Below are 72,089 nucleotides of genomic sequence, written 5' to 3'. Positions count from 1 at the left end.
CTTCTTCTTGTTTTTCCCTTTCTTCTTGCCCCCTGGTTTCTTTGGTTCTTTGCCTTTGTCGGTCGACACGACATTAACCTCCGAGGCAGGAATTTTGTCATTTGCCTTTTTACTAGAAACTGCAAGGGCTTTACCAGATGGGGCCTTTGCGGTTTGCGTACTTGAGGTGCCAATCACGTCATCGCTGGCATGAGAGTCCCTATTCGATTTAGGAGGAGGAGGAATGGAAAATTCTGGTCTAGGAGCATCAGGAATTTTGTCATAGAGCGTGCCAGACTAAGTATAGATCAAGTCTAGATATTGTGCACGAGCAATGACTTGCTCTTCAGTGATGACTCCTCCCTTGGCCACATCTTCTGTAATAGAAGGTAACAATGACTTAATAAACCATTCAGCTAGAAGCTGATCAGGAACATATGTCTTTACCATTCGACGACAACGTCGCCACTCATGAATATGATCAAATATGTGAGTGGTTGTTGTTTGTTTAAAATTGGTAAGGAGTTTTGTTCTTGTTTCGTACCTTATGGGTAACTGAAAATGGGTTAAAAAGGTGGTGGCAAGGGCATCGAATTTATCGAATGAAGCTCTAGGCAATTCGATGTACCATTTTGCTGCCGTACTAGTTAGCATTCACTGAAAAAGGCGAAGCCTAATCGAATCATCATTGAGGGTATTGGGCAAACACCACAAATGAAATGTCATCACATGATTCGATGGATCTTCACCCAGATTTCCATTGAATTTAGGAATATCTGATGGAAGTTTATGAGGAATCGCTGGCCACCAAGGGGCGTAAGCAATTGGATCATTTGTTAGCCGATTCAGATCTGGTAATTCTAAAGTTGCTATGAAGGGCAACTATTGATTCAGGTTTGGCAAAGCATACCCAGGATAAGATGGGATCGCCTGAGCAGTGGGTCTTTGCATACCAGCATAATGTATTTGATGCTAATAACTTTGATAAGGTTGATGGGCATAACCATTATAATATGATTTTTGGTAACCGTTTTGAATATACGGTAGCCCATTACCAGCAAAGCTCTGTTGCTCAGGTCCCTGGTAAGCTTGCTGGAATTGCGGCTGTTGATATTGAACCAGCCATGGTTGGGAGACCATTTGTTGTTGTCCAATACTGGATGTTTGACCAAGATGAGGGGTGATAGTACCCGTTTGAGCCTGAGTCGCTTTAGTTAAGGAGCCAATAATCAGTGGTTGTGATTGAGTCGCAGGGACAAGAGGCTGTTGTATTACAACCTATGAGACTCGAGGTTGACATACAACAGGCAGCGCTTGTACTTGCGACACCGTCACAATAGACGGTGTAGTGGGAATGTTCGACACAGGTTCATTTTTTTGTATTGAATATACAACTCTTAGCTGTTGAGGCAGTATTAGCACCCAACCACTAGATGTAATTCCAGCTTGACCCGAACTTTGTTGTAAACTCTCATACGGTTTCTCCCTCGGAGGGAACAATGAAAAGGCATACTGCCCCCCATATGGCGGTAATCTAGTGTTCAAAGGGTAAATTGGTCTTTGGAGACTGGACTGCCCAAATTGATACTGATGTGAAGGATCAATGTGCTGAGTGTTAACATAAGAAACTCCAAATAAGATTTCGGATGAACAAATAGGAACAGACCATGCTGTCGAAATGGTTCCTGGGTGGACTCCATCTAGTAGTTGAGAACTAGTTGGGACAGATGGTATACCAGTGAACATTGTTGGAGTGGTGGTAGGAAGTTCTGCTGCTGTTGTATCAGAGGACACAGTCCTAGATGTCGATGGTTGTTCAGACATATTGAGTCTATCCAAAAGATTTCCTAGCGATTCGACAGGAACTTGCGATGAAGGGTGATCAAAAGAACTAACTTCTGTAGTAGAAGGATATAGGTGGATCCCAATTCCAAAATGCAATGGGGTACTAGATGGAAGATCCTCTAGAATCTATTCTATAGAAATCAGTCTAGGTGGAAGAGGTAGACCGTCAGGTTTGTAAAATATTTCTGGTGCCGAAGAAGGTATAGACTCTACAACGACAGATGTTCGAGGTGTGACGCCTTCCAAATCAGCCCTATATGAAGCTGGTTCAGGAATAGAATTGTTTACCGTTACACTAGGATCAATTCTAATGTCCTCTTATAAATGCAAAACTTCTTCTGTAGAGGCGCAGGGGTACCAGAAATAATTGGAGTAATTGGAGTCTCTGAGGATGTTGAAACACAAGTTTCAAATGAACCAGGAGACTTCGACCCTGTTAAAGGAGATCGCTTGGCCCGAAATGGTTTTGTTTCCGGAGTCAAAGAAGGTTGACTCGTTAGTATCCACGAACGACGGGGTTTTGATTGACTTTCTTCCACAATTGCGGATTACTCAATCAACTCAAGATAAAAAGGGGAAAAAGTATTCTGACTTCAATAAATTTTATGACGCTTTGACACAACTTTCTTTTTCAATTTTTAAGAATCGAGAAAAAGCTAAAGATGACTCTAGTTGCCTTCAATTTTTAATGAGCCTGAAGTGACAAGTGCTCAGATGGACCTTTTCTTTTGAGGAGTCTTAAAAGGAATGAAAGTGACTACTTTGGAAATCTAGAGAAAGGGATTACCAAACCAATCACAAAACTAAAATATACACCTCGGTGGTAAATTATAGAGAAATTACCAAGGACTTTACGTATGGTAGCCAATCTTCCCGAATGCTGTGTTCAGTGCATTGCGATTTATAGGGTGGCAGACACGGCTTCCTAAGGATAAAGGATATCAGCGTAGTGTGGTCTCCCAATATATACTAACGGTACGTGGGAGCACAAGTCCGTACTGGGACTTGTCATATCAAAGAGGAGGAATCACCCAACCAACGATGAAAACGATATTTACTGGGCTTTACGACGCCCGAATACGTCTCTAGCCTAGACTTCTATATGTTGTGCGTTAGGTTCCAAAGCATTTTTATGTTCATTTGAGGTTTATTTTATAGTTGATCTTTCTTAAGAAGTTTTACTTTCAAGGTTCACCACGTGATGTAGATGTACAACTCCTAAATATGCAATCTAAAATGATAAACAGTGGTTTATTTTCTTTTATCAATGAAAATCCTAGCTACTAAGGAAAGAAAAATATGATTCTTTCAACATAGAGCAGAGAGCACACACTAGATGCACTTTTCCTAAATCAATTTCCGCATGCAATCTAAATGCAAATGCACATGCATGTATTTGTTTTTCAGTTCCCTTAATGTGAGAATGACAAAAAGAAAACTAAGTACAGATCTGAATTATTTTCTTTCGAAGCAGCAATACTAAAATTTTTCTCTTTTCGAAATGAAAGGAAGACTAAGACAACACTTTGCGATTTCGAATTTAAAACTGCTTTCGACACTTAAAATACTAATAATTTCAATATCAAGTACAATGGAAAAAGTGTAATCGATTATCTAAAAGAGTAAGACTTTACGTCACTCTTTTTCTTGACAAAGACAGTTGTGACACTTTCGAATCAAAAGATGATAGTTCGATTAAGCTATTGTTTGCGAAGGAGGACTGTAAATGATGAAAAATACATAAAAAACATTCACAACTCCTTATCAATGGAGGCTAAATAATGTAAAGGAAGAAGGTTTCAATAGTGATATAATGATCATAGACAGAAAAACTACTGAATAGAGCTAAAAACAATGAAGAAAAAACCAAAATCTGGAGGTAGAAACAGTCTCATTCAATCATCGTACTTGTCCTTAAGGGAAACAAGGATGCATCTCACCTACACCACACGGGAGGTGTGATGCATCCAGACTGGTAATGAGAGACAGTGCGATGGTCCAAGGACGAGACTGAACTTGGTTTTCACCCACAGTTTGCAGCTAAGCTCAGGGATTTAGGCCAAGCTTATGATAGATAGTAAACAAAAAGTATAGGGGCTGATCTAATGAGGTTACTGAGCTACCACCAGGGCACTTAGGATGTTTGCAAGTCAGATTTTCAGTTCATAAACCAACCAGAAGATTGACTGAAGCAGCGTTGATCTACTTTGCAGTTGCATAGCAAAAGCAGTTCGAAGGCTAGCTGGCTTAACTTCAAGCTCCGTCTGTAGTTTATAAAACAAACAACAGTAAAAAACAAACAAACTATTCGCTCCCTAGTGGAGTTGCCATTTTGTTTTTGGGAAAACTAGTGTCCATTTAGAGCTACTAGTCCCACTAAGACGGGTAGCTATCTTAGAGATAAACAATTCAAAGTAACTTTTGTTTTCCTTTATGAGAGATAGATGAGAGAGAAGCAGAGAGTACCAACCTCAGTCTTTCGCTTGGCTCCTTGCCTATTTCCTTTCCCCTTTGATAGAGCTTCGCCACTCACTTCTCACTTGTCCTGCTTCAAAGAACACCTGTAGAGTCAAAGTAGCAAAATACCATCAAAGCATAGAGATTTATAACCATAAACAATGTAGAATCAGATGTACATTAACCATACAAATGCATACACAAATACAAGATTCAGAAATATACAAGTATATGGAGGAAAACTCAAATAGCTTTATTAATAGAAGTAGTAGAAGAGAGGATTACAACCCAGCTGTCTGATCCAACATCATCCTCCCAGCATGAAAGCCCTCTTCACCTCATAAAAAGCTAGATCACCTCAACAATACAATGTCTCAAAGAGAAAACCAACAAAACTTCCTTACAAATTACTAAATTCCAGCCTTTGGATCTCTAGGATGAGGGATCCATATATAGATGTTTGCAGGGGAGTGAGTCAGCTTCTGGGATTTTGATTAGTGTCATTTCACTGATAGTTATTGGTTCCACTTGGAGATTATGATCTCTTACTCATCCCTGGGTGAATTCAGAGAGGCAAGGGTCATATGAGCAGCTTCTGGAAGATTCCATCGTCATCCACTTAGCAAACTGTCTCTGCCATTTGTCTATTCTTGCTCATCGCACCCTACACAAGGCCTTTTTAGTATGCATCGCACCCCCCGTGTGTACAAGGTGAGATGCATCGTGCCCTGACCATGGAGCAGTCAGTATGGTCCAGTTTTGGCTAGTTTTGAGTAGTTTTTCAAGAGGAACTTCTGGGAGATGATGTAATCAATTGACCATGATCCTTTAGGGTATGAAACAACACTTTTAGGGACTAAAGAGCCGTTGGTTTACGGACATATGAGTTTGGGGTTGTAGTGCCCAAATATGCCTATAACACCTAGTAGCTAGCCCTACTAGGTCAGGAGAGGGCTCTCTCTGTAAGGATCTCAGTCAAGATGACTGGATCAGGTAAAGGATTTTAGGCTAGGTATAGTAGCTTGAAATTTTTGATTGAAATTTGTTGGTGTTTTGCTGGATCAGGAGGAGCTGGGTAGTTTAGGTCTGGGAAATTAGGTCAGAAATGCAAGGTGTTCTATGGGGCAAGGTAGGCATAGGCTTTAGCACTTTAGGCTTGATGATGTGAGGTGTTTAAGACTGATGAGGAGCTAAGAAGGGCATGTGACAATCATGGATCCTTCTTAAATAGTAGAAAACATGAAATGTTGAATGATTTCCCAAAGCAAAGCATTGATACAATGGATTCTACCTATCAAACATGATAGTATGCATAAAACATGTAAAAAAATGATCACAAAAGAAGAAACTGTACTAAAACTCCATACCACAGGGATCCCATAAAAATAGCTGTAAATCTTATTAATCTCCTTGCCAAATTGCTTACAATGATGTACAATCAAGCTCTGAGCATCCAACTGATTCCAACCACCACAATGACTAAGAAAATACATGATATAGACCTCAAAACAACTAATCCTAGCCTCAAGGGTCGAATTCAATGAGAGGAGGAGCATTTGCACACAATACTGAACTGATAGCTAAAGACTAGGGTGGTCAAATTGACTCTTTCCTAATATGAAGCAAACTGATTCATTACATGCCACATAGGCCATTCATCTGATGTATCTACCCTAGGTAACAAAAGATATACTTTAATTTCATCATCATCATGAATTACATCAGTGAAAAACCAAAATCCCAAAGGTGAAAAGTAAAAAACCAAAGAAACAATGAAAGAACTGGTTGCCTGTCAAGTTTTCAATGCCAGTGTCAAACGCGTAGCGCCTGAAGGAAATGCGCAGTTCCATCTTAAAAGTGAGCTTTGACTACCTTCCTGGGGTCTAAATTGAGCCCAATATAGCTCGTTGGAAAGGTTATCCTATCTAGTTTCTATATCTACCTTCAAATTTCAAAATGAACATGATTTGACCCTCATAACATGAATTCTTCCAAGACTAGTCAAATGCGCAGCGCTTGGTCCAAAAATGAGGCAGAAATGTGATTTTTCGCTAGTTTTTTTCCATTTTCACCAACCAGTTTTGCTTTCCAAGGCTAGAAACATGGTTTTCCTGACTGTCTTGAGCCTTATGAATCCAATGGTGGTGGCCATTCTTACAGATAATGCCTCCAAAACGCGTTTGGCCCAAAAACTGATATAAAAACTGCTTGGAAAAAATAGGAAATGCCAAAAGCCAAAACTGAGTTCAGGGTCTTCAAAAATGGTTGACATAGGTGGTGCTGAAGCTGACTAAGCATAGAGAGAAGCCTCCACCAATAGGTCAAGCTTATCCTTCTCCTTTTGATGAGTTAAGGCCTCAATTTTTGCATGAGCTCTTTTGAGCTTGGTTCTAGCAATTTTGTTTCTCATGGCATATTATTTGGCCATTTTTCTTTGGACTTCTATGTTTCTATTAGCTTTAACTAACAAGTCCTCAAGATGATTGTTAGCCCTCTCAATCCAATATTCCCTGTTCTCATTCATCATTATGTCAAATTGTTCATTTAAGGTTAGTTGGCTGGCAAGTTGAGCTTCCTTTTCTCTTTCAAGCTTCAAAGCTCTCTTTAGGCCTCCTCCTGGGCATTTCTTCCTCCATGGGCCCACAATAGTCACCATAGGCTTCCTCAAGTTGGACTTTAGTATTTGCAGCTTCCCTTTTAGCTTTGATGAGTTGAACTTCCATAAGCTCATGCTTGGTCTCCATTTGCCTATTTTCCCGTTCATAATAAGATATAATGTATTTTGCTCTTTGTAGATCCACCTGCAACTCATCTATCAATGCTTATTGCTCTTTGAATATCATTCTGGTGTTTTCATTTTCATCTTCCTCATCTGAGTCCACTAATTCAAAATCTTGCTCAGTTTCATGGGGGTCTTCTTCTTGTTTTTGCATTTATGTTTCAACCATTTTTTCCTTTCCTTTCTATTCCTGCTTTGCTGATGAAGAGAGCAAGTCCCCTCCCACAATCTGTGGGGAAAACACTTGCCTATTTCCTCTCTGATAAGTGTGCACCAAAGTACCTAAGTTGGCCCTTCCTGGCTTACTGCTTTGACCTTGATTACTTTGTCCTTTGCCACTATCCCCTTTCATGTCAAATGAAAGAACATGTTCATGGAGTGATGATAATGGAGGTGATGGTATGACTGACTCATTAGAGGAGGATGAATAATGCATGGGCTGAGATGAAGGTATGGAGGATGGTGGATGAGTTGAGGATGGAATGTCCTAAGTGGAAGCTTGAGTGAAAATGGGATTAGCTATAAATGTACTCCATGCAATTTTAATATCTATAAGGTGATAAAGAACTATGATCTTTATGAGGGAATGGTGAAATAAACTCTTCATTTGATCTTTATGTTCTCTTCTTTGGGCAATGTAAGCCATCTTCTCCACACTCCTGAAAAGATAGTAGGGTATATTGAGCATTTTAACCCTCGTGAAATGCATAAGTAATCGGATGTGGTCGGAATAGACCCTAGAAAACCTACCCTCACATGAAAAATACTTCATTATAATCTTCATCATAGGTGAATATCTGTCAAAGAGATATGATAAAGGGAAGTAACCTTTTCTTTGATTTTTGTACCTAGGTTTGAGCTATGGTTCATAAAAACATGCTTCTATCTCACCCTGCTTGAACCATTTTTCCCCAACTTCTAGAATCCCAGTGGCAGCTGATATGATGGTAGCAAACAATGTGAAAGTTATGCCTGCAAGAGTGACTTGGTTATCTTGAATTTTAGTTATGAAAAGCCTAGTCAACTCAAGGTGGTATTGGACTGCTTGAACCTACTCACAAAATTCAAAACACCCTAACCATTTGAAGGTTGTCACTGTCATAGGAGATGCTAGGAGCTCTTTGAGATCTGTGGGTTCAAACCTGAGAATTTTCCCTCCTTTATGAGGCCTTCTCTGCTCTATGTTTCTCTCTCTGTCTGATCTCTCTTTTTCACTGTGTGGCCTATATTCTTCATTAGCCATGGTGTCTTTGTTATGAAACCCTAGGTGAATGGTAGGGGAATGGAAGTGTTTGGGAAGGAAAAAGAATAGGGAAAGGTAGACGGAAGTCTGGTGGGTGTAGGGATAGATGTTTCTGAAGAGGAATATAGGGCACTGATCAGGTATCTTACGGAAAATGAGAAGATTGCTTGCAAAAAAATCAGGGCTAAGAGGAAAACTAGGGTTTTGCAAATGAAACTAAAACCAATCTCATTTTCACTCTTCAAACATTGAGGAAATAACTTTGAGGAGAAGGAAAATGATGTTTTACTTACTTGCTTAAAGCTGAGAAGGTGTTAGGAATGTCGAAGAGCAAATATGAATGAAAATTGGTCAAACGCGTAGCGCACAGAGGGAGTGCGCAGTGCTAAGAGGAAACGCGTAGCGCTAAGAGGGAACACACAACACCAAGAGGAAGTGCGTAGTGCCAAGAGGAAACGCGCAGCGCCAAACTATTTCTGTTGATTTCGACCCTTAAATCGAAAAAACTTCTGCTGGGGTTCACTCAATGGGAGGTTAAATGGAAATAAAGGAGAAATGAAGGTAAGAAGACCTTTATACATGCTTGAATTTAATTTTTTCTCCTCAAAACCATCTTTGCTAATGTTTTGTCACTTTCACCTTTTCACCCTTTTTTGTCACCGTTCTTGATTTTTTGACTCATTGCTTTTTGACAGGTGGATGAATGCTCAATCTTGACTTGAATTTTAAAATGCTTGTTTGTCTTGCAGTAAGGAGAAATGCTCTAATGTAGATGGGATCACTTATTACATATAGGAACTTAAAATTACATATGAAATACAAATAAACTGAAATACTCTGTTTTCACCTCAAAAAACATGTTTTTGAGGTGAAAATTACATTAGGTTAAAAAGATAATAATTTCAGTAGCTATGACTTTCAAGCCATCATACTTGATTTATTGATCATCCTCATATCCTTGTTGACCTTTATTTACTCTTTGAAATTATCTTTCTTGACCTTGGTGATGAAACCCTAGACCTAATGAAATGAATTGCAGATTAATTATGAAGCCCTGACTGAAGACAATCTGAAGAAAGATCAGCAAGTATAGTCTATGAGGGAAAGATTTTCTGAAGAAAGATCAGCAAGTATAGTCTTCTAGACGCTGAAATTCTATTTCCTTCACTTCCTTACCTTGACTAATTACTTCATTTTTCTACTCTTCACTGACCTTCTGCTGCTCAGAAGAACTTGCTGCTTTTTCTTTTTCTTGATTAAGGACTTCCCTAAAATTCTCTGAAATTTTGGGTACATCATCTACATCTACAATCTGAATATTTACATCATTTAATCTACTATCATAATACAAAACAAATGATTCTAAATCAGTATGTACAACATGTATTGGATGATTGAGTGGCCTTTCTTTGATGGTGATCATGTATTTCATTTTCTTCTCCAGGTATAACTTTCTCAATTGACCAAAAATGGTAGTAGTAGCATAAGAGAAGTCAAGTTGTAAAGTTCCCTTAAGTTTAGCACCCCACGATCTAGATAAGAGCATACCAAATCGTGGTGGAATATTAGTAACAACTACATCCATCAAGACATTTTTGGCTGGGATCTGATCTAAATACAATACCAAATATTTGAGAAGATCAATGCAATGAACTGTACTAGAGTCAAAGAAGTACAAATCATGGTATTTACAGGTAATATCTAGGCCCAACTTCTCCATAATGGCTTTAGGGATCAAATTATGAGAAGCTCCAAAATCAAACATGGCATTATGGAGAATGTACTCATGAAATCTAAGACTTAGATAAAAGGGAGGAACTTCATTATCTTCAGACTGACCTTCTATGGCTGGACCAAAAATGAGCTTAGGATGATCATCTTCAACATTTACGATATCTGACAAAGGGTCTATTTGTAGAATTCTAGACACTTGGTGTTTATAATTGCTATTATTTACCAGTTCAGTCAAGGGAATGGACACTTTTAATTTAGCAATTTCATTTTCTAAATTAAAGGATGAAACTTTTTCTACCTCTTTGACAGTAAGGTCCTTCTTCTCTACTTGCTCTTTCGCTGCACTTTGCTAATTATTCTTCTCGTTTGCAATGTTATTTGTTGATGGTACTTTGCTGGAACGCAGATCAACAGGCTCTTTCCCTTTCTTCTAAATGTTTGAGGAGTCATTCTTTGACTGCAGCTCTTTTCTTTTTTGAATGGGATTGATTGGCACATCTCTGCTGCTCAAATAATACTGCTTCTACTGTGCTATCAAAGCGTTCATATAACCTCGCTGATAATCACTGGACTTAGCCTCTAAAACTGCATCATTTTCTAATATGTAATCTTCATCCCTTTGGGTGTCTAGAACCTCTGCGTATTCTTCATCTTCTGTCAGAAAAATGGGCATACCATCGGCAGTGAAAAAATGGTTTGCTTCAATTATCAGATCATCATCATCATCTGTTTCCATTCCCTAAACATAATTTTGCTGCAAAGGAGTTCTGATCTGCTGCTATTGTGCTTGTTGGTCCAGGGCCTTTTGTTCCCTCTACTTGATCCAGAATTGGGGCTGCTACTGTCCTCTAAAATTTGGGTTCCTGATTGGTGATTCAAGTCGGTCTGTAATGGTTAGCTAGTCAACCATATTCTCCACTATTTGGGTCAAAGTATCCATCTTAGCATTTGAGGAAGATGCTTCCTCTTTTATGGTCACTCTCTTTTCAGATCTCATTCTTGCTCTTTTGGCCAGCAGATTTGCTTCTACACTTACAACGTTCTTCTGCATGTCTTCTAGTGTGGTGGGATCAAGTTCCCGTAACTGATATGCCATATCAGCATCAAAACTGTCTGGAAACTTAAGCAAGGCTAACTCCATTAGTGGTTTAATGTTGGCCGAAATAGCATTATATATTGCATTAAACCTCACACAATAATCTTGCACACTTTCACCAACATTCCTTTTGATATTTTCATACTCAGACAAAATTTGGAGTGGGTTCTTCTTTACCTCCAATTGGTCCAGGAATTGTCTGTGCAGAATTGGCAAAGTGTTGATAGAAGCTGCTGGTAAAGCTCTGAACCATTTTCTAACTCCACCTCCAAAGCTTTGCACAAACAATCTCATAGTCACATTTTCTACCTCTACCTCATGAAGGTCAAAGAAGTCATTCATTCTATCAACATGTTGTTGTGCTGTAATGCTTTGAGTGGCATCAAAAAGAGGTATTTTACTTTGGTAATCAGCGGCATATCATCAAGATTCTGAGGTAAAACAAGGGGTGCATACCGGGCAGCCATGACTCGAGGTGGATTTGAAACAATGGTTGGACCACTAGGGTTTAATGGAGTGGTTGATGGAGAAGTAGGGGTGATAGGTGTTTGATAGGATATGATAGGGTGAAGGGGAAGGGTAGGTATAAACTAAAGTTGGGAATGAACTTCAGAGATTGATGGGAATAATGATGAACTGAGGGTAGTGGATGCCGATTCAGAAAGCTCAAGGATATTAGTAGCAGTGATGGATGATTGAGGGGAATTTAAGATATACTCATCAATTGACCTGTTTGCCTTTTGAATTTTGGGATCTACAACAAATTTTAGGTCTAAAACTATATCATCAAGTGTAGTTTCTGATTTGGTCCTAAATAGAGAAAGGTCAAACGACAAATCAAAAGAGAGATCTTCTAAGAACAACCATTCATCCAGGCAAGAATCTACTTTTATTGAAGGAGTCAAGCTGACTGAACTTTCTTGTCTTTTAAGTTTTCTTGAAATCAAGTTAGGGTTATCCACTACTGGGGCGGGATTGGGATCACGATTGGCCCTAGTGTACTTTCTCAAAGCTAGTGTGCTCAAATTTTGAATTTTTATATTGCTTTACAACTTTCTATTTCGGCCTAGCAAATTCTAAAATTCATCATCCAAAGTTTAAGAATTTATATGAAAGATATTACGGGGTGATTATTCTTTCGTCCCTAGTATGGTCGCCACTAAGTTATCACCTAGATTGACCTCAGGCTAAAGGGACGCAATTCCAGGGTAACCACAAACCAAGCTCAGCCTAGTGTTTCTGAGAAAACTAGTGTCCATTTAGAGTTGCTAGTCCCACTAAGACGGGTAACTATCTAGAAACAAAAAATTTAAAGTAACTTGTGTTTTCCTTTATGAGAGATAGATGAGAGAGAAGCAGAGAGTACCAACCTCAGTCTTTTGCTTGGCTCCTTGCTTGTTTCCTCTCCCCTTTTATAGAGCTTCGCCACTCGCTTCTCACTTTTCCCACTTCAAAGAACACTTGTAGAGTCAAAGCAGCAAAATACCATAAAAGCATAGAGATCTATAACCATAAACATTGTAGAATCAGATGTACATTAACCATACAAATGCATACACAAATACAAGATTCAGAAATATACAAGTATATGGAGGAAAACTCAAATAGCTTTATTGATAGAAGTAGTAGAAGAGAGGATTACAATAGCTATCTGATCTAGCATCATCATCCTAGCATGAAAGCCCTCTTCACCTCATGAAAAGCTAGATCACCTTAACAATACAATGTCTCAAAGAGAAAACCAACAACACTTCCTTACAAATTACCAAATTCCAGCCTTTGGATCTCTAGGATGAGAGATCCATATATAGATGTGTGTAGGGGAGTGAGTTAGCTTCTGGGATTTTGATTAGTGTCATTTCACTGATAGTTCTTGGTTCCACTTGGAGATTTCATGATCTCTTACTCATCCCTGGGCGAATTTAGAGAGGCAAGTGTCATATGAGCAGTTTCTGGAAGATTCCATGATCATCCACTTAGCAAACTGTCTTTCCCATTTGTCTATTCTCACTCATCGCACCCTACAGAAGGCCTTTTCAGTATGAATTGCACCCCCCATGTGTACAAGGTGAGATGCATCGCAACCTGACCATGGAGCAGTCAGTATGGTCCAGTTTTGGCCAATTCTGAGTAGTTTTTCAACCGGAACTTCTGGGAGATGATGTAATCAGTTGACCATGATCCTTTAGGGTATGAAACAACACTTTTAGGGACTAAAGAGCCCTTGGTTTATGGACATATTATTTTGGGGTTGTAGTGCCCAAATATGTCTATAACAGCTGCCCCCTAAAGCGTGAGGTCGTAAATCTTCTGATGTTGAGTGAAATGCTTTATCATGAGGATCCGAGGTATTCAAACTGGAAGGTGACCTGTATAAGATACAATACAATACGTCATCATCATAATATTTTCATGATCTAGCTGAGGCGGGCATTCCCATGCTCAGCTTCATAAATTCATTTTCATGTACATAGGACAAACAATCGTCTGTTGTTGCAGACTAGTGATTTTTCGTATGAAGAGTCATCTTCCCTGGCTTAGATGACTGTCTATGCAACTTCTGTGTACAATTGATGTATTTATTTTCCTGAATATATCATAGCTCGTATGGATGAAACTAGATCTGGGGTCTTCAAAACTTGTCCAATCTTCACCTGATGTACAAGTCGATCCATGTGAAAAGATGTTCTGAAGTCGAACATGGAAAGACATCACCTGATTACCAGCCAATAATGTAAGTTGTTAACAAACGCAAGAGGAGTCAACGATAATGATGATGACCCTCAAGGTACTACAGTACAATTCACATGGTGTGAATATATGAGCCAATTTTGAACACCATGCAAAGTCTTTCGGTCGAAGGTCATTGATGTAAACCTGTTGCTGGAAGTGAGAAACTTGCCATTGAGGCATGCAAGCTTCAAAGTACTGAAAGGGTTGTTTCTAAGTCAACTTCTTGAACAATGAGTTGATGTCGACAAGAAGTGACCTGTCATAGGAGGGCCTTGATGTATCCCACATCTACGACGCAAAACAGAGTAAATGATTTTTGTGTAGGTGAAAACGATTTGATGATATAAGGTTCAGGAATGGTGGCCATGAAAAATGAAGAGTGGATGTAATGCAGTGGATGAGGCGTTTGCTAGATGGTAAATTCTCTGAATGACTTCTCTTGAACATATTGGCGACACTGATATGGACTTGGTAGCATTAACCCCATGGATGGTACGAAGGACCAATGGTGACGGTGAACGGAAAAATCCAACCCAACTCAATCACGGTGATGGAGTGAAAGTGTCATGTTCAAGAGCGACTTGCTACCAATAAAGTTCTTCAAGTTTTCTTCCCATTTTTCCCGAGTCATTGCTGACCAATACCTATTTATTTTTGACAAGCTTGAGGAGGATAACATATGCTTGGTCTATAATTTTCCCTTCGGGCAAACCTGTCGCTTTGTGTTTAGCGAGCCTAGTATCAGTGAGACTCATTCTTGTCTGGGTGGACAAGTTTGTCGCTATTGTTTTAATGAGTTTAATGACAAAGATAACTTGGTCCTTTTCATGTTTAGAGAGTTTGAAAATGGACGAAAAGGAGACTCCAACAGTCCTTTTTCGTGGCATAATCCCTTAAGTCTGAAAAAGTGTAAAATAATACGAAAGGGATGACTTTTCGATAGTTTTAACGAGCCGACAAAGACAAGCGCTCGATCTTTTTGTTTAATAATCCCTCAAGTCCAAAAGATTAAAATATATTAGAGGGATGGTGTTCCCCTTACTTTAACAAGCTAGGAAGGCCAATAGCTCGACAATCATTTTATATTTAATGAGTCTAAAAAGAGTTTAAAAGAGACTCGTTTTTTAGGAACGAGTGGTATTTCTGGGTAGCAGCTAGTTCCAGGTAAGTTTGAAACTTCTCAAAACATGGCAGTGTGAAGAGGGTGGCAATCTGAATCATTCATCGCAGATGTTCCTCAAAAGGGTAAACAATCAAGTGGAAGCGTATGGTCGGCCGAATGAAATGGAGTTGATGGAAGGAACACAACCAAAGTTCAAAAGGACAGATAGCAAAGCAATCACCAAGGTTATTTACCAAAGGCGGGTTTATTTTTTAATGAGCTTGAACCTCATGCCAACATGTGCTCAGTGTAGGTTGATTTTTTAATGAGCTTGAACCTTGCGGGAGCATTGCTCTCTTTCCTTTTTATGTAAGCTAGGAATGACCAAACTATAAAGCCAAACAGCTAAAAATACTAAAAAGCTAAACAATGAAATTGGTCGTTTTGCTTGTATTAAAAGGTTTGCATGCCCCCAACATAGAAAAAGAGTCTTCAGTAACCATGTGGAAACTTACTATGGTTAAGTAGGATGATTTTCTGTCAATACTTAGACAAAACACTCCTTGCACTTTGTCCGTCAAATAGACAAAGCTGAAAGGTCACTCAGATCGATCACATAAATTACAAGGAAACTTATCTCTACAACTAGGTTTGTCTGCAAAATAGACAAGGGTGCATGCCCCCTAAGATTCATTACATTCACCAGATTACTCGTGGTAATTAGGTGGATGGAATGAAGGTTCATTTACGAGATCAAGTGAAAGACTCGACTTGGAACTTTGCTCAGCCTTGTTTCATTTTTTAACGAGCTTAACACAAGACAATGAATTCTACTCAGATCCTTGGTTTCATTTTTCAATGAGGTTGACACTAGTCAACGAACTATCCTCTGGCGACCTCTAATCACAACTCATAAGGGGTCATGAAGGAAACATCTGGTTCCAATGCCTGCAGTACATAATGTACAACATCACTGAATTGATTGTCAGATGATGTAGGTATGGTAGGGCTTGGAGGCAATTCCTCGCTATGATCCACACTATCAAAATGTTTAGAATTCTTATTCATCTTTGTTGATGTAGAAGATATCATGTGATAGGTTTCCACCATGGCCACTTCTGCCAGATTACTCGGAGGCGGGAGGGAAAAAGTACCTATGAAGGAAGGGTCTTTCAGGAGACCTACTCTGATATTTTGAAGCGATTGAGAGCTTTCATGGATCAATCGAATGCTTCCAATAGATTGTGAACTATTCGGGAAAAAGGTTAGTTGGTCAATGATTGTAATTCCACGTTGGTAGGGAAATGCAATCTTTCTAAAATATGTTGACACAATAGCGGCCATAGCATAAATCCAGGGCCTTCCTAGCAAGATATTGTAGTCAAGGTTTCCATCAATGACCTCAACTTCAATTTATATTGTCTTGCCCCCCAGTTCGACTTGCAAGTTACTTAATATCCCATATGGTGTGTATGTTTTTCCATCGAAAGCTTTTAATGTCATTGATGATTGTGACAAGGGTGGAGAGCCTAATGTTTTCTAGCAGCTCATTGACATAATACAGGGAGATGCTCCCTCATCAATGATTGTTTGATGAACAGTTTTGTTGAGGGCTTTTACCTATATGAGAAAAGTGAGTTGAGCCAATAACTGAGGTTCGTATCCTTTATGATTAAAGGCCACTAGATTGGAATCCGCTGGATCAATCCCACCTATTGCTGATAACAAAGCCTATTTTTGGGATGGGTAATTCTATAGTACTTCAATTGTCAACATGGCGGATGGCGATTGGGCTAGATCCTCCACTATATTATAATTTTGTGCTACTTGAGCACGCAGATTAAATGCTGATTTATGTACTACTCCCTTAGGTGGTTTTATTGTTAATTCAAGAATGATTGGTAGAAAAACTTCTAATGAAGTTGTTGTCGAACTACTGGGTTGATCTGTAGCCTTGCCATTCGATGATTGTGGATTTCCATAATCTTTATTTCTTGTAGATATCAAAGCATCATTTTGCTGTTTTGAGATGGATAGCATAAGCACTTGGGATGGGGAAGCATGATCACTAGCAACCAGGTTTGTTTCTGGGCTTGGAAAAGGATTAGTCAACACTGCTGGGGTTCTTGAAGTTTTTAAAAATTTCATAACCTCAGCTTTATGTGGACAATCTTTTGTCAAATGCTTGTCGTCGCATATGTAACATGGATAACGAGGTTTCTTTTGCCCAGTTGGGTTTTGAGAAGATTTTTCAGGAGGCGAGTCTTCCTGTTTCTTCTTCTTGTTTTTCCCTTTCTTCTTGCCCCCTGGTTGCTTTGGTTCTTTGCCTTTGTCGGTCGACACAGCATTAACCTCCGAGGCAGAAATTTTGTCATTTGCCTTTTTACTAGAAACTGCAAGGGCTTTACCAGATGGGGCCTTTGCGGTTTGTGTACTTGAGGTGCCAATCATGTCATCCCTGGCATGAGAGTCCCTATTCGATTTAGGAGGAGGAGGAATGGAAAATTCTGGTCTAGGAGCATCATGAATTTTGTCATAGAGCGTGCCAGACTAAGTATAGATCAAGTCTAGATATTGTGTACGAGCAATGACTTACTCTTCAGTGATGACTCCTCCCTTGGCCACGTCTTCTGTAATAGAAGGCAACAATGACTTAATAAACCATTCAGCTAGAAGCTGATCAGGAACATATGTCTTTACCATTCGACGACAACGTCGCCACTCATGAATATGATCAAATATGTGAGTGGTTGTTGTTTGTTTAAAATTGGTAAGGAGTTTTGTTCTTGTTTCATACCTTATGGGTAACTGAAAATGGGTTAAAAAGGTGGTGGCAAGGGCATCGAATTTATCGAATGAAGCTCTAGGCAATTCGATGTACCATTTTGCTGCCGTACTAGTTAGCGTTCACTGAAAAAGGCGAAGCCTAATCGAATCATCATTGAGGGTGTTGGACAAACACCACAAATGAAATGTCATCACATGATTCGATGGATCTTCACCCAGATTTCCATTGAATTTAGGAATATCTGACGGAAGTTTATGAGGAATCGCTGGCCACCAAGGGGCGTAAGCAATTGGATCATTTGTTAGCCGATTCAGATCTGGTAATTCTAAAGTTGCTATGAAGGGCAACTATTGATTCAGGTTTGGCGAAGCATACCCAGGATAAGATGGGATCGCCTGAGCAGTGGGTCTTTGCATACCAGCATAATGTATTTGATGCTAATAACTTTGATAAGGTTGATGGGCATAACCATTATAATATGATTTTTGGTAACCGTTTTGAATATACGGCAGCCCATTACCAGCAAATCTCTGTTGCTCAGGTCCCTGGTAAGCTTGCTGGAATTGCGGTTGTTGATATTGCACCAGCCATGGCTGTGAGACCATTTGTTGTTGTCCAATACTGGATGTTTGACCAAGATGAGGGGTGATAGTACCCATTTGAGCCTGAGTCGCTTTAGTTAAGGAGCCACTAATCGGCGGTTGTGATTGAGTCGCAGGGACAAGAGGCTGTTGTATTACAACCTATGAGACTTGAGGTTGACATACAACAGGCAGCGCTTGTACTTGCGACACCGTCACAATAGACGGTGTAGTGGGAATGTTCGACACAGGTTCATTTTTTTGTATTGAATATACAACTCTTAGCTGTTGAGGCAGTATTAGCACCCAACCACTAGATGTAATTCCAGCTTGACCCGAACTTTGTTGTAAACTCTCATACGGTTTCTCCCCCGGAGGGAACAATGAAAAGGCATACTTCCCCCCATATGGCGGTAATCTAGTGTTCAAAGGGTAAATTGGTCTTTGGAGACTGGACTGCCCAAATTGATACTGATGTGAAGGATCAATGTGCTGAGTGTTAACATAAGAAACTCCAAATAAGATTTCGGATGAACAAATAGGAACAGACCATGCTGTCGAAATGGTTCCTGGGTGGACTCCATCTAGTAGTTGAGAACTAGTTGGGACAGATGGTATACCAGTGAACATTGTTGGAGTGGTGGTAGGAAGTTCTGCTACTGTTGTATCAGAGGACACAGTCCTAGATGTCGATGGTTGTTCAGACATATTGAGTCTATCCAAAAGATTTCCTAGCGATTCGACAGGAACTTGCGATGAAGGGTGATCAAAAGAACTAACTTCTGTAGTAGAAGGATATAGGTGGATCCCAATTCCAAAATGCAATGGGGTACTGGATGGAAGATCCTCTAGAATCTATTCTATAGAAATCAGTCTAGGTGGAAGAGGTAGACCGTCAGGTTTGTAAAATATTTCTGGTGCCGAAGAAGGTATAGACTCTACAACGACAAATGTTCGAGGTGTGACACCTTCCAAATCAGCCCTATATGGAGCTGGTTCAGGAATAGAATTGTTTACCGTTACAGTAGGATCAATTCTAATGTCCTCTTATAAATGCAAAACTTCTTCTGTAGAGGCGCAGGGGTACCAGAAATAATTGGAGTAATTGGAGTCTCTGAGGATGTTGAAACACAAGTTTCAAATAAACCAGGAGACTTCGACCCTGTTAAATGAGATCGCTTGGCCCGAAATGGTTTTGTTTTCGGAGTCAAAGAAGGTTGACTCGTTAGTATCCACGAACGACGGGGTTTTGATTGACTTTCTTCCATAATTGCGGATTACTCAATCAACTCAAAATAAAAAGGGGAAAAAGTATTCCGACTTAAATAAATTTTATGACGCTTTGACACAACTTTCTTTTTCAATTTTTAAGAATCGAGAAAAAGCTAAAGATGACTCTAGTTGCCTTCAATTTTTAATGAGCCTGAAGTGACAAGTGCTCAGATGGACCTTTTCTTTTGAGGAGTCTTAAAAGGAATGAAAGTGACTACTTTGGAAATCTAGAGAAAGGGATTACCAAACCAATCACAAAACTAAAATATACACCTCGGTGGTAAATTATAGAGAAATTACCAAGGACTTTACGTATGGTAGCCAATCTTCCCGAATGCTGTGTTCAGTGCATTGCGATTTATAGGGTGGCAGACACGGCTTCCTAAGGATAAAGGATATCAGCGTATTGTGGTCTCCCAATATATACTAACGGTACGTGGGAGCACAAGTCCGTACTGGGACTTGTCATATCAAAGAGGAGGAATCACCCAACCAACAATGAAAACGATATTTACTAGGCTTTACGACGCCCGAATACGTCTCTAGCCTAGACTTCTATATGTTGTGCGTTAGGTTCCAAAGCATTTTTATGTTCATTTGAGGTTTATTTTATAATTGATCTTTCTTAAGAAGTTTGACTTTCAAGGTTCACCACGTGATGTAGATGTACAACTCCTAAATATGCAATCTAAAATGATAAACAGTGGTTTATTTTCTTTTATCAATGAAAATCATAGCTACTAAGGAAAGAAAAATATGATTCTTTCAACATAGAGCAGAGAGCACACACTAGATGCACTTTTCCTAAATCAATTTCCGCATGCAATCTAAATGCAAATGCACATGCATGTATTTGTTTTTCAGTTCCCTTAATGTGAGAATGACAAAAAGAAAACTAAGTACAGATCTGAATTATTCTCTTTCGAAGCAGCAATACTAAAAATTTTCTCTTTTTGAAATGAAAGGAAGACTAAGACAACACTTTGCGATTTCGAATTTAAAACTGCTTTCGACACTTAAAATACTAATAATTTCAATATCAAGTACAATGGAAAAAGTGTAATCGATTATCTAAAAGAGTAAGACTTTACGTCACTCTTTTTCTTGACTGAAAACGACAGTTGTGACACTTTCAAATCAAAAGATGATAGTTCGATTAAGCTATTGTTTGCGAAGGAGTACTGTAAATGATGAAAAATACATAAAAAACATTCACAACTCCTTATCAATGGAGGCTAAATAATGTAAAGGAAGAAGGTTTCAATAGTGATATAATGATCATAGACAGAAAAACTACTGAATAGAGCTAAAAACAATGAAGAAAAAACCAAAATCTGGAGGTAGAAACAGTCTCATTCAATCATCGCACTTGTCCTTAAGGGAAACAGGGATGCATCTCACCTACACCACACGGGAGGTGTGATGCATCCAGACTGGTAATGAGAGACAGTGCGATGGTCCAAGGACGAGACTGAACTTGGTTTTCACCCACAGTTTGCAGCTAAGTTCAGGGATTTAGGCCAAGCTTATGATAGATAGTAAACACAAAGTATAGGGGCTGATCTAATGAGGTTACTGAGCTACCACCAGGGCACTTAGGATGTTTGCAAGTCAGATTTTCAGTTCATAAACCAACCAGAAGATTGACTGAAGCAGCATTGATCTACTTTGCAGTTGCATAGCAAAAGCAGTTCGAAGGCTAGCTGGCTTAACTTCAAGCTCCGTCTGTAGTTTATAAAGCAAACAACAGTAAAAAACAAACAAACTATTCGCTCCCTAGTGGAGTTGCCATTTAGTTTCCGGGAAAACTAGTGTCCATTTAGAGCTACTAGTCCCACTAAGACGGGTAGCTATCTTAGAGATAAACAATTCAAAGTAACTTTTGTTTTCCTTTATGAGAGATAGATGAGAGAGAAGCAGAGAGTACATTCTCACATTGTATATAGCATTTTCCCGGCAATGGGAAAAATTTTCTAGGTTCTGGAAAAAATTGATAACATCAACAACTTTTTTGAAGAAGAGCATGTGTCAGATTTTCCAAAATTTTCTTTTCAGACCAACTTCTACTCGGAAGATTTGTGTGACAAATCAAACAAACAGCTAAGCTGGCACACCTCTCAAGATAAATTTTTTTTATCAGATTGTGCCAAAGAGTGAGTTGTTACAGCCTAAACAAAATACTGGGGCAGTTAATCAAAATGATATTTATTCTTATATTTTTTACGAACTCATAGCAGAGTATGTGGAGTCTTTCAACAGGCTGAAGATAAGCTCTTTTCTGTAGTCAATGACATATTTTGGGTATACACGAGCTCTTACTGATCAATTTCTTATATTCTTGTTCCTTTTTATTTTACTAGCTCAAAAGACAACTAGTACAAGGTCAACCACCCAGATGTTGTTATGGAATCATTAGAAGTCTACTTACACTTGAGTAGTTGTACATAGATAAGCTCATTTTATGAGCATTTAGTTTTCAGCTTGCATAAGTTTTTAATTTCAATGTTTCAGTTTATAAATAAGGATTTCATGTCCAACAAATATAAGTTTTCGGGAGATTTTATACTCTAGAAATTTCATAGCTTATTGCAGGCAGATTTGCAAAATTTTCACTCCATAGGCACACAGTCTGTTGTTTTTAGTGTCTCGCAAGCCAAACGTGGTCTCTAATAGAAGTCAATGTTATAGATGAATCGTGCAAAATTTAAATTTCAAAGTTTTTATGGACAAATTCCAGCAAGGAGCCAAAATTGCTTAAAAAAAATTGTTCAGAGCAAGAGAAAAAGACAAGTATCTTATTATCTATAGTGGATAATTATTTTATCTAATGGGCCAAACAAAAGAATCTCGGTTCTTTGAAAGCGTCATATTTGAAGATCAACAATGTTGTTTCGATGAGAATGGACTATCTCCATGACGTTAATTGTTTTTCAAAGTTTTAATATTTAAGGCCATATATATATTCACTTTGTGGCTTATATTCATGCCTACACTCATTTAAGTGCCCAGCATTATTGAGAGTGACCTTGTGTTATAGTTTGTGTTATAGTTTGAGTGGGCCCAACTGTTAAGAGTATGTGTTTCCTCCTAAGAAGTCATACGTTCAAAATTAGAGGAGGTAGACTCTGATTGCCTTCATAAACTTAGCAGTAAAATCATTGTGTGAAAGTGGGTCCCTTGTCCTATAAACAAAAAATCTCAGCATTCGACATAACTTACACAGAGAGGTGTGCCCCATAGTTTCCAACGCTTGCCACCATCAAAGGGCCCCACCTCATCGAGTTACCATGGCAATAAATGTGTTCTATATATAGCATATTCTGTTCTCCCACTATGAATGCGGTACATAAGATTCAATTTCTATATTTTTGTTTTACATCAGTGAGACATCGCTGGCACATTACATGGTGAAGTTTATCAGAGCGATAGTAAATAGTGGCAAGAGATAGAGTTGCACTGTTGAAGGTACACCATAGGATGACAGTCGGGAGTAACCCTTACAAAGACACCTGGAACATCAGGATTTTCATATGCGAGCACTCTTCATAAGCTTCCTGCGAAGATTTACAAAAAAGGATTGAAGATATAACATCTTCGTTACTGATGATTTACAATTACACATTACAAGCATTCTGATGAAATCGCAACTAGACAAAGATCAGAGATGAGGCACCGAAATACTTGGAAAAGCAGGCCATCGAACAGTAGTGGGAGCATGAAAAAAGCAGCTGAGTTTTCAAATTAAAGTTGGATTTAATCGTTCTTTGCATCATCCATGGATTTCATGGTGATAAAAATTGATAATGGAGAATACATGCCACTTGTATCAAAACACGCAACCATTGTTTCATATGCAATAATTTGTTCTCGTGGAATTCCATAATCCCAAGATATTTTTATGATGGTTATAGCCCAAACAAGCATCGTAGTTCCTACTAAATTCTAGCACGTGAGTTCCTACTAAATTCTAGCACGTGATATGATATATTATAGCTCTACTTATTAATGAAATGCATTTTACAGTTCCATACACATCTTTGAGGGTTGAGAATGAGTGGAATTTCCTTTTGGTATTGCGCGAGATTACGAATCTTAAAATGTCTAGAGCCACCTTAGGGGTTTGAGCCTTTGAGGGAAATCATTACTAAAGTATTTTTGGATTCACCCTTTGTGTTCAAATATCGAGTTTGTTGTCCAACATCAAGATATTAACGAGTCAAAGAACTCATTACTAATGTATTTTTGGATTCACCGTTTGTGTTCAAATATCGAATTTGTTGTCCAACATCAAGATATTAACGAGTCCAACTATCCCTTGGGATGACAATTTTTGAAGAGGTGTATCGAGCATTACACCAATTCTAATAAAATATTACTATTTGGTGAAGGAGAGTTTTCATTTTCTTTAGCTTTGGCCAATGCATTTGGTAATTTGAAAAACATGTTTCTAACTTCTCTTAATAGTAAACAAAAAGTGCTACAATTATATAAACTAGCTCATTAAACACCATCAATTTTGCATTGGCTTAGAGCTATGGTGTTGCATGGAGTTGATACGATACAGTGACTTTGGATAAATACTATATTATAAGAAGGATGAGATTCAACAAAATTTTCTATGACTTCCTTCATGAAGGTTTCCATGGAAAGGAAGAGGTCTATAATAAAATGATTTAGCTCACTAGAGATGCAGAGGTAATTTGCACTGCATGTACCAAAAGACGCGCCATCACAAGCTAGTTACGTCTCTTGAAGGCATCCAATTAATCGATGGTCTACAACATTAATGACTAGATCAACGGAGTCCTGACAATATGAAATGCATGGATGTTATGCTAAGGGGAACTGTTTAGAGAAAAATTTAGGGGTGAAATTTCACAAATAAGTTATACTTTGGACATTTTCTGAAAAAAATATTTGTCAATTTGGTAAAAATTTCAACTATTCTTACATATATGATTAAATGGATGATATTTGCCAAAAAATTTCCAATTTTAATAGTAAAACACATGTTTTTTATTGAATATTCGCTTACATTCTATATGTATGAATTTCCAAACTAGAATAGTCACCTACAATAATATATATAGGAAAAATATTAAATCCTTAAAAAATACCTTTGAACCATTGGGAAGTGGACTCCTCAAACTGCCAATTAAGTGATCCACGACCACGATTTATCCTGACAATTACCTCTTCTATTTCTAGAAACCGCCAAAGGAAGTGGCTAGAGGTGGTTTGCAATTTCCCAAAACCACAAATGGTTTGTGACATATGGATGATGACAGACACGAGCCCATATTACCTTTTTGAAATTATGTTTTACATCATGTTAAAACCCCGAAATACACTTTGGAAACACACACACACACATATATGTGTGGGGTTTAATTTTGGTTAAAAGATGGATATGAAACATTATATATATTTATATATAAAATATTTAATATACCATATTTTATTTGTAAACATTAATAAAAAAAGATAGTTTTATAGCTGTCAAAGAGTTAGTTTTACAACTAACAGAAACATTTAGACTAGTAAGAAAGATAAGAGACCAGAAAAGACACTAAATGGGGGCTTCGAAGTCTAGAAATGATGAAGAATATGTAATGAAGAAATCTCTTAGACACTATGAATGAAATTCCAACTTGATTCTAGCTCTTAGCTAAATTGCAAACTTTGTTTTTCTTTCATATGCATTTCATTTCATCTTTGTTTCTCTTCTCTTTGACAAGTGTATGTAACAACAGGTCTTTTTAAATTGGGTGTATGAATTTAACTCATAAATGGTTCTCATTTATCAATTTAAATCCCTTAATTGGCGCTCCACTTCTGGGAATTCATACACAATTTCTTAGTCTTTTCACCATTCTTTCTGTAGAGTTTGAACTCAAATTGTTGATTATGTGAGTTGTAAAACCCTATATTCTTTCATCTATCCTCTAATCAACTTTTTGGTTTAAAAACTTTGCAATCCTCATTGTTATTATCCAATTCGGTTTTGAATGATAGGTTTTTGAACTAGATCATTCAATACAATTCTCATGGTCTCTCTTTCCATCCATATATTTAAAATATTTGTCAATTGTTGTAGATGTTCTGGGCACTGATTCCCTCGTAGATAGGAATTATCTCTAGGGAGACAACAATGGGCTTCCTCTAATCTTTTACATATAGTGTTGGAGGACAAGTCTCAGACAATTTAGATTGAGAATGCAGTCTCTATTGTAAAGACATTGAACATGTATTGTGATCATTTAATTGACAAGGGAAACCATACTGAGAATTTAAGGGTCATTTATATCATGCAATAAAAATTGTTGGTTGTGATTACTAGTTTCGTGTTCTAGTGCTTACTTTCCTGCAAGCTCTGATTCATTGAATGTGGTTCTGGAACTATGTGACAAAGTTGGATGAATCCATCTGTATATTATTTTAGATTTGAAAAGAAAATTGTTTGGTAAGTTAAGGAGAGTGTGGGTGTGTTACGTGTGTGAGTGAGCCATCCATGAGATGAAACAAATTGTAAGAATAGAGAAAGTTGCACAACCTAATTTGTATGGATGTTTTCCAATACTATGTATACTAAGTAAGTGCAAAGAGTGAGGTTTAGAGACAACCAAGTGTTTTTTTAGAGAAAAAGAAGAGGAGTTGTAGAAAGAAAACAGACCCAAGTCACAATTTAATTGTAATACTGAGGTAATTCATTGTTCTCAGTTTTAAAATTGTATGAAAAGTAGAACACTTGACTGAAGCGGGTAGTGACCTACAATTATAAGAGGCTGAATCATCTAGGAAAGTTGTGGCTTGTTGATCTAAAGGGCTGTGGGACCTCTTGTGAGTGGGTGCTCACAAACATATTATGTAATCATAGTTGGTTTCTTGATTACCATCATAATATAAAACAAATACGGTGGTTTTTCTCATGAAAGGGTTTCAATGAAAATCATTGTGTCAAATGTATGTGAATGTTGGTATCTCATGTGTTGTTTGACTATACACAATTGAAAGTTTAAGTTCTCAACATGAAAGAAAGAAAAATTGTTAATTACTTATTCATCCACCCCCCCTATAATCCCTAATTCCCAACAAATGTGTGGGAATTATTTGACAAAATTCTTTAGATAAAATGTGATGGGCCACATCCCTAATGAAATACTGGGAGAATTGTGTGTGTTACAAAGTGGTTTTAGAACTAATTGCTAAGCTCATGTGCTAACATGGAAAAATGTCCCGCTAGTAGTTATGGGATCTCCTTAGTGTGAAGTCACAATTAGACCTCACATTGTTTGGGATAGGATCCCCATTTAGTATGTGTTATTGGATGCCACCATGTAAGTTTTTCTCCTAGTTGTCTTGTGTGGAGATTAGTGTGAGACCAAGTGTGATATTCCTGAAGAAAGAGCATGAAATCATCTCTCAATTGAGATGTTAGTGAAATGACATATAAGGACCTAACAAAAAAACAATAAGAACAACATTCCTTAAGAGAGACTGGTTAACTAGCATCATCTTAAAACATACAAGTGAGAATATACTAGAGACTAATTGTAAATTAGTTCACAGATAATTCCTAACATTACATGGAATGAGGAAAGCAAATACTCAAGAAAAACATATAAACCATAGTCATGAATTAGTTCATTGACATAAAGAAAACATAAAATCACATATGCACACTTGATTGGAGTATCAGTTAGTTATTACAACCAATAGAGGTGTTATCCCCTACAATTTCCTAGGCTGAGGAGGAGATCAAAAGAGGTAACCTCAAATCACTTCCAGTTCAGTAGCTAGCCCTACTGAACCAAAGAGGGATCTCTCTAAGGATTTGTCAATGAATAACTAAAAATAAATAGGTTTGAGGCTAGATATACAAGTCTTGTTTAAGTATTTGTGAATTTTGGGTTTTGGTTTGCTGGACTAGGGATTAGAGCAGGTAGTTAGGTCAAGGCTTCAAGTAGGCAGTGACAAGTATAAAAAGGAGCTATATATCAGTTTGTTATGGTGAACTTAAAGTGTTGTCAATGTAGTATAGGTATGAAAGTTTAAGAGAACATAGTGAGCATGTAAAAGCATGAATTCGTTAGTCTTAGAGGAAAAGAAACACAAGCATGATTTCCTGATAAACAGATCTTAAATCTAAGAGTTTTTTCTATATAATTGCAAGGAAATTCATAGTAAGAAGATAAAGAATGAAAAGAGAGATGATTTTTCCATTAAAAACTGATAGGAAAAGAAAACAACACCATAGACTCACTAAACAAGAATTTCTGAAATATAGCTGCAACTACTCCTATATTAGTTGTAAGAGAACATAAGGTACAAGCTTCTCCACAAAAGTCCAACCTCTCTCTCTGTTTCGGGTGAAAGTACCCTAGGGCTTTGGGTTAGAACCCCAGATCATAAGCAAACTACAACAAGAAATAATCAAACAGCTCAGGCAAGATACTTATATTATCAAACTACGTAAGAGTGACTGTACCCGGATTTCCTTTGTTTGAGTAGGTCCCGTAGGGTTCCAACCCTCTGCAACTCCCGATGTTCTTCAAACCTGAAAATCATTCAATTCGAACATACATAGCAGTATAGAAGTAAATCATATTCACGAAATTGACTTTATATCATATAAACAAATGATTGATCATACATTAAAATGACATTCATATATGAATTAAAACATAATTTGATCCATAGACATAGTTAATTTTAGAAACCAGACAACATTTCTTTTATTGCAGTAGGATTTTTTTTTTTTTTTAGTGTGGTTCTCGAACACCTTGGTCAGTGAGTGGTCGCTATGTCCAAGGAAAAATCTGGGCTAATCATCCCTTGGCCTATTAGCAAGACCTAACCCCAAGGGCTTCAGGCAGAATCGACCCTGTGACCTCCTGATGGCGAGGCACGGTTTTTGACCAACTAAGCTAACTCTTGGGGCTTTTTATTGTAGTAAGATGTAAATAACATGGAGAGAATTCACCTGAGTCTTTCTCTAGCTCCAAGCGGAACAATCCTCCGGATTCATCCTATCCCAGCCTTCAACAATCTTCTTCCATCACCAACACCATGATATCTCAAGCAAAAGGAAGGATATCTATAATCAAGGTAACAAGGGTTTCCTGAAGCTTGGGGAAGTGCATGAGGCACATGGATTCATTAGACTCAGTTAGGGATAATATCAGTATAATAACTCTATCTCTTCTCCTCCTCCTTAAGGCCTTCCCATAGAGGTCTATTTATACCTCTCTCAATCATTTTTTTAGTTGGGAAACAATTGGGCCATAGGAAAGAGGAGGTAATCAATAGGTCAAACCCATGAACTCTGCCCAAAATTAAGGAACTTTAATGTTTTAAGTGATTTAATACATATACGCGGGTTGGGTATTGACTGACCCGCGTGTACACGATTTTAGCTTAGGGAAAAGTAGCATATAGGGAATAAAGCACAGTTTTTTTATATATTTGGACCATGTCTGGAAGGAGGGGTTGCCCTAGGCCATAAACAAAGCATCATATATACCAAGAGTGGTAAATGGTGCTATAACAGATGCCCCCTAATATATGAGGTCAGAAGGGGTACATGATGGCCGAAATGTATTAAGTGTATGGAAAGAATCATGCCGAGACTGAGAAGGACTTCACCAGAATTCAGCCTGCCAAGCCATCAAAAGAGATCAGAAAGAAACTGTTGTCTGAGGCAGGCATACCCATGCTCAGAGAAAGTAAAGCATGTCCACATATCAAGTACAAGCGGATCCAATATGTATACTAGTATAAAGGAACTGAAAGTACATAATGGATCATCTAATTGTGATCGAAAAAGTACATGTCTAAATATTACATATAAGAAGATGATCAATGATGCTAAAAGATGAAGTTGATCACTGATGTCAAGAACTGATCCCAATAGTACTAAATGAACATGATGGAATAAAATGATACTACATCGCAACTTGGATGCCATAATATAAGATGTCGCTGTGGAGAACTGCAACATATAAGGTGGATGGTGTCCACTAGCAGCAACAGGAGCAACTGACAAGTGAACCAAAACATGTTGATGCAAGCCGAGGTCTTCACCGACCGCCTCGGTACATTTCTACACAATGGGAATGAATGATCTGATGTCGACCACGTGAGAAATCATTTGATTACCGGTCATTGATGTATATTGTTAACAAACGCGAGACTGCTCATCGATAATGATAATGAGAGTCAAGGTACCCACTAGAATCTAACAAGTGTGAATGAATGAGCTGAAGTTGAACAATTGAAAGAATCTATCAATCAGGAGATAATGATGGTTTCCCACTGTTGATAATGAAGGAATCTGCCACTGATGACTGCAAACCCAAAGGTACTGCCAAATGGACTCTAGATCTTTTTCCCAGAGCAAATGAGTTGTAGTTGATAGGAAAAGATCCACTAGAAGGAAGGCATTAAGGCATCCTTCATCAACCTAGCGCGAGTGTAACCTGTAGACCAATAGTGTGGAAGGAATCAGATGAAAAGGATGTAGTAACCCAACTGAAGCATGTTTCCGGCGTACAAAAGATGTAGCTAGTGTACGATAGAAACCCTTTGAACCAACCAATAATGAAAGTTGACACAGAGGCGAGGAATCCACCAATAGGGTCAAATGGAAACCAAGGTGTTACATAGTAATTTGTCACTGCCTTCACCCCAGTCCTCCTACTGTGTCATGGATCCAAGTCAAATATGCTCACATTAACCAAATGCTCTCTAATGCCGCCAAATGACCCACTCTCCTAAAGTTATCTGCTTCATCGTGTCTATGTATTAAATAAACGCGCTGAATGGCGCTCCCAAATAGCCCATATGCACTGCCAGCGCGGAAGTACACCTTATTCCCACGCTGGTCTGATTTTATGCCTCAGCACGAAGTCCCTTGTTATCTTTGGCGATGACCCAACTGTATACATTGCTCACTAGTGATGTCAGCGCTGAAGATTAGTTATGTACCAGCGATGATCCAGATTGGGCGATTTGTTCCAACAGTCGACCTTCCAAATGACTCCAAACCTGGTTTTTGGCATAGTTTGTATCGCCCTCCCTTCTCTGGCATGGTTGTTTCGTCATTTGTGCTACCTTCCTTGATGATAAGCTCACTCTTCCACCTTTCATGGAGACTCCTTCTCCTATTTAAACACTCACCTATGATATGATCAGCTAGTTGGAAAATTCTTGGATTGAGCAAGTGTTGTTAGTGTTTGTAGATAGCTGGTGTGGGTGTGACAAGTGTGAGAGTGTTGATAGCTTGTGGAAGGTTGTGAAGTGCCCTTAGCTTTGTGTAAACTTATGATTGAGAGAGACTTGTATGTTGGGAGATCCATCTTCAAAGAGTGAATGCTTGAGGAACATGCTGGCTGGATCCCTCTGAGAAGGCTTGTAACGTCAAGACATTGGTTGTAAGCTTACTCTTATTTCATTATCAATACAATCAATGATGTTTTCCTATGTATCGTATGAAATTTACTCGATAGTTCATGACTTCTTGACTTTGTGAATAAATAGATCATTGTTATTTTTCGGTTACGTGCTTTGTTGTATTTCCTTTGCATTGTTTCAGGTTGATTACTCATTGGGAGAAAGAAGCGGAAGCTGGAGTAGCGCAACGGAACTCCATCGACCACTGGTTGAGGTAGGCCTCCAACTATGACTGTTTAAGGAAAACTATTGTTGATCTGTCCTTGTTTGTGACTAGACCCACTCTAGGGCTAGAGGGGTTTCCTCTGTCCATAGACGGAACACTTTCCTGCATCATAAATTGGTGACTCCACTGGGGAACCGGCTTTGGCCTTTGTTCTTTTCTTGTTAACTCTTGTCTTGATTTTTGATTTGGTCTCTTTTGAAGTTTGGGGATTAGTTACCAGTCTTTTGAGTTTCCTGGGTTGATCTGGGAAGTGCCCCTATTTGGTTGAAGGATTTACTGTTTTTGATTTGGGAGTTTTGGTTTGTCTGTTATTATTTTGGACATCATCACGGCTTTAATTTTAACAGTCGTGCTATCATCGCGCTCATCCTTTTGTAATATCCTGTGCATCGCGTAATTATGCCTCACAGTCGCGATGACTCTATAAATCCGACCATCGTGAGAAAGTCATGTACTTCCGCGCTGGCATCGCACTGTTGTTGCGTCTGATCCCTTATCAGCGCTTGTTGCTTGTGTATTACCCGCACTGATTGCTGTAGAATTGATTTTCTCAATTTTGCCTCCTGAATCCATCAGTCCTACTGGTCCCTTGCTTTTCTCACTTGCTTGATAACTTGGCTTTTCACTGTTCATAGTTAAGGCACTATTTTGTGAGCTTTGTTGAATGAATCTTACTTTTTTGCTTATGTGACCTAGCTCATTATTTCAAGTTCCTTGAATCAGTTGGCTTGGTTGCTTGTTTGCTCAAGGTTTGTTTGCAGCTTGTTGTTAGTTTGGTTGAGCCTTCCCCTTTGCTTGTTCTTGGTTGATTGTTTAGTGATTTTTATGGAACCAACCTTTGGCATTGATTCAATTTCTTTTCGCTACTGAACATAGATCACAATTGTTTGGGTCAACCGGGTTTTTCCACACTTGCTTGTTGCTTATTTGTTTCTTCTAGATTTTAAAGACATCGAAATCAAAAAAAAAAGTTGCATTCATTTAGTGTACGAAAGTGAAAGTGAATTTGCATTTCAAGTTTGCATATTGGAAAGCAAATGATAGAATCTCTCATTAGTAGTATCCGTGCTCTTTAGCAATTGATGTCTGCATGCATTGAATGACGGTTTTTGTTTTCCTTGTTTTTCTTGGTTTGGGAATGATCTCTCTACCCTCTTGTAGGTAGGTGTTCATTGAAGAAAAGGATATTTTGCTCATTCTAGCTGCATCCTAGGATTTTTTTTATATACATACGGTAAGGCTTGAAAACTGAAACATAATTCAAGATCAACTCTAAAATGAACTGAATAAACCTAATAATGAATTGGAACATAACGCACACTATCTAGAGGTCTAGGCTAGAGACGTGCTCCGATGTCGTTAAACCTAGTCACTTTTGTTTCCACTCAAGGTTGGGTGATTCCTCCTTCTGTGACTCAATAGTGGTCTAGCACAAAATTGTGCTCCCATGTACCGTCGAGTATATGTTGGGAGACCCCACTAGGTTATCATCCTTTATCCATAGGAAGCCGTGTTTGGTGCCTTACAAACTATAATGCACCGAACACAACATTCGGGAAGATTGACTACCGTACGGAAAGTCCTTGGTTCTCATATGATTGCCAAGGTGTATATGCAGTTTTACGGGTTGTCTAGTAAACCTTTTGCCTAGTTTCTCCAAAGTAGTCACTTTCGTTCCTTTTTGGACTCCCTAAAAGAAAAGGTCCATCTGAGCACTTGTCACTTTTGGCTCATTAAACATTTGAAGGCGACTAGAGTCATCTTTTTGTCCTTTTCTCGACTCTTTAAAGATGAAAAGGTCAAGTTCTGTTCCTGTGTCCTAAAATTTATTCGGCCACGTTCACATTTACCCTGTTAGATCTTGTTTGCGTTTTAGCTTGCGTAGGGTTCTTTCTTGTTAGTTTTCCTAGGATTTTTGAATTCAATCATCCTGGCGGAATCACTGATCCTGTCTCTCGTTCCAAGTGACCAAGGGTCTCCTTCTTCTGTTGCCCCTGAGGTACCAGTTGTTAGTGACACTCTTCCTGTTATTCCGAGTGTCCAACCAATTAACTCTTGTGCTCTAGAGGACGAGTCTTAATATTGGAACCCTGTTTAGGAGCCTTCCGAAGAAGATAATCCCATTACTCCTCTTAGTTTTTTGATCCCAATGTCTTCTTCCGACATGGATGACACATCTCCTGTTACGATTGAAGAATCCTTTGTGGCGAAAGGTGAAACATCTATGCCCACGGAAACTATGCCATTCTGTGTTACTTCCCTTGGTGTCATGTTGCCTTTAAGATATAATGCTTTGGCAGACATCATCGGTTCTCGGAGTCCCATTTCAAGTTCCATATGGTCTCGTACCGTCCTTCCGACTTCGGGTGCTTTCACACCCCGAATTCACAATGTGTCTGTCACCTCAGTCTAGACTATTCCAACTGTTTGTGTGGCTTCTTCAGCCCCTGTTGTTGGTGCCGTCACTACGTCCTCAGTTGTAACCACTATTGCTGGACCTTTGTCTATATCTGTACATGGTGGTCTAATGGCGGGAGTTGTTAATTCCACACTGAGTGCCCAACCTTCTTCTGGTTCCATTCCAGCAGGGGGGGCATATGATCAATATGTACAAATTCCTCAGAATCTGGATCCTCAAAATCCGTTTCATTATTATGATTCTAGAGGAACTCATATCTATTACCCCAGACCTATGTCATCTCGACCTGCGGTTGAGGTCACGGTTCCGTTATCTGTTGCTTGGGGCACCACTGGTTATGGTGGTGGCCAAGTATCGCCTGCACATCTTCAAGGACCACCCTATCAAGGTCAGCCATCCTACGTGTAGCCCTCTCATGGACAACAGTATTACAGACAACCTTATCTAGGGCAACTTGGTGGCCCACAAGGACAACCATTCCAGGAACAACCTTCGGCCTCTAGTGGTTCTTCTTTTACTTATCTTAGGCAACCTTCTGGTAATCTGGGACAACCTTACATGCAACAAGGCCAACCTGGTGTCTAGCAAGGCTACCCATCTGGGCAAGCCAGTCAGCCTTACGTTCAGCAAGGCCAACCCACTGTCCAGCTTGGTCAACCATCTGGAGAAATTGGTCAGCCTCAAATCCAACCAAGCCAACCAACCGTCCAGTTTGCTCAGCCATCCGGTCAGTCAGGACAACCCTCAGTTGTGCAAGGACAACCCAATACCCAGCAAGCTCAACCTTCTGGGAAAATGGGTCAATCTCAATCTCAACTAGGTCAACCTCCTGGCTAGATGACTCAGCCTCAGTTCTCTCAAGGACATCCATCTGGGCCTACTCAACCGGGCACTCAAATTATTGTTTCTTCTCAAGCTCCACCTGGTTTTCAGCCCCAGTCTGGGTTCCAGACCCAATTCAGTCCTCAAATGCAAGTTAGATCCCAAATTCAACTTGCTTATCAGATGTAGCCTGATCCTCAGGCTTAGTTTGGAGCCCAGCCGCCTTATGGTTTTCAACAATCCCAAGGGCAAACCCAATTTGACCCATACCAAAATTATCAACAATTGCAGGTGTATCCTTACCAGAATTACCAGCAACCATATGTTGCTCCTGCAGGCCAAGTTGGTAATCAGTGGAATGCTAGGGGGCAGATCCAAGGTCAACCGTCCAGTTACGGCTATAACCCCTATGGACAAAATCCCTACGGACAGAACCCTTCTGTGCCAAATCCGTTTGGACAAAATCAGTGGGGGCAACAAGCAGCTGGATGGAACTCTAGCACCACCTCCTACCCACGGCCTCAAATGTCCTTCAACCCTCAATTACCCTTTTTAGCAATGTTGGAATTACCGGATGTGTCCAAACTGAAAAACGATCCTATTCTTCATAATTTGTATTGGCCACCGGTTCCAACTAATATTCCCGGTGACTGTCCCAAGTTTGACAGAAAATCTGGAGAAGATCCCCAAGCCCACGTCATGACTTATCATCTGTGGTGTTCATCAAATTAGTGGCTTGATGATTCAATCCGGCTCCGCCTTTTTCAACAGACCCTCACTGGCTCTGCTACTAAATGGTATATTGAGTTAGCTCGCAGATCTTTTCAGGAATTTAACTCGTTGGCTATGGCATTTTTAACTCATTTTCAGTTGCTGATTCGATATGAAATAGGCACACATCTACTGACATCCTTGAAACAAACAAAAGCTACACATATCTCCGATCACATCCATGAATGGAGACGGCGTCGCCACTTGATTAAGTTTTGGATTCCCGATCAGCTTCTCACCGACTGGTTCATGACTTCTTTTGTCGGTCCGATAGCCCGGGACATTGCTATGGGGGCATGTGTAACTGAAGAGCAAGCTATTGCATGTGCTCAATACCTTGACTTGGTTTATTCCCAGTCTGGTACACTATATGATTATTTTCTTGATGCCCCAAGACCCAGAACTTCCAAAGCCCCGCCAACGCCATATGTTGATGGCGTCATCGGTTTTGTTAATACATCCTCTAAGAAATCTTCCGTGAACCCTAGGAAGCAAAAATCGAATGCTCCGAATGAAAATACTTCTCAGGTTGTATCCAATTTTGGTAGTACTTCCGAGGCCAATGCCGTCCAGTCCACCACAATGGACAAAGCCTCGAAAGGAAAGAAGAAGGGAAAAGGAAAGAATAAAGCTGATCAATCGAAGCAAGATTCCCCTAAACCTCCACCCAAGGACTGTGCCAAATGCAAACCTAAGTATCCTTGCCTTATCTGTGACGAGGATCACTATACCAAAGACTGTCCGAGGTAGTTTGAAGTTAGTCGTTTATTGGAAGGTGCCCCCGGGACTCCTGCCATGCTCAAAGAACCTTTTCCCTTGCAACAAATGCAAATGGTGGATGATCCATCCCAATCCTCTTCTCCCTTTGGTTCTCAAGTATTTATGGTTGGGAAAATTCTCATCCACATTAGTACTCGGGCAAAAGAGTATCTGTCGCCTGCCAGGAAAGAGCCTGAGGTCCCCTCTAGCGCTCCTCCATCCAGTTCTGGTCCCCTCCATATCGAGAGACCTAGTGCTGAGACGACCATCCGACCCCCTCAGAAAGGTGTACTCCGAAATCTTCTTACAACCCTAATGCTCGTGCTGCTTAGCACTATAGCATCATTGAGGACTTAGCCCAGGCTCCATTAGCTATGTCCACTTTAGAAGTTCTCTAGAGTTGCCCCTCTCAAAGGAAGTCCTTGCTATTGGCCATCGGTGGCATTGATCCGGCTGACTCGGATTTGATCAATTTTGACCTCGACAGCCATGTACCAAGACTGCCTCACCAAATTTCCTTCCTTATACAGGTCATCATCAATTCTAAAAGGATTCATCGTACCATCATTGATGAAGGCGTGTCAACTTACATAATGTCTGTTGCTTGTTGGAAGGCTATTGGTTCTCCAACTCTGAGCCAGTCTCCTACGACTTTGGAAGCCTTTGATGGGAGAGAGTCTCGTCCTTATGGTATACTCCAACGCTTGCCCATTATGTTGGAAGGGAATACGGTCGAAGTAGAGGTTGAAGTCGTTGATGCAAATCTAACTTACAACCCTTTTGGGATGAAGCTGGACATATGCCATGCGAGCCATGCTTCATCTCTATTTCATGTCATTCGTTTCCCTTATGGGTGTTTTTTCACTCCCACCTTCGAACATCGCTCCTATCAATATGATTTCTGTTCGATCTGATCCTTGGGTTCTTCCTCCCATTGATTAGCTAGAGTCTTGGGGCAATGAAATGCCGTTGAGTCCTGCCGAGCTCAACTACGTCGAAATTGTTTCTGCATCGGCTCCACCCTTTGAATGTGCTCCTTCAAGCAGAGCTCTTGACTTGTACGTTCATTCCCCTTGGCTTGGAGACGACGCTTCTTCGGAACCTTTAAGGGAAACTTTTCCTTCTGATGAAGCCATTATCGAGACCATGTCTCTCAAGGAACCCCCTTGGTCTGATCATCACCATTGTTCCTCGTTCCTCCCTGCCCACCGAGAAATGCTTACCTGTCTCGAGCTGTTTTCTCCTTGTATCCCATCCCAACCCCTTCAGACACCCATTCAGGTTCATCAAGTGTCTTCTGAAAGCAATATGGGAAACATCACACAAACTCAGCCCACGACATCTCTGCTAAATCAGGGATGGTCGAGCACATCCATATCGGAGTAACCTGTACTCCGGAGGAGATTCAACTATATACTGATCTTTTTTGCGAATTCCATGATGTGTTTGCTTGGTCCTACGAAGAAATTCCCGGCATTGATCCTAGCATCATGGTGCATGGGATACCCACATATCCGGGTGCTAAGCCTGTCTGCCAGCGCTTACGCCCCGTGCACCGCCAAAAGGCTGTAGCCATTAAAGCGGAAGTGGAAAAGCTTCTTATGGCTGGTTTTATTTACCCCATCCCACTCATAGATTGGGTCTCCAATATTGTCCCTGTAACTAAAAAATAGGGCACTATCAAGGTCTATGTTGATTACCGTGATATTAATCGGGCATGTCCCAAAGATAACTACCCCACACCCTTCATTGATCAGCTCATTGATGAGTGTGGCGGGAGTGAAATGTACTCATTCATGGACGGTTTTTCTGGTTACAACTAGATTAACATTGCATCCATAGATCAACACAAGACTGCCTTCATCTGTCCGTGGGGCACTTTTGCCTACAAAAAGCTCCCTTTCGGATTGAAAAACATCAGTGCCACTTTCCAACGCGCAATGTCTTATGCATTCCATGATATTCGAAACATTGTGCAACCTTACCTGGATGATCTGCCAGCTCATTCAGCCAAACACCAGGACCATTCCACTCACCTTCGCGAAATCTTTCTCCACTGTCGACACTACTGCATCAGGCTCAATCCTCATAAGTGTGTCTTCTGCGTTGAGTCAGGCAGACTTCTCGGGTTCATCGTCTCCCGAGAGGGCATCCATTTGAATCCCCTTAAAGTCGAGGCCATTCCGAATCTCCCTCCCCTTGCTTCTTTGCAGCAATTGCAGAGCTTGCAGGGCAAAGCAAATTTTTTACAATGCTTCATTCCGAACTATGCTGAAGTGGCCAAAGGTTTCGCGCGGTTATTAAAGTGGGATACCCCTTTTCGTTGGGATGCCATTGCTCAAGAGTCATTCGAGCACCTCAAGGCTCTCCTTGTTTTCTCTGCTGTTGCGTCCTCCTAATTATCACCGTGACTACACTCTGTATTTGGCTGCTGCCGATACCACTATTGCCATGGTTCTTGTTCAAGATGATAATGATGACACTGAGCATGTCATTTATTATCTCAGCCGTAATCTCTTAGATATGAAAACTTGATATGCTTACATCGAGAAGTTGGCATTGGCCGCCATTTGTTCCATCCAACGTTTCTGCCATTATATCTTATTGCGTACTACGACAGTGGTTTCTGATTGTAACCCGATGACGTACATTCTGTCACGTCAGTTGCTGGGGGGCAAGTACTCGAAGTGGATTTTTATCCTCCAAGAGTTCGACTTGGAATTCACCACTGCCAAGTCTAACAAATCCCTTGTCTTTGCTGAGTTGTTGTGCTATCTGCCATCTCTTACCGCACCGTCTCGGTTAGAGGACCATATTCTGGACGAAACTCTGTTCTTAATTATCACCCTCGATCCCTGGTACGGGGATATCATTGTCTATTTACAGACATCCTCTTTCCGTCTCGATGTGTCTAAGGACGCTCGGTGATGGATTCACGATCAATCTTAGCCCTACCGTATTGTTGGGGAAACCCTGTACTGTCTCGGCACTGACTCTATTCTCCGTCGGTGCTTAACATTTGAGGAAGCTGAGCGAGTTTTAAATGACTGCCATTCTGGCACCTATGGTGGTCACATGTCTGGATATGCTACTGCTCAAAAGATCCTCCATGTCGGTTACTTTTGGCCCTCCATCTTCAAGGATTCCATTCTTGCCGTCCGCTCCTATCACGAGTGCCAAATCTACCAACGGAAGATCCGTGCGCCTCCCGCTCCATTGCACCCTGTTGTTACCATCGGCCCTTTTGCCAAATGGGGCATTGATTATGTGACTTGTAATCCTAGCTTGGACGAGGGGAATGGGTTCATCATCGTTGCCATTGATTACTTCACAAAATGGGCTGAGGCGATGCCTACGCTATCTGAAGACGGCCACATAGCAGCACAATTTTTATTTTGTCATGTTATTTAACGGTTCGGAGTCACTCAGGCCATCGTCATTGATCACGGTAAGCATTTCCGTAATCATATGATGACTGAGCTAATAACCCAGCTAGGCTTGCGGCATGATAGCTCGACTCCATACTATCCTCAGGCCAATGGCTAAGTAGAAGCTGTTAACAAGGTTCTAGTTACGATGCTTCAACGTACCATTGGCATGCACAAGTCTAACTGGCACTTGATGTTGTTCTCTGCTTTATGGGCCTACCGAACCTTTGTGAAGGATGCCACCGAGTTCACCCCGTTCCAATTGGTTTACGGACTGGAGGCTACCCTTTCCATCGAGTGCGAGATCCCTTCTTTGAAATTAGTTGTCGAATTAATCCCCAACACTAATCTGGTAGAAGAACGCCTTCTCTACGTAGAGAAGCTGGGAGAGACCCATCGACTAGCCTCTCTAGCTATTGAAGCATAGAAGAAGAAAGTGAAAACTCACTTCGATCATACTGTCAATCCTCGTTCTTTTGTTGAAGGAGCTTTAGTCCTGCTCTACGACCAAGCGAATGATAAGCTGGGGGCAGGAAAATTCGAGCCCATGTGGCACAGGCCTTATATTGTAAAGTGAGTTTTGCAAAAAGGGGCCTACGAGCTGATTGATTACGAAGGGAATCCTCTAGATAAGCCCCGAAATGGGCTTTACTTGAAAAAATATTATGCGTGAACTCCATGCACTCTGATTTGTACATACGTTTGTTTTTTAGCAGGTGTGTTGTGTGTGTGTGTTTTCATGTTTTGGCTTGGTGTGTAGGCATGATTGTCACTTATTGTGTCTTTTGCTTCTTGTGCAGATGTCTGGTGCACCTTATGTTGGTTTCGATGATGGTGCCTGCCACAGTACCTGCAACCTGTCTTCTGTGGCGTGGGTGATCTACGATCCTCAGGATGAGTTAGTGGACCTTCAAGGTGTTTTTCTAGGTTGTACCACAAACAATGTCACTGAATATAGTGTTGTTATTGAGTTACTAACCGAGGCGATCAATCTCGGTATTCATATATTGGTTGTGAATCTGGATTCTCAACTTGTCATCCACTAGCTTAATGGGCGTTATTCTGTCAGAGACCATCGGATCCTAACGTTGTATTTACGTGTTAAATTGTTAGAAAGGAATTTTGATTTCATTACATATCAGCACATTCCTAGAAGATTAAACACGCTAGCTGATGCATTGGCAAACCATGTATTAGATAGACATTTGCATAGCATGTAATCAAAACAGCATATAGAAGCATGCAAAACACAATAATGAACCATAGGAATATGTATGTATATATATATATATATATATATATATATATATATATATATATATATTTCATGTGGCGCACCGAGGTGCTCAAAAAATAAGTGTATATGTCCAAATAGAGTCTGTGTTCTCCATACATCTAAGACACATGTCTCTAAAAAAATCATCAGCAGGAAATAAAACCTAGGCATCTACTGTGGTGGGTTATGCTCTCTATAGCACACCACCGCTCATGCCACTCACCTCAACAGGTGGTGCACCCTGGTTATCACTCCTACTGTGTGAATCTGGAATGCTATGGGGACCTCCTCGATCCCCATGTAGTCTAGGATCCCTGCTATTAGGCCTTCAAGGTTTCGAGCCATTGTCTCCACCATATCATCAGCTGGGGGAGCCAAGGCTAGTGCTGCAATGCCCGGTGCATCCCTCCATGCCTCTGGAGCCAGCTCGACGGGTCTCACTGGTCCCACATCTGCATATTTTAGAGTTCGTCATTAGGACATATACATGAAAAATCTAAAAAACATCATAAAAAATAAAATGCAAAAAATAATGTGATCACGTGTCCTACCACCATCATCCCACTGCTCTCGAGTGGGCAGCTGCATGTCAGGATCGTCGCAGAATTCCATGCCAACATATGGCCAATCCTCAACGACGATCGTCTTGCGCTCCAACCACTCTCGGAATAGTGTCCCCCACGCCACTTGTCGTCTGCCACCTCCTCGGGGCATAACATGTGCCCACCGTGTGGCCCTAGTCTCACGTGGTCTAGGCAAGTCCAAATCCATGTCCTGTAACTGCAATGATAGTACTCGCTCCAGTATGAGCGGGACTAAGATGGATCCATTACCGAACTACTTCGTCTCTCCTCGACGGCAGTTGGTAAGTTGCCTCTTCATGTTTGCCGTCACTGTTTCTGCCCAGTTAAACATGGTTGGATTGAGACATTCGAGAGCCAGCCGAAGATGGGTCTTCAAAGCCTCGTGTTGGGCTTGGGAGCTCACTACCCATGTCACCATGAATAGCGTTGCACGAGGGACCATGTCGTCCACTGTCGGGATTTCTACCTTCGCACTCCTCAATTTGCGTGCCCGTGGGCACACTTGAGCCATTAGCATCTCTAGAGAATTGCCCCCGGGCCGCTTCCCCTCTAGAATAAGCCTCTCACCACGATGGGACAGCCCGGTCAAGAAATATATGTTTGTGGCGTCGAACTCGATGTCTCGGCCTCAGATGATGAATTACCATCTACTAGATTCCAGGCTCGGATCAGTAGCTCCAGTAAATTAGGTTGAGACCGAAGGTGTGGAGTAAGGAAGAATTTGAGCAATCCGCATGCTCGTAATGCATTTCGGCACCCCACATCGGCGAAATCTTCTATATCATTATCATCATGCGTTCGCTCTTGCCAAAAAAATGCCATTATCACCTGCAGGACGAGAAAAATCGAATTAGCACTTCGTTTAAAAAATTCAACGTGTAATTTGCATAAAAATATATGTTTGCGTTGCCATTGCGTTTGTTTTTAAAACAGACGTGATGGCACGAGGTCGCTAGTTAAAAATTTTTGTGGTCATCACGGAAGTACATCACTTTCCCACGATGATTAGAGCGCGTCATGTGTACATTTTTTCGTCCATCGTGGACCCGAGTGGTATACCCGCGATGACCGAGCGGTGGAGCTCGGTCCAAAAATTCGCCTAAACTAAAACTTTCAGCATTCAAAATGCATGAAAAGGGTATTGAATTGAAGCGCAGGACGAAGGGTATCTACTTGGAAGTAGTTTCAGGATGAATGATGCACGAATGGGGCCGAAATCAACTCGCCAGCTTCAGTGCTCCAAGTTGCTCCACGGTGAAGTGAACAGTAACTATGGTAAAAAATGAATGAATTAACCCCTTTTTATAGTAATTTTTGGAAATTAAACAATTATATTTTATAAATGTGGGTTTTTTCTCATCTTTTTGTCACATGGTTAGTCAAATTTTAGTTATTTAACTATGTTTCTATGTGTATTTTTCATTTTATGTCGAATGGATTTACGTTTGACGTTCTTTGTGCAGAGCTACAGGTAGTGGAATTATGTCAGTTTCGTGTACACTTGATCCGCAAAGTCTTCTTTAACGCTCTTTTCCGACTTCAACAATGAAAATATAGCCGAGTTTTTCCTCTGGACTCGTTAAAAGAAATAAGAGGCAGTCGACTTTAAGCTCTTTTCCGACCGTGTAAACATGAAAAGATTGTTGGGTTTTTGTTGTTTCAAGCTCGTTATCAGTTACAAAATGACGTGATTTCGATTGATTTTCTACTTTTTCGGGGCGAGATCACTAATCATGAAAAGTACTCCTCGATCGTAATGGTCAGGTGGTTCTTTCGAGTATTGTTTTATACTTTTTTCGGGCTTGAGAGACACAATTTACGAAAAAGAACCCCCCTAGAGTTTTATTTTCCATGTCTTTTTCAAACTATCTAAACATGAAAAAGACTCCAAGTTTTACCTATGTCGAACTTGTTAAAACCTGACGGCATTGGACTCGTCACCATGACGAGACTCGAGCTTCTCCTTCCTAGGGCTCGTTAAACTATTACTAGGTTGGATTCGACCGAAGGTCGAACTTATATTACAAGCATATGCTATCCCCTTCATGCTTGTTTTAAAAAATAAATGGGGTACTTGCCATCAATGATGGGGGGAAAATTTGGAAATCATCATTGGCAGCTAGTCACTCTTGAACATCGACACTTCTGCTTCTTGTCGGGTTGCGACATCCATACATCGTCATTTTGCCTTCCGCGGGTTTGGGTTGCCATTTAGCCTCATTCCATCTTATTCACGCTGTCTCTATCGTGCCTATGATCCCTTGGTACCTGAATGCTTCCACCCTCCGGAGTCATGTTGCCAACATGTTCAAGAGTATAATCCTTCTGCAATTTACATCCTTGCCTCTTCCTCTGATACTCTGTTTCACCATCTACCACTTGTTCCTTATCTCATGTCATTGATGGGGGAAACATTATGGCCCTCCTGCGACGGGTTGTCTCCTGTCGACATCAGCTCATTATCCAGGAGATTGATCTAGAGATCCCCTTTGGTACCTTAGAGCTTGCATGCCTCAATGGCAAGTTCTTCACGCCTGACGGTCGACTTTCATCATTGGTCGCCGATTGGGTGATTCCACGAGTGTTCGACCTCATCTCTTTTTTCACACTTTGTGGGCTGTACTGGACAGTACCTTGAGAACCATTGGCATTATTGGTGGTTTCTCTCGTGCTTGTTAACGGTTTTCATCGTTGACCAGTAATCAAGCAATGTTCTATCATGCTCGACCTCAGCACCTCTATTCGCATGCTAGAATTTGTACTAGATCGGATGGGTTCAAGACCCCGAACTCAGATTACGCGTGTTCGGGCTGCGTGGATCGGTTCGTGATTACATGACTCATTGATGGATGGCTGCGACCATGCCTGAGTCTTCATGTATGGCTGCGACCATACATTTTTTATTATCATGGTCTTATTAGCTAGATGGATGCATCCATACCATAGACCTAGTTCTTATGTCTCTTAGATGGCTGCGCCCACGCCCAGATTATATGTATTTCACTATCAGAGATATCAGTTGTACTTGCGTGCAGGTTCTTCCAAATGGTGTTCCAGCTCAGTCCGTTTCGTAAAGCATTTCACCCCTCCCACTCTCTCCAGCTTCATACTTTAGGGGGCATCTGTTACACAGTAATTTATCACTGCCTTCACCCCAGTCCTCCTACTGTGTCATGGATCCAAGTCAAATATGCTCACATTAACCAAATGCTCTCTAATGCTGCCAAATGACCCACTTTCCTAAAGTTATCTGCTTCATCGCGTTTGTGTATTAAATAAACGCGTTGAATGATGCTCCTAAACAACCCGTATGCGTTGCCAACGTGGAAGTACACCTGATTCCCACACTGGTCTGATTTTATGCCTCAACTCGAAGTCCCTTGTTATCTTTGGCGATTACCCGACTGTATACATTGCTTGCTAGCGATGTCAGTGCTGAAGATTAGTTATGTACCTGCGATGATCCAGATTGGGCAATTTTTTCCAACATTCGACCTTCCAGATGACTCCAGACCTGGTTGTTGGCATAGTTTGTATCACCCTCCCTTCTCTGCCATGGTTTTTTCCTCATTTGTGCTACCTTCCTTGATGATAAGCTCACTCTCCCACCTTTCATGGAGACTCCTTCTCCTATTTAAACACTCACCTATGATATGATCAGCTAGTTGGAGAATTCTTGGATTGAGCGAGCGTTGTTAGTGTTTGTAGATAGCTGGTGTGGGTGTGACAAGTGTGAGAGTGTTGATAGCTTGTGGAAGGTTGTGAAGTGCCCTTAGCTTTGTGTAAACTTATGAGTGAGAGAGACTTGTATGTTGGGAGATCCATCTTGAAAGAGTGAATGCTTGAGGAACATGTTGGCTGGATCCCTTTGAGAAGGCTTGTAACGTCAAGACTTGGTTGTAAGCTTACTCTTATTTCATTATCAATACAATCAATGATGTTTTCCTATGTCTCATATGAAATTTACTCAATAGTTCATGACTTCTTGACTTTGTGAATAAATAGATCATTGTTGTTTTCCAGTTACATGCTTTGTTGTATTTCCTTTGCATTGTTTCAGGTTGATTACTCATCGGGAGAAAGAAGCGGAAGCTGGAGCAGTGCAACGAAACTCCATCGACCACCGGTTGAGGTAGGCCTCCAACTATGATTGTTTAAGGAAAACTATTGTTGATCTATCCTTGTTTGTGACTAGACCCACTCTAAGGCTAGAGGGGTTGCCTCTGTCCGCAGAGGGAACACTTTCCTGCATCACACAAGGCACTGCATGAATCCCAATGTGTGATAATGAAAGATAATGTCGAACACAAGGGAAACCACTTAGTCAAAGACCCATGATACTGATCGATGCTGAGCACAAGGTGACCTATCAATAATGAAAATAGGGCTAGGCTGCAGCTCTATATATTCCCTCAGATCAATTTGTTGTAGTCGATAAGGACAAGGCCCGCTAGTAAGAAGTCAATGGAGACCTTCTCAAACTGGCATGAGCAAAGGACCAACATAACTGATGTGATGAAAAACATGACACTGAAACCCAAGAATGGCCGATTGAAAAATAGGTCAAGGGACACCGCAGAGAGGTCGACTTAGGTTTACTTCCCTTGAACAAAATCATGACTCAATGATGACTATATGGCAGCATATGATAACTCTGTATAAGTTTGTCATGTAAGAGGCATAAGAAAACTCTCCATATGATTGGAGGAGGTAACCAATCGTAGGAGTACTGACTCAATAACAAGGTTAAGGCACTCCTAAGTCAAACTAAATCCCACCCCAATGGAGGAGAGACTTTCTTTTGAGTGCTTTGTTCAAGGGCGACACAACTGAATCTAGCTACCAACAAAATATGGAAATGTTGTCCCCTTCCCACTCTTTTTGGAATATATAAATTTTTTTTGTCTTTTTCTTTAAGCTGGAAAAAGAATAAAAGAATGCTATAGTATAGTGGAAAGAACGAGTGTCAGAGAAACAGATGATCTAGTTCCTGGGAGGGGAACATTCCTATGCTTAATGCAGGGAGGCGAAACTGGTCAAGGACACTCAAAGGGATGCTCTTTCCATGGGTAAAAGGATGCGTCAAGTTGCAGAAGCTAAGTGATTGCATGGTTGACTTTGTAGAAGACATGGTCAAATAAGTGGCTTAAACACGAGTCCAAGTGAAGCTGGCTCAAGGCCAAAAGGTGCAAATAGTCAAAATGCAATGCAGCAGTACAACTCAACACAAAGGAGCCTCTAGGGTATAAGGTGATAAATTAGTGCAGAAGAAAGAAGAATGTGTCTTCAACGTATCAATCATGGTGGGACTAAAGAGGACTCCCAAGCCTACTCAAAATAACAACATGGGCAACCAATGTCAGCGAGGATCTAACTAAGATGTCCATGTAAAGGATGGCTCTACCATCACATCATGATTTAAAAAAGTCAGCGAGTGTAAATGGTTTGCTGACCAAGATACGATGGGGTCGACCCTACAGCTAATGTATTGCTAAATGGAGACTAGTATGCAAGATGCAGCAGAAAAGTTGTTTTCCCTAACCTAAATGCCAGCGAGAGAACGATACCTACCATGACAGGTCAGCGGTCATGGGACCGAAACAACATCTCAAAGAAGTCTCCAAAATTTCCTGTAAAAACAACCCACTCTCGACAATCCAATCCCATAGGTCAAAAAATCCATGAGACAAAAATCAATTTTTGAAAAAATATTTTGCAATTTCAAAGTTACATAATGACTTTTGGACTCACATTTTTTTCATTTCTGTTTGGAAAAAATAGCTGTGGAGCAAAACTGAGCAAGCTTTCCTCCGAAAAATTGGACTGTTCGAATCACCCCAAAGTCTCTAGGTAATTCTCAAATCCTACTTGTAATTATTTATGATAGTTTTTAAAAGCTTTTTCAAAGTTTTGACAGTGGGAAACTATGCCCAAAAATTCAACTCTGCATACAAGCAGGTTGGATGTGAGTAACCTATGTATATGACGGCCCTACACGTGACTGTGTGTAAAGGAAACTCGTGTGTACACGAGTTAAAGTTTTAACATATAAATTAACAGTTGAAACTTCATTTTTTTGCAGGATGACTATCACTTGGAGGGAAATAGAGCATACCACCATAGATAATGAGGTAATGAATGATCAAAATGCATTGGATGCTTTGAGAGGCTGTGGCTTACTCAAATTCTTCAAAATGCCAAATATGAAAGCCAATACGCGCTTGCTAGAACTTTTGATCCACTACTGGAGCACAGAGGATGACACTTTCATGATCGACTAGATGCCTCTACGGATTGAGGTCGAAGATATCTATTTCATTACCGGTCTCTCCCGAAGAGGGGAGGTTGTGCACTTGACAGGCAGGACAAGAGGTAGCCTTTCGGTGGAAGAATATGTCCATATATATTGTCCTGGACATCCAAAGAAGATTGGGAGTCAAATTCCAATAAAACATGTGGAAAGTCTATCCTTGAGGATTTTTCTATTTACCATTGCATGGGTAAATGGGTCAGCTTCCTTGCATCAGGCATCACGAGTATCTATGAGCCTGGCAGTGGAATGTCTTACCACAGTATTTGACTGGTGCATGCCTCTTCTGACTAACATGAAGAGTCAATTGACCTCTATACAGAAGGGTCAAACGAAGAATTTTGGATATGGAACCATCTTTTGTTCATTCTTCTTCGAGAAGGTACCTGGGCTATGTCCCAAAGTATCAGTGTCCATCAATAGCCCTAGAGATCCATGAATGGGTAGATGGGCAGACCTGATGAATCGTCTTGGGGGCAGTGACGTACCCAAAATGACCTTTGATGATGAGTTTTTCACCTAGTGGGATCAACAAATCATCACGGTTGATGACTACCCATATGCCGGCATGGATTGCCGAGGAGATCTAGACTTAGTGTTACCACCAAATGTAGCATGAGGCGACATAGGTAACAATTTTTAATTTTTTGTGAGTTTTTTAAAAAACAATTGGATTTTTAATATTAAATGAACTTAAAAAGGTATATTTTTGATGAGACAAAATACTGACAAAATATAATGACCATGTTCTAGATGTGGGTCCAGTGAGACCTGATGGATTTCTGAGGCACAAACATTGCGAAAGAGGGGTTGAAGAGACGACAGCCGAGATGGAGAGAGTCCTTTATGCTGTTCAAAGAAACTTGGTGAGACTAACTCACCAGGTACCTATGATAGTTGTAGAGGATCTACCTGAGGAGATGCATCGCCGTGTGGTAGGGGTACCACGGGACTGGGTCCAGATACTTCGGCGTGTAGCCAACGATGTGGTTAACTTTTTAACCGCTCATCCTCAGCCAGCTCGATAGATAGATCTATGTATAACTAGACATGATTATGGGCATAAGCCCAAACTTTGAGGGCATCCTGTCCCAATTTTGTATATTATTTTTGAACACTCCATCTATATGCAGGCAATTTTATGATATGTATACAGATTTGATTTTTTTTTTTATGTTATTTAATTCGATGAATGATTAATGTGCCAATCTAATGCTTGATTAGAAATACATTCTGCTAATGAATTCTCAGATCATGGAATGTGAACATATGTGATATTAATAAATGATCATTGCAACACTCTCACTCTAAAAAATTGGCGATATATATAAGGATCATGAACCCGATAAGTGTTATTTAACTGTGACACCACCAGTTGTGAGTCTAGATAAACTACTAACGAATCAATCCCATAAGATATTGTTTCGGATAGTAAATTAAGAATGACAGTATATTCGGCAATGTTGTTCGAAGCAGGGCTAATACATACTCCCCTCGACACCATTAACTGGCTAGATGGATAATAAATCACCCAAGCTACGGAAGCAAGATTCCGAGTGTGCCTACTTGCACCATCAACGAATCTGAAATATATCAAATCACCCATTAATACCTACCAAAGAAGATAAAAAAATATCGATATCACAAAATTCCAGATAGATATTTACAAAGATACAATATATACAAACAAGAAATTTCTCAACTGAAGCCTAAGAAAAATACTTCTTAAGGTAGAGCCCATTTATGGGCTCTGCTAGCTTGTTCCCTTTAAGGTCAATTAATTCATAAGACCCCTTTTTCAAAACATGCTTGACTATAAGGGAACATACCACATGATTTGAACTTGCCTACCCCCAGGGTGTCTTTGTCTTGGTCATAGACGAAGATGAGGTCGCCTTCAGAAAAAACCCGAGGACAGACAACTTTATCATATTGAGTTTTAATCCTCTTCTTATGGGCTTCGTTTATTATGGTTGCATCTCGACGCTTCTCATCAATATGTTCCAAATGAACAAGGAGTTCTTTGAGATTAGATGTCTCCGGAAGAAGTTCTACAGCTAGCTTAAGGGACGAAATTTCACATTCGATAGGGAAGATAGATTCCAACCAATAAACTAGTTGAAAAGGAGTAAAACCAGTAGCAGTCTTAACTGAGGCTAGGTTTGCCCAAAGTGCTGGATACAACATGATGTGCCAATTAGATTGAGTTTTATCAAGTTTCCTTTGCAGGATGGTCTTAAGGGACTTATTCATGGCTTCAACCTACCCATTGGCCTAAGGATAATATGGACATGAATGCTCCTACCAGAAGCCCAACTTGAGAGCCAATTTGGTCATCAGTTGATTTTGTAAGTGACTGCCATGGTCAGTGACAATCTCTTTTGGGATACCAAATCGTGAAATAACGTAGTTGAAGAGAAACAAGGCTTTTGTCTCACTATCATTTTTGAAAGTAGGCATGGCCTTAGCCCACTTCGTAAAGTAGTCTATGGCCACAATGATGTACTTGTGATTCCTAGCCGAAGGCAGATTACAAGTAGTAAAATCAATGCCCCACTTCATAAATGGACTGACAGTGATAACAGGAAAAAGTGGAGCTGGATGTGCGTGCATTTTCTGAGTATAAACTTGACAAGGATGGAAACATTTGACTGCTTCAATACAATCTTTGAAAATTGAAGGCCAAAAGTAGCCTGCTTGCAAAATTTTCTGGGCTATTGCAAGCCCTGATAGATGACCGCCACAAGCTCCACTGTGGCAATCATTAAGTACTGACTCAGCTTCTTCCAAAGTTAAGCAACGCCTAAGGATTGAGTCAACCCCTCTGCGATATAATGTATCACCAATAATAACATAGTTTTTGGCAAGGTGACGTAACTTTTGATGCTCATCTTTTTAGAAAGTAGGTGGAAACTTCGAACTCTGGAGATATATAATGATATCTTCGTACCAGGGATCCTATGAAGAAATGAGGAATAAATGTTCGTCCCTGAAAATTTTCCTCATAAACAATAGCTTCCTCAGAAGGAAGCTCCGAAATCAATTCCACAAAAAATAATGAGTTCTTAGATTTAGCTGACAAGAATTCGAGATCAAACTCTTGCAAAATAACAATCCATCGATTATACTTGCCCCCAATCACTCACCTACTGAGGAAAAACTGAAAAGGATTGACAGCCGCTAAGACGAACGTTTTGCGAAGTAGAATGTAATGACGAAGCCGCTGAACAACATGGACAGACTCCAAGGTCAATTTCTCAATGGGAGAATAGCGTAGCTCAGGTCCTACTAAGCCTCGACTCAAGTAGTAGATTACATGCTCACTGAGAGCATCATCCTCCTGAACCAGAACCATACCGATGGTTGATTCTGCTACAGCGAGATACAAAAGGAAATATCTACCATAATCTGGTGGACTCAATAATGGAGCAAGGGTTAATGTGTTTTTCAAAGCATCAAAATATCTTTACGTGAAATTGCCCCATAAAAATGGAACTCCTTTCTTAAGCAAACGCATAAATCCTTTGGTAATCTCAGCGTAATTTTCTATAAATCTCCTCAAGAAATTTTCCTTTCCTTGGAGACTTTGAAGTTGACGAATGGAAGATGGGGGAGGCAACTGAATTATTGCCTCAACCTTGAAAGGATCAACTCAAATCCCTTCAATTGATATAATGAATCCTAACAGCTGACCGGATGTGACTGCAAAAACACACTTATTCGGATTCAACCGGATTTTATAAAAACGACATCTCTCAAAGACTAACCGAAGGTGCCTGGGATGATCAATTCTCTTGCGAGAATGAGTAGCTAAGTCATCCAAGTATGCTTCGATAACATGTTTGATATCATGGAAAGAATAAGACATGGCCCGCTGAAAAGTAGCTCCAACATTTTTAAGGCAAAAAGGAATCTTCTTGTATGCAAACGTGCCCCAAAGAAAAATAACGGTTGTCTTGTGCTGATCCTCTAGATGAATAGTAATTTGATTGTAACCAAAGAATCTATCCATGAACGAAAAACTTTCATTACCCACACATTCATCAACAATTTGATCAATAAAGGGCATGGGGTAATTGTCTTTTGGACAAGATTTATTTAAATCCCTAAAGTCGATACATACTCGGATCATTCCTTGGTTCTTATCAACCGGGACTGGGTTGGAAATCCACTCAGTTAGAGGAACAGGGTATATGAAACCCACCTTAAGCAGCTTTTCAATTTTAGCTTTAATAGTTGCTGCTTTTCGAGGATTAACCGGTCAAAGTTTTTGACGAATAGGTTTGGTGTTTTCATATGTCTTGATCTCATGCTGGACTATAGATGGATCAATTCTAGGAATTTCCTCATAAGACCAAGTGAACACATCTTGAAATTCTTTGAAGAGATCGGTGTAGATTTGAATTTCTTCAGGGGAATAGTCAGCTCCGATGAAGACATTTTCTATTACATTAGGATTCCTAGAGATGTTCATAGGTAGAGTTTGTGAGATAACCAACATGTTACCTTCAGCAGAAAATTGTGTTGGAGCCAAAGGGTTTGAAACTGTATAAACATCACTAGTAGACAGATTGGACAAACTAGATTCAACTTCACAAAATGGAGGGAGAAAATATGAACGATGATGTAAATCATCCCATGGTCAATCCACACCCATCATTTCTTCAAAAATTTCTTCTTCAGATGGTAAGACTGTATCCAAGTAATCTAGAGCTGAAGTAGAATCAAGGTTCCAAGCCGGAGCCACATTGCCATCAACCTCCTCTAGTGAAAAAGGAGTGGGACGGTTGTCTGCAGAGTTAACGATATATTGATAAGCGAGTTCCATTGTAGACATGGGAAATGCCATTCCACCTACCTACCCTCCATCTAATGTGGTGGTAGATGAAGGTAAGGGCCAAGGGTCCAAAAAATAATGAGTTCGAAAGAACTCTTTTCGAGAAGGTCCCCTAGAGGATGAAATCACATTAATTTTAGTTGTAGGAACAAGGAGGTCGAATATACCCATTAACTAAGAGTACATCCCAACTCCTAAATTCTCAATCGGTTGACAGGGATTGTCCACCAATGGAATGGTAGAATCCGAAGTTGCGTGAGAGTCACCTAGAGAATAATCTAACTGATCAACACTAACAATACTCCGCTCATGAGGAAAACAAAGGATGTGGAATAGTGATGAAACTATGGCATCCATCTCATAAATCCAATTCCTGCCTAAGAGGAGGTTATAATCCAGGTTTGCATCAACGATTTCTACCTCAATATTCACTACCTTTCCCCCACATAGATAGGAAAGGGCGGGATAATCCCGTGTATCCTATGATAATGTCCATCAAATTCCATCAAAAGAGTCGGTGAAGGAACAGCTGAAGGTGATCCAATGGCCTTCCAACATGACATAGACATCATGCATGTGGAAGTTCCCTCATCTATAACAATTCGAAAAATATTGGTCTTTCAATATGTGGACTTTATTTGGAAAGACATATGGTGAGGAAGTCTCTTTTTGACATTCAACATATCAAAAGTGAGCACTAAATAATTCTTTGGGTCTATTGGGCCGATTGCTGAAAGGAAAGCACTTTTCTGAGTAGGGCACGACTGGAGTATCTCCAATGCTGACATAGCACAAAAACTTTGAACCAGATCTTCTACAATCGAGTAGTTCTAGGCTGCCCTAGCATTAGGGTTAATAGTCGAGTGCTTTGCGGAGCCTTTCGGTATTCGAGATATAAACTCAACAGAGGGCCGCTCAATATGAAGTGGTTCTGTGGCTTCAAGAATAGATTTAGCCTTAGATGTTTCCGATTCACCATAATCATGTGCTCGCGTAGCGATGTCGATATGAGAGCTCATCATATAAACATTTGATGAATTTTCCCCTTCTTGGTTGCCCTTGGCAAAGGTACCAGCATTAGAATTCGTGCCAGCAAGTAATTGCTGCCCTTGGGGAAAAGGGTTAGTCAAAACATCTTGGGAGCTAGAGGACCCTTGTTGTACTAATAAGCGCTGAGCGTCTTGCATCTTAGGGTAGAGGTGAGTCAGATGATCTCCATTGCATAACTTGCATGGAAATTTTACCTTTTTCTTGGACTCTTTCCTACCCTCTCCGGCATCATTGTCGGGTTTGTTTGCATTGCCTTTTCCTTCCTGGTTCTTCTTCTTACCTCGTCCCTTCCTCTTCCCATTAGATTGTTGATTTCCTTTAGGGTTAGTGGTTTGGACGATGTTTATAGAGGTAGGTTGGGAAGGTGTAGTTACAGACGGTGCTGCCTGGGTAGAAGAAGCAGTTTGTAGAGACAACTATTGTAATTGATTCAATAGGTTCATCACGTTAACATCAATCGATCTGACTATACCATCAGCATGGGGACCTAGTTTCGGTTTGGCTAAATCGACCTTAGATCTAGGAGCATCAGGTAGAATTTTCTGAAGAACCCCAGACTGAGAATATATGAGTTCCAATTGTTGGGCTCTGAAAATGGTCTTCTCTTCTGTATAAACACCAGCGAGAGACACATCCTTTGAGATCTCAGGTTGTAATGATTTTAGAAACCATTCGAGAAGGAACTCTGGCGGGATTTCAGCTTTGATAAGCCTTTTCCTCCTCCTCCATTCCTGGATGTGATCCGAAATGTGAGTTGCGGTGTCTTGCTAAAAGTTAGCCAGAAGTTCAGTTCCAGCTTCATATTGGACAGGCAACTGAAAATGGTTCAAAAAGACATTAGCCAAATCACAAAAAGAAGTATAGGTGCCCCCTGGCAACTCTATATACCATTTGGCCACATTTCTGGTTAGGGTGCATTGAAATAACCTCAACTTGATCGAATCATCTATCAGGGAGTTGGATGAGCACCATAAGTGAAATGTGGTTACGTGGTCTCCCAGATCTTCACCACTCTTCCCTTTGAATTTTGGGATATCTGAGGGAAGTTTAGTTGGGACCAGAGGCCAAGCCGAATTGTACCGAATCAGATCATTTGTCAATTTAGTTAAGTCTGGCAAGTTTAGTGTGGCTAGAAAAGGGAGTCATGGCAGACCTTGGGAATTCCATCCAGTGCGGGCGGGGTTCCCAAAGGTCTGAAAAGAATGACCTAGATTTTTAAAAACACCAAGTTGCCCGAAGTAACTCGTAGAGCCTACCGAACCAAAAGGCACTCTTTGTGATCCAACAAAATTCAGAGTTTGACCAACTCCTGCCGAAAATCCTCCGTAACTAGTGAAGTTACCCCCTAATGAAGTGTTAAAAGGAGCTGATAGCCCCTGATAAGGATTCCATGCATTAGAAAAGGGTGGAAAATTCTGAAACAAATTAACTGAAGAATATGGCACATTCCCTTGTTGGCTAGAATAAAATTGATTCCCAGCTCCTATCCCACTAACTGCAGGGTTTGTCCAACTCTGGAATGGGTTATTACCTTGACCTGTAATGGAAAAAGGCATTGACCCCACTATTGGAATGGAGTGTGGTATATGACCACTTCCAAATGGGAAACCCTAAAAACAAGTCGATCCACTCATCGTGGATGTGGAGGCGGTCAATGGTATGCTCAAAGGAACTAAAGGAATCCCATGAGACGACATTCCATAAGGGATAAATCCAAAATCGGATGCAATAGCCTGAGAACTTCCACTCGTTGACGGAATGGAAGTAGACCCAAATATAGTTGTGCTGGGAGTAATAGAAGGGATGGAAATAGTTCCTCCTCCTTGTACAGATATGGGAGTCTGCACACTCTCAACACTCATCGTAGATTCCATGCTTCCAGTAGTGGTCATCGAAGGAATAGATGGGTGTAAACCTAGGCTCGAAGGCCTATGAGTCAGGGTTCCGACGTACAATAGAACATCTGGATGATCAGGAGGAAGAGGAGAATTTGGAGCTGCAACTGACTCTGAAATCTCTTCAACTTCGATATTATCTTCTGACTGAAAAAGTACTCGAGAAAGAACTGGTGTGTTCCTCTCTAACTCTCTATTGGTGCCAGGTCTATCTTGTGAATTAATGACCCCAAGTGGAGGATCAATCTTCGATGCGCCTGCTGCCACTGGTTGAAAACCACTGGCAAAATTGCTCCTACGCCTTCTAGGAGAAGGCTCAGGACTCGTAGGTGATAGCCCATGAAGTCTCCTAGACCGTCGAGATGGTCGATCAACCACTTTGAATTATTTAAAAGATCTACTTAAAGACTCAAAAAATTATAAAGCTAGGCTAACTAGGAGCAAAGAACACTCACTAAAAAGTCCCTAAAGATATCAGCAATCAAAAAACTCTTGAGTATTTCCACTTCGGGTGATTAGGACTGGACACCAAAATACAAGAAAGTTAATAACAAGGGCCTTCCGAAAATAGACTAGGGTAATTACGCCCCAGGCCTACTAGTGAAGGTATCAGAGGTAGTTACGCTGACCTCCAGACAACAGCCTTTGTCGGTGCAAGCACCCAAGCTTCGCAAGGGTACCCTCCAAAAGTACTGCTGAATGTGATACAATGTCAGCCTCAAGTGCCACGGGATTCCCCTCCACAACCACCTATGTGATCCCTAGGATAGGCAACTATGGTCACCAACTCATATCAGAAGTCAGGCAGAACAGTCGTGAGGCGGGATCTGATAAGTAAGAGAGGGGGTATCTCTCGTCCTTATCTTCACTCTCCCTCGTGCTTTACTCCTAGTTATGGAGCTTTCTCGGTCTCCCTAACGCTATTGGATTTCGCTCATTAATCAAACTTCTATGTTTTGTAATTTTGAGCGGCCTTGGAGAGTTAACTCTCCTCTCGCCTAATCCAAGGCCCTAATAAACCTAAACTTGTTGGTGTATTCTGATGACAACATAAAAGTTCTAGTTTATTTTAATTAATCGCTTGATTTTAATGGTTGTTCTTTAAGTCAAGGGTAAAGATGGGAGTGAAACCAATGATGTTTGTATGACGCAACATAAATCAATGAAAAACTAACTACATGAATGCAGTCATTTTTTCTTCGATGAAAAGAGATATCTATACAGGTTTTACGAAACTTCTACAAAGCAAAGTACTTTTTCTCTTCTTTTCTTGAAACACACTTCACACACCCAAAAACTAAAAGACTATGAATGCTTTAACAATGCAAACTACCCTAATGCAAGATATAATGGAGATGCAAGATCCTAAATAACACTCAAAAAGAAAAAGCAATTGTTTATAACTAACAATGAGCCAACTTAAGTACTGAAGAGGATACAAATTTTGAAAAAAAAATTCTCTCCAAATAAGAAGGACAAATTGTAAAATATTGCAATTCAATTTCAACAACAAAAAGAAACCATAAACCAAACTTGGCAAAAGAACAACAAAAACAAAGTTTTTTGAGATCTTTTCCTTTTTAAAGAAGCAACCAAAACAACTTTTTGAAATCACCAAAATGCTACTAAAACTAAAAAGATCAAAAAAAGAGCAAAAGGAGTCTTTGTAAGTTACAAACTTGAAAATGAACAAAAACTTGAGCAAAAAGACTTCAACTTGTACAAAACGACCCAAATAGCAGCAAAGAGTTTGACAAACTCACCAGGAAGCTAGGAAAGAAATACTTCCAAATTCTTCAAAAAGACTTTCAAATAGCAGGAAAAGCTATGAGGCCACAAAACGAAGGAGAGAAAAGCAAGTAGGTTTGAAATCCAGGCTTGACACTGAAACTGAAAACAATCTCATGTTCTAGAGGACCAGAACAATCAAGAACTTCAGGACGAAGTCTTGCGTGCCAAAACACAAATTACAAACTCGCTAAAGAAGCAAACCTAGGCCAAATATTTTCAATGAGGAAGATTCTTCACACAACAATTGACCACACAGAGACTAAAAATACCAGGCAACAAATCTATTTGGGCTGAAAGATTTGAAAAAACAATGTAAAAATTTGCATATGCGATTGTGTGCAAACACAGGGGCGTGCACACGCGCTTCTAACATAGGTAACTCGCATATACATGAGTTCACTTTACAGAAACAAGCATGTATACGCTACTGTAAACAAAGTAAAGAGGGTATACAATGCTTTGCAAGAAAAAATAAAAAACAAAGTCTGACCCAAAAGATCAGACTTGAGGCCTAGGACTCTAGTAGTAGACCAAATAAGACTATAACCGCAAGCAAACCAAAGACTGAGCCTTGATTGAGAATGAACAACCCAAACCATGGATAACAAGATTGTTATCCCTAGTGGAGTCGCCAATTCTGTTTCGGGTAAAGCACCCTAGGGCTTTTGGTTAGAACCCCAACAGAGAAGAAGCAAACTACAACAAGAAATACTCAAACAGCTCAGGCAAGATGCTTATATTATCAAACTACGTAAGAGTGACTGTACCTAGGTTTCCTTCGTTCAAGTAGGTCCCACAAGGTTCAGACCTCTTCAACTCCCGATGTTCTTCAAACCTGAAAATCATTCAATTTGAACATACATAGCAGCATAGAAGTAAAGCATATTCATGAAATTGACTTTATACCATATAAAAAAATGGTTGATCATACATCAAAATGACTTTCATATATGAATTAAAACATAATTTGATGCATAGACATAGTTAATTTCGGAAACAAGACAACATTTCTTTTATTGCAGTAAGTTATAAATAACATGGAGATAATTCACCTGAGTCTTTCTCTGGCTCCAAGCAAAACCTTCCTCGGGATTCTTCCTATCCCAGCCTTCAACAATCTTCTTCCATCACCAACACCATGATATCTCAAGCAAAAGGAAGGATATCTATAATTAAGGAAACAAGGGTTTCCTAAAGCTTGGGGAAGTGCATGGGGCACAAGGATTCATCAGACTCAGTCAGGGATAATCTCAGTATAATAACTCTATCTCTTCTTCTCCTCCTTAAGGCCTTCCCATAGAGGTCTATTTATACCTCTCCCAATTAGTTTTTTAGTTGGGAAACAGTTGGGCCACGGACAATAGGAGGTAATCAACAGGTAAAACCTGTGAACTCCACCCAAAATTATGGAATTTTGTTTTTTTTAAGTGTTTTAATACATATACGAGGGTTGGGTTTTGACTGACCCATGTGTACATGCTTTTAGCTCAGGGAGAAGTAGCGTATAGGGAATAAAACACTGTTTTTTATATATTTGGACCAAGTCTGGAAGGAGGGGTTACCCTAGGCCATAAACAAAGCATCATATATACCAAGAGTGGTAAATGGTGCTATAACACTCTCTGAATGAGAAATGATACATATAGACTCAATTAAACAACTTCCCCACCTTTAGGAGTTGAATTCCTAAGTGGTGGAACTGTTTCCAAGATTCTCTCAACCAATAGGTAAGAGTGAGAAGGTCACATACAAACTCTTCTCTTAGACTTTGTTTTGAATTCTTCTTCCTTAATGAGGCCTAATTAACCATCAAAACAACCTATCATGTCGATTTATTCATTATTACATCATATAACCTCGAACTACTTCTATCATGAGTTTTGAATTTGACTAAGTCAAATTGAAAAAAGCTAGGAAATTACACAGTGAAATTTAAAAAAAAAACTCAGAAATTTGCAAAAGCATAGCACCAACTTTTATCCCACGTTAAGGTGCCTTCCTGAAGTCCAAATTTAGATTTGAGAGAACAGTTAAATAGCCTTGCCTGTCTAGTTTCTATAACACCGAGAATTTTTGAAAATGACCCATGGGAAGGCCTTCAAAAAACTCATTCTCCCATGGTCTCTCCAGAAGTGCAGTGCCTATCAAAAAGAGTGGCAAAATGATGATTTTTGACCCCTTTTTCTCAAAATTTGAGCCCTCTCTGAGAAATTTGATGAAATGGGTTTTGAGAGGAGGTGATGAGCTTTCCAAAAATGCAAGACATTTTTCATTTGGAGGTCTGAGGAAAAAACATAGCGCCTTGTGACTAGCTAAATTTCTGAATTTGGCACCAAAATAGTCAAAAAACCAAAAATGCTCAGAAAACCTTCAAAATTGGTCATGAGGTTCAAAATAAGGTATTTCAAGCCCTCATGGATGCTTTAGTAAGCATCTCCAAGTTATCCCTCTCATTCTTGTCCTTTAGAGTTTCCTTTATCTTATTTTTCAATTGCTTGAGATTGATGTTACATATCATGTTTTTGGTTTGATAATGATGTGCCATGTACCTTAATAGTTGATTATCCCTATTAGCTTTGTCAAGAATCTTTTGTAAGTGGTCATTGACCTTATTTAGCCAATACTCTCTATCCTCATTTATCTCCAAGGAAATTCTGTCCTCCATGTCTAGGTCTTCATCTAACAGATTATGTCCTTTCTCCTCCTTCAATTCCTTTTTGAGTCCCTTGGTCCTTGGCCTCTTTTTTCTGACTTGTTTTTCAGTTTCCTCATGTTCACTAGGCTCCAACACTGCTTTGCCTTTGCCTCCTTTCTGCAACAACTTATATTTCTCTTTCTCCATGATGAGCTATCTAGCCTTAAGATGATTGTTTTCTTGTTCAAGGAAGGAGATAACAAACCTTGCTCTTGCCATATTGTCCATGAGTTCTCTGATTTGAGAATCGTTCTCTTTCATAATATATTTCATGTTTGAAGGTTCATTTGCTGCTTCCAAGTCCATCAATTCAAAATCATTCTCAATTAGGTCTTCATCTTGTACATGTGATCCCTGTTTTGTTGATGTAGAAGGCTTGACCCTTTTCTCAACGTGAGAAGTAAACACAGGACTTTTTCCTCTTTGACACATTCTAGTCACCTTAGGTCTAGGTGCCTTGGGAACCTCCACTAACTTGCTTGATGATCCTACGTCCACCTGATGTGTTGATATGTTTTGATGATGAATTGACAATGTAGTTTCATGCCATTGCAAAGTTGTTTCTATGAATGAATCCCATCTCATGTTCTTTTCTACTAGCTGATGGAGAACTACAATCGTTTTCAAGCTATGATGAAAAATACTAGGGTAGTGTTCTTTGTCTTTCACCTGTACCTTCTAAGACATTTTAGCAAGCCTTCTACATAGATAATTACACATGTTAAGAGATTTTGAGCTGTGAAGTGCATTAGAAGCTTGATTTGATATGCATACAATCTAGAGAATCCTTCCTCATGGGTAAAAAAATTCATTACGACCTTCATCAATGGTGCATACTTCTCCAACACATACCTAAATGGGATGATGTGTGTATGAGCCTCTCTGTAGGGTGATTTCAAGAAAGACCTGTAATGTTCAAGGTCCAAGCTCATACCTTTAAACTAGTACTCTCCATGATCAGGTATCCTTGTAGGAAGTGAAATGGCAGCCACCAAAAATGTAAAATCAACCCCTGCTATGATAGCTCTTTCCCCTTTCATAATGGTGGAAATCCAATCAGTTAACTGTTCATGGAAACCCACTTCACATACCCTTTTACAAAACCCTAGACAATTGACATCTTCAAAACACTGCTTGATGAATGGTGATGAGTTGATTTCATTGTAGTTGGTAGGTTCATATCTGAGGATTTTGCCTCCTTTATGGTGTTTTCTCCTTTCTGATGGTGAATAATCTCCCTCCATTATGATAGAAACCCTAGATAACAAGAAAATGGAAAAACAATGAGGAATGAGTGAAATGATGAAATGAGGGGGTTGGGGAAAGGAAATGATGGTAGGAAAATTTGAGGAGGTGAATAGGGGCTACAAGAAACTTATGAAGTTTAAATGGAGTGAAATGAGGGGAAGAAATGATTAGGAGAAATTGAGAAACAAGGCTGCTAGGAAATCTGCCCAAAATGCTAGGTATGAGCTAGGGTTTATATACGGGTGAGGTAATCTAAGGATTGATAAGTTATTTAGTGAGTCAATGGGTGCTTTAAACATGTACAGAGGTGTGAGGTGAAAAATTTACATGTTTTCATGTCAAAACTAACCAAATCCATCAAATACATAAGTGCTTATAGCATGAAAATGTCACCTAAACCTTAGATGAAGAGAACTTGCATTTGCATTCATCTTGCCAAAGTAAAAAGGTGATAAAAAGGATGATACTTGTGAACAAGATTAGAATAGAAAGAAGTAGGAATGCAAGCTCAAAATTAAAATTTGGGTGAGTTTGGATGAGTTGTGGGGTACTCTAGCACAAGCGCAATGTAGTGTCCAGAAGTTTAGTGCCACCTTCAGAAGTGCAGTGTAATCTCCATAAGCGCAACACCAAGAGGTTTTGTCCAATTTTTCCCAGGAAACTTGTGTTTTTTCATCAATGGAGGGGAAATCTCGATGAAAAAAGGAGTTTAGGAGGTAAATAAAACAAGTTTGGGACTTTTTGGGCTTTTATAGGAAAAATATGATTCTCTTTTGAATAAAAATGGGCCCCACATACCTTTCCAAAACATGATTTTCACCTTTTAAACTGGGCCACTTTGGAGAGTTGGAAACCTGAGCTTCTTTCTGTCTTTTTTGAACAATGAGAATTGTTCTTTTGGAACCTTGAGATTACAACCATGAAGAGCTTAGGAAAATTCATAAAAACTTGTGCAAAGCGTTGCTTATCACAACTCATCTAATGCTGGATTTATGCATGGAATGAGGATGGAACTTGAAACTCTAATGACCTAATGAAGATATTAGACTGAGTGAAATGGTAATGATGATGACTGATATGATGAAAACATCCTATTTATTATGATTCCTTCATTTGAGTGAAGTAGGCGACCAACATGTGAGATTTTCACAAGAATGGAGACATTCCTAGAAAAACTAGCCAGTGACCAAATTTTACTCTAAAAACCTAGTGACATGATAAAATTTGACCTTGAGACCCCTAACAAACTTTGTAAAAGCATATTTGATCACTGGTGATAGGCAGACAAGATTGACATGAACAAGAGGAATGCATGGAAATCTATGCCAATATTGAAGAACTTCTCATTGATAATGTTGTTAATTCAAATACATGCACCAAAATCACATCAAAACCCAATAGTGGGATGGGATTAGTTCATATAATTCCCAAGACCAAACCCTAGCCTCATCGCAACTCACCCTACTATCAACCAAGAGCAGAATGCCTCTAGCTACTTAAGCACAAATCAACTATCTAATTCCTAACCTACCTCAAGTGATAAAGTCCTCTACAAATGAGGCATCAGGGTATATTTTTAGAATTGAGGTGAAATTTCACCTACCCTCATGAATCTTGAGCTTCCCTGTGACTCTTTCACTCTTAATAATATTTACAATCATATGAATTTGTGCATGATCTTGACATTTGACATATTATGAGAGGAAAATATTCAAAACATTACAGGTGAACATGCCATAAGCTTTGAGGTGGTAGCTTGTTGGAAGGATGTTGCACTTCCTAAGAGATCCTTTGATTCCTTTCTTAAAACCTAGGTGACCTTGGTGTTGGTTAGGATATCTAATGATTTTTCTGATCAAGATCACCCACCCTTGCAACAACTATTCCAACAACTATGATCCTTGGAGAACAAATAACATTATAGAGTTTCGAGATTGTCTTTCTAGTGTGCTTGAAACCATCCCTATGCATTTTCCTGATATAAGCTCAAAAACACAACTCCAAAGGCATAAACATCACTTTTCTTTTCACATGGATATCTCGTAGATACTCTGCAGCCAAGTAGCTATATTTCCCAACAATTCTCGTAGTAAATGTTTCACCTTCACTGTCTTTCCTTACAATTATCGATGAAGTTGATGTCTAGCCAAAATAATATCAGCTTTAATATCTTGGTGAATATTCAATACCTCTGGCAACATCAAAGCTACTTGAACTCAAGCATTCCAAGATAAAAATGTATACCCTTTGCATAATGATCATGAGGGTGACTGCTAATTGAGTCGTCGTGTGCATATTCATAGATAACAAAAATTATATCTTTACCTATTCAAAGACTCTACAACAAACTAAACCGACTGCACTATGTCCAAGGATTTCTAAATATTTGAAACTCTTAGTTGCAATAAGAGCCTATTTCTCCAATATGTTACTTGAGCTTGTGAATTCTAAAACATCAAATAAATAAAACTGTTTAACATACCTTAGAAATTTTTCCCACCATTAATGGAAAATGGATTAAGTTTTTTCTCAATGATGTTTTTCAGTGGTAATTGTTCTAATAGTAATATTTGTTGAGGATCATCCATAATCATGTCCATTCCAGAAAAGAGAGTATACATGATGGCTTGAATTACTACATGAAAGAAACCAAGAACTCCTAGATTTGTAGCATTCTAATCCTCATTACAATGAGGCATGTATTTCAACTACTCTCCTCTCAAATATTCCACAGACCACTTACTACAAATTCAACGATGTGTAGTCATCTTTCCTACATATTTGTTAATCAATACTTGTTCTATAAATTCCCATGTAACATTGTTTATAAAATGTCACCACAATCGCATCAAAACAAATGTTAAACTAAGACTTGTGATTTAGATTTACTTATTATACAAATCATTGGACAACTCGATAGATCTCTTTGTCCTATTCCAATGTTTCAATATTCATATGTACTGGGAGAAAGCTAGCAACTATTTCTGAATATGGCACTGGTTCCCTAGGCCACATTTGATGGAAAAGATTCAATGCCTCTATATATTGACCATTATTCATGAATTCCTATCATCAAAGATTGTAATGACTATTTTCTAGGAAATAATATTTCGTTCAGGAATTTTTGAGGAAGAGAATATAGACCTCATCAACAAACCATTATGCACATACACCCATAAAAGTTGCAAATCACGCCAACAAAGGATAAGGATGGATTATTTGCAGCTTACATACTCAAGTCTAGCACATTTTCATGTTTTAATTTCAGTCCAATCCAACACATTCACATGTTACAGTTCTAGTATAGCCCAACGCATTTCTAGATCACGAGTTTAATCTCGATGAGGCTAGAAAATGTGACTCATGATCGCAAGAAAATTGCAAGCACAACCTTGTGACAAATTTATTTACAAGCTTAGTTGTATATATTCCTTACAATGCAAGCCACAATGTTAAATTCTAGTGCGAGTTTCACTTCTCAATCCTAGTATTACTACACACTAACAATGCAATTTGTGATTTGGTGAGGAGATGATGTGTTGGTCACAAATTGTGTTCCTAGAGGCCTTGGAGGTTATACATGTGATTTGTGACTTAAACAAAGAAACTTCCATCTGTATTCTAAAATTTCAAATCTATGCTTAGTCACACTTTTAAATACATTCAAGGTCGCATATTAGAATGTCAACCATGTTGTAAATTAAAAGTGAAACTTGTGACTTCAAGGGTAGAGGTCACATATTAAATCACTAGTGTATGAGGATGCAATTTTCAATTTCGAGAAAATACTTCTACGTTTGTTATTCACAAGGGTCAAGTGGGATGCACCATTTTAATAGTCTCTGACATCCAATAGGGATTTCAAATAATTAATTCAATTGTGATTGTTTGCATAAAATGTATGATCAAAAGAAAGTTATAAAGGATAAAAGGGGTTAATATTAGAACATTGTGATGATTTGTATAGGATATTAATATTGCAGTGTGTTGTGGGGAATGATGTATTACATGCTTCAAGGAAGATAAATACAAAGCAAGGGATAATTGGAAAGAAATAAAATTTAGTATATATAAGCAATGTGATTTGTCCATAACACAAGTGATGTGATGATACTATGAATATAGTAAAGAAAAATGTCACTAAAATTAGTGTTTCCCAATGTGTTTGATGAAGTGGCATGTGAGATTAAAATATCAAAAGGAGACATGATATAACATAAGTTGCGTTGAGGAAAATTATGCACATAGCACATTGGAGACTATATCAAGATGTTGCAATTATACCTCATCAAGAAATGCCATCACAATATATCAAAGGTCTTTGCTGAAAGAGAGCATTGGACAAGGATTAGGATGTTTTCACTATGGTATGTTCAAGAAAGGATGTATGTCAATGTTTGGAACCAAGAAAGATAAACAGACGTGTTGTAGCTCCTAGAGACAACCCTTGGGTTGAATAGAGACCAGTGCCTATGACATCTTAATGATTTCTTATAGGATATGCTTGAATTATTCACTTACACTCAATATTTAACTTGATTTTTAGATAGGATTGGTTCAGAATCTTCTTTAAGATGAGAAATACAAATCTAGCTGCAAAATAATACTCACAAAAGCATTAAGGTCCAGTTCCAGTGGCCAACATTACATGAGCATGTAGTTTTATCAGTCATTATAGTATATTGGAGGGAAAAATTATGAAGGAATGACAACCAAATGCACAAGACTTATTTAAGAATCTTGTGCATCAAACTTCAACATGAAACAAATGAGAGAAACATTCAAATGATGTGGTAAATTACATGGAGCACATACTAAGGATACTAATTTTTATCAGTCATGAGCATCTTAGATCAATATTAAACGTAGATGAACTATGAATTCAAAAAAACATATCCAACATATACTATTACATCTAATCTAAGAAGAAGAGTGATGATATATGGAACAAATACAAAATAAAATACATACTACAATATCATGTGACCTAGAATCACCAAAATCTTTCATTAATCTTGAATAGGTCATACATTTCATTCACAATTTGTAGAGCTTCCCTCTTGAAACAAAATTCGGAACCCTTCATTATGTATCATAAATTGTCCTTATATGGCCTCAGGAAGGGCACCCCTTACAAAATATTTGTTCTTGATTTTACAGTGAATCATCATAACAAAAATATCAGGGTGCTTTTGTGGCACAATAGTACTAGATGGATCCTAACTAATTTCCATTGATTCTCTGATAATAATTTACATAAAACATAGAATATAAAAGTGTCATTATTGGCACAATCAACATTATCTTCAATGGTGATGGGTTGGTATATGAGGCAGTGTTGCTCGATCGATGACCTGGAGCTGTGGAGGATTAACAAACTGATTGCAACATGGCCACAATGATGAAATTGGAAGAGGAGCTTGAAAGAACAAATGATAGGAAATTTTAAGACTACTAATCCCTACATAGTTAAACATGGGTCAAAATAAGGTCTTCACCAACCTCGACAGTTGAAAATATCTTCTCAAGTAGTTTACCACAATTTTACCCTTCAAGGTAGCAGTCTTCTCATGGGATGAATCAACCTTGATTTTGGCCTCTACCAACATCTGACTGTATTGTTCCCATGGGGTCAACACTCCCACAAAATCCCAACATCTGGGCAACCCAACTAGAACTCTCTCCTCAAACTTTGAGTTGAAGGTAGCCACATCCTTCAGCACTACTTCCAGGCATTCTCGAGCTTTGACTCTAGCCTTCTCCTTCTAAATTGCTTTGGAAATCTCCAGGATTGTAGACATCCTATCCACCACATCTATCACCCTGAATTCATTGAGTGGCTTCTCATTCACATACTGGATAAATTTCTTGGTAGTCTGGGCATTATTTTCACCTTCTTATTTGGAAGTTAGGATGAATAAATCATAATCTTTGATCACAATCCTTTGCTCATCCATCAGAGTTATGTGTTCCCAGTTGTTCTTCATCTCTTCTATTATCTCATCCCAGATCAGTTTTTTAGCTTGTAGGAGGGACATATTTCCCTTCATTATGTCTTTAAGCTCAAAGATCTCCTGATTAGCTTCCTATAAGTTCTTGTTGATCAAATATGCATTGGCCTTATCAGTATCGAGTTATTTTTCCTTTTCTACTGGGGCTCGTTGGGTAGTGTCTATGTCCTTCTTCACCTTCTTAAGTTCCCCTTCCAAGAGATGGAGCTCAGTGAGGGTCTTTGTAATATGATTTTTGGGATTTTGAGGGTTCTTAGGCATGATCACTGTACAAATGTGAGTGTCTATCCTCTGCTAAAGTTTTGCTACCTACTGCTTAAGAGCCACCACCTAATTGTTCCTGTCTATCAACTCTTTTTCTAGGATTTCTTTCTCTTCCTCCACCTATGTGAGTTCCTTGGACTGCACATGTTCGATAGATGTAATCTTTAGCTTGTGTCTCAACTCCTAAACTTCTGCTTGTGAGCTTTGGAGAAGGGCCTCAAATGCATCTTTATCCTCTGGATTCACTCCTAGCTTCAAAATAAACTCCTTGAAGCTCTCATTATGCATATGTAGAGGTCTTGAGTTAGGTATTTCCTGTTTCAGTCTGGTTGTAGCCTTCTCCAACATCTTTTAAGCTTTCCTTATAGTCATAGCATATTGATTAAGCTCATTATACAAAATCTCTCACCCCTTCCTGTGGAAGTTTATCTTATCAGGTGGAGTGATGCTTGTCAATTTGAAACACACATCTAGAGCTTTGAACTGGGACTGTGATGGTAATGACTATTCTAATGGGTGATGCAGTGATAATTTCATTTGATTTCCCTCTAGGCCCATAGCAGCTGGAAGTCTAGTCTGGTATGGGACTGAATGTGATGCCATTTGTTGCTCCATCTCTTCCCTAATATTATAGTTCCTTTCTTTAATTTCTTTTCCAGCAGGTGAACTAGGTTCAGTTGTAGTTGCACTTCTTGTTGAACTTAGAGTGGATATCATTGAAGATGATGAGGCAATAGTTTGTTGTGGGTCTTCCAAAGTCACCTAGAAGCCTGGTTGGTTTTATTTTGTCTCCACCAACCTAATCTCGATTTCTTCTTCTTCTGTCTCCTGGGTCTTGGATTTTCTATTGGTGTGTAGATCTTCCATTTTCACATCCCTGGTTTCATCAACAATCCTTTTCTGTGCCTTATCCTTTGTTTCTAAAGTCTTGATATCCATCTTTGTGTTAATTTGAAATGAATCAAGGTTAGCCTTCCCTTTAATCTCAGGCCTACTTTCATGATCATAAGTTGAAGCCTTTATGCTCTCCCTTTCTTTGCAATGAAACCATTAGGATCATAATGGCAAACATCTCCCATGTCAAAATTCATTTGTTTCAGTAATTCCTCAGCTACCCGCGAGGCCTGTCTTGAGTTAACAATGAAGGGTCCTATAGGCTTACCCAACTCGAACATGTACCCCTTTTTGGTAGGTACAAAATGGATATGGTCCACATTGAGGCTTTATCTAATGAATTCTAGGGTGAAAATCCTCGTTGGCATGAACACAGACAAGTAGTAAGGAGGAAGCTCACACCCACAAAACATAATATCTATGTAAGCCTCAAACAGATACTAGTCTCCCACCCTCATGTCCTTGTTGAGTTGAAGGATTTTTTTTTTAGGGAGGATTCTTGAAGGAGAAACATCATGAATAATTTTATAAGCATTGGTCATTTAGGAAAATATGAATTAGTAATATCCATCATTATCTGGTTTCCTCCTAAAAGTAACATCCAAGTTAAAAATAAAATTCATATGCTTGTTTGAAGCCATCAGACTCAGGCCTAGACACTCAAACTCAACTACATGGGTGTACACAAACAAATAAAACAATATAGAATAGTATTTGAGGTAGGCAGTGGTAGGAAGATGGCACAATTGGAATTTTATGGAATCGACCAAGTAAGGAGGTATGTCAAACAGGTCATCTGGTTGCATCATATCCCTCAGGAATCCTAGGGAGGCTTTCTTGGCCATATTGGCATTATCATCCCCAAAATAATGAGTAATTATAGACAGAATAGGCTACGCAGACTCTCTAAAGCTAGTTATTGGGAAACTATCAGCAAGGGGCAAGGATTGCAAGCTAGGGGCTAGGACCATTTCTAGAAAGGATTGTTTCTCAGTAGCTGAGAGAGTAGTATAATTGTAGACCAGAGTGGTTTCTGTGTATTTTGGGGTTTAGGGGAGCTTAATTAAATCAGAGCTTTTTGGACCAATTCTTGGGTCACCTCTAGGATTTTGGCTCCAGTGGACAAGAAAAAATAGTTCTTTTCTTCAATTTATGCAACAGTTAAGCAAGAAATACACTCAGGGAAAGAAAACGCAGAGGGCATAATTTGATAGTATAGACATGATTCAACTACTCGAAGTGGGTATTCTCCTCTAACATGGTGTCCATACATGTCAAACCGAAGGCCACACGTGGTAAGCAGAAGGAGGGTCCATAATGTGTGCCTTTGTGTCCTTTAGAGGTTTGACATTGGAGGAGGTTTTGATTTCCTCGGCTTTGGGTCTCTTGGGGGATGCTTTCTTAATTTTAATAAAATATTGAAACAAGTTACAGGTGGGGGAGACTGACAAGTTACCTGATTGACTAGGTGATAAATGAAAATGATGTCAGAGGGGAGTTTTGGACCATCTTGGTGAGTGAACAATGTTGTAGAGAAGAACTATGGGACGAGTTGTACAGGAAAACAAAACAAATTCAAAAAATCTAAAACGACAAGATTTTTAATATGCGGAGGGGGGAAATAGTCGTTTGACGTCATGGGAGAACACGTGTTGGAAGAAAATTGGGTAGTGGCAGGTGAGAAGTGGACATGAGCAGGGGGAGGGGAATAAATTATTCTTTTACCTTTACCATCATCGCTCACTTGAAAAACAGTGTTGGTGGGATTGTGACGTGGTGGGTGGAACCCACATTCCTTCGAAGGGTGAAAGAGTGGGGGCAGGGATCCTTCCATGACCCCTCAGAATTAATCTAGTTTGTTAGACGACCGATATCCTTGTTTGACTATTCAACTTCTAGGGGCAGCGTCGGTCTATTTACTGCATAGGTTACCCCCCCGAAGTGTTTCATGGGGCCGGCTCTGTGGAGATGGATAATGATCTACCATGAAACCTACTCGACCTTTAACTGAAAGGTGTTCCTTCATTAATTTACTTTCTTACCCTACCACACTTGCTCGATGATGTATTCCATAGATCCGGGCCTTGGTGTTTGAGGCTTCTACTATGCCATCAGGCCCCAAACTTGCCCACCTAGTTAATTTTTCTATTTTGAAGCTAGAGGTGCTCAAAGAAAGCCTTCTTGAAACCCTTACCAAAATGAGATAGAAAACAACATTGGCTCCAACTGGGCATAGTGTATTGTATGCAATGCACTGAGAACCTACAGATTAGTGTCTTACTCCTTGGGCATGGAGTCATTTTATTCAAAATTTCATTAAAAAAACATCAGTAACAAGAACACAAAACATTTCTGGTATGTATAATGGCTCACAAATATTTACAATGGGAGAGAGTGGACCTCTTTAATGTTAGAAATAAAGCTTGAGAAACTTCCCATTCATAGGCAGTCCAAGCACTTCACCATCTAAATTTTCCAACAAGAAAGTATTGTTCCCTTTTGCTTCAACAATCTTGAAAGGTCCAAACCACAGAGGATCAAACTTCCCATGTTTTCCTTTATATTCTCTTCTGACATCCCACCTAAGTACTAAATCTCTTGGTTGCAGGGATCTATCCCTTGCTTTTATGTCAAAAAGAGATTCCATTCTTTCCTAATAATTAATCAAATTCATATTTACCTATTCCCTGGTTTCTTGAAGTTCTACGAATTGGCTTATCCTTCTGGTCAAAGCATTTGGCTCCTCCTCAACATCTTTTAGAGTCTTAGCTACTGGCATTTCTAATTCTATAGGGAAAGTTACAACTTTCCCATACACTAATTTAAAAGGAGACTTCCTAGTGGACCTCTTGGTGGTAACTCTGTCAGCCCATAGGGCAAACTTCATTTGTGAATATGAGTTCTTCTGATTTTCTAATATTGTCTTCTTCAAAATCCTTACTAAGGTTTTGTTAGAGGATTCAACCAATCCATTTCCTTGTTGGTAAAATGTGGCAGAATGTCCTACTATAATGTTGTACCTTTGGAAAAAATCAATAAATTTGGTTGACCTGATCACCTAAGCATTGTTAGTGATAATTTTCTTTGAGAAGTCGAACCTAGCAAGGATAGTTTCCACCACAAACTTGATGACTACTACATCAATTTCATTTCAGGCTGGGATAACCTCTGCCCATTTAGTGAAATAATCAGTCATTGTGAGTATCCATTTATGATGACCAATGTAAATTTGGTGTATTCCTCCAATGAAGTCCAACCCCCATTGCCTAAATGGTTCTTATACAAACACAAAGATTAAGGGAAGGTGTGCCAACCTCTATTTTTTCATAAACATTTGAGATTTCTCACAGGCCCGAACATAGGCATATACCTCACCAAACAAATTGGGACAATAAAAGCATGCTTTGAGGATTTTATGGGTTGTAGCCCTCCAATTGTAATGTCCTACACAAACACAATTATGAAACTCATCAATCACTTTATGAATTTCTTCTTCAACCAGGAATAAAAGAAAAATCCCCACTAGGTCTTTCCAATATAGTTGGCCATTTGAGATAACAAATTTTTGGGCTTACAACCGTAGAGCTCTGTATTTAACTTTGTCAAAATTCACTGGATACTTAAAAGAAAGTAAATAATGGACTATATGTTTATACCAGTGGGACACAAGGTATTTCATCTAGATATTCTCTGTTAAGGCATTAATTATTTGTTGTTCCTCTTCTTTTCCACTTCCTCCATCCTTCCCT

The sequence above is a fragment of the Pinus tabuliformis genome, chromosome 4_2 (assembly GCF_031772625.1).
Source record: "Pinus tabuliformis cultivar Carrire ecotype Pingquan chromosome 4_2, CPIR1, whole genome shotgun sequence".
NCBI classification, from domain to species: Eukaryota; Viridiplantae; Streptophyta; class Pinopsida; order Pinales; family Pinaceae; genus Pinus; species Pinus tabuliformis.
Note: the sequence above shows the minus strand (reverse complement) of the source record.